This window comes from Vigna unguiculata, chromosome 1 (genome assembly GCF_004118075.2).
Source record: "Vigna unguiculata cultivar IT97K-499-35 chromosome 1, ASM411807v1, whole genome shotgun sequence".
Classification (NCBI taxonomy): Eukaryota; Viridiplantae; Streptophyta; class Magnoliopsida; order Fabales; family Fabaceae; genus Vigna; species Vigna unguiculata.
Window position 1 is genome coordinate 28,811,438 of NC_040279.1, and position 72,089 is coordinate 28,883,526.

Below are 72,089 nucleotides of genomic sequence, written 5' to 3' on the forward strand. Positions count from 1 at the left end.
AATAAATAAAAATGTTAAAAAATTAAAAAATTAATAAATATGTGTTTTATAAACAATTTAAGAGACTATTGAAAAAAATTATATAAAAAAAATAAATATATAATTAAAGGTACGATAAGATGAAAAATACCTTAGATCGAGTTGTTTTGTTTTTTTACATTATGCTGTCAAATTTAATGACAATTAGGTAAACTTAAAAAAAACGGTAAAAACATGGGAAACAAAAACTTAAGTGTTTTTCGGACGAGATAAAGAAACATAATTTGGGAGAGTGACTTGTGGAAAACATTAACACAAACATGCACAGAGTTCAAATACTCTAAAGAAATAACTATAGTTTTAGTTTCTAAAATATGAGATAAATTGGAATTTGATTTCTAAAAGTATTATTTAATTATTCAAATTTTTAAAAAGGTTTTAATCTCTTAAATTCACGGTTTAGTAAGAAACTACAAACGTTATTGAAAGCTCGTTAATAAACTGAGATGATTTTTTTTTTTTTAATTTACAAAATTTATAAAAATTTTATTTTCAATTTTAGTGGTTAAAAACATAATTAAGTATTCTATAATTTGCATGGAGATGATTGTAACATTGATTTGACACCTAAGGCAAGGAGAGCCTAGTTTGTGAGTTGTTTCTTGCATTTTTTTTTGTCATCTCTGGATTTTTTTTTTTTCTGATCGCTTAGGTCTATTTTGTATAATTTATACTTCATGTGAGATAGGGTGAAGTGATTAACAGAGCCTGTACTTTGTGAATTTAATTTAAAATGTGTCCACTAAAACGAATATTGTATAAATTTATCATTAATTAAATTTATTTTCAGTTTTGTTTGATAACTTGTTACTTGAAATTTAATTTTGATTGTTGTTTTAGTTATATACATTTGATATGAAATTCTAAGAAACTTGATTTGAAAAATAGAAACTATAAAGTTGTAAATATTACTTACATTGATTTTATAAAATTTATTATTTTTATTAATTTAATTAAATTAAAACAATGTTATTAAAATTATGTACCTTGAGGAAAAAAATTACAAAATAAATAATCCTTATGTGATTCACTTTACCATTCCTAATCTATGGAGAAAAATGCAAAAAAGATCAAACAAATTTTGTTCAGGGGTTAGGGATGACGTTAGGTTGAGGACGATTTGGAGAAAAGGGAAAAAATTAGAGAATAGATGGATGGATGGAAGAAGTCGCGTGGTTTGTATATGGCTCATGAAAGAAGAAAACAGGTGGAAGAGTGTGACGGCATTTGAAGCATAGGAGAAGAAATTAACAAGTTTTGAGAATAGAAGAAAGAATTAAATGAAGAAGAAGATGAAGGGTGATGAGAGATGTAAGAATGAGTTTTAACTTATGAGTTAATTCAGCTCGGTACGAGTTCAGAGTTTAAGACGGATTAGGTTAAAAAGTTTCTAATTTTTTCAAAAGTAAGTTGAACTAAACTCAATTGACTTAATTATCAAATTAAATGAGTTCAAGTTTGGTTGAAGGTGGGTTGATCCACCAACAATAAAACTATTAATTTTTTTTACAATTTAATTTTTTTATTATAAATTTTGCTACTTCTAATTATATAGGTTCACAATTTGTTAATTTAATATTTTTAAAATACTAAAATGTTACTCAATAATATTTGAATAGTTTAAATATTTAATTTATTTGTTTGTCAAATTATATACGTTGATATTTTAATTTTTAACTGCTATTTTTATAATAATGTTTTGAAAATTAGGTGAACACTTTGATTTCACTATTGTAAAAAATAAATTGAATCGATTCATTTCCATTATAATGCAATAAATATATAAAATAAATTATAAAAAAAATGGTAAATGAATCAACTCACTAATCCATCGATATGTAAGTTGTAAAATTTCTAACTCATCAAAAAGTGAGTCAAGTTGAACTAACTTATTTTTAACTCTACCTGTATATTAGGTTGGGTCAAGATTTTTGGGAGAAGAAGATGATGGACAACGGAGGAAATCGTGTGATGGGTGGTGAAGGAGAAGGGAAATTTTGGGGAGAAGAAATGTGATGGAGAAAGTTTCGTGTTTAGGCATTCAGGATTGTGTAATTTGGAAGGCATTTCAGTTATAAGAAAATATGTTTCATAATGTATATCCATAATGTATTTTTTAATGTATTTCAAAATATGTATTTTGGTAAATATTACTGAATTAGAAATACCTTTCGAAATATACATTCTCAAATGCAGTTTTTAAATGTATTTTAAATAATACAATTTAAAAAATATTTCCATATTTTAATTACATTCCAAAATATATATATATATATATATATATATATATATATATATATATATATATTCTGAAATACACTTTTTAATACATTACGAAAATATCTTCTGAATTGTAAAATCCAGAATTTATTAAAAAGTTGGGTAGATGGATAACTTTGATCTTTTTATTATAATTTTAATAATGGTTAATTTGGATTTTGTGGGATTGCAGAAAAAAAAAAGGTGCAATAGGAAATAACCTAGTTTGTGATGTGAGAAGGTACTAAGTCCAATCCATTTAACAAAAGTTTGACGATGAAGCATTTAATGATCTTTCTTATACAATCACCGTAGAACTCACAAATTTATGAAAAACAAACACGTATTATAAAAGCAATATGAAGATTAACTATTAAAATTTGAAAATAGTACTAAATTAAAGGATTGTGAAAATTTTAATTTTAAGCAATTGTGCAAGGTTTTTTCTTCTTGCAACCCCATAATTTCTTGCACACCCTATAGTTTTTAAAATAATCATTTTACCCTTTCTAAAAGTAACTTCCAAATTATCTGTTCAGAAAGTCTTTCGAAACAAGCTTTCTTAAATTTTCAAAACGAGATTTCTAGAATGGAATTTTCGAAACAGAATTTTCGCAATGGAATTTCTATGACGCATGAAATGTGTTTTAGAACAAGCTTTCCAGTATAAAATTTCCAAAACAAACTTTCTAGAACTTACATCATAATACCTTTCAAATTAGGTTTTCCAGAATAAAGTTTTTAGAACAAGCTTTCTGGACACATAAAATGTGCTTCTGAAAGAACTTTCCAAAGAACACTACATGTCATAGGCCCAGAAATTCTACTTTGGCCCTATTTGGATCAATTTTACATAAACATCAATAGAAGAAAAAAAAATGATAAAATAAATAAAGTTGACCCTGTAAACCCTAAACTCAAAAACAATTTAACTAATAAACTTGTATAGAAGTTATCTTATTCCAACTTCAAATGTTCAGGCGCATACCATTTAGAAAAGAAATTCTATATTGTTTGACAACCTAATCATTATTATTATCCGAACTCTCAAAACCATTGATCAGTAAAAGTTGTCAAGTTCCAAAATTGACACTATTGCAAGCCCTCTACAGATTGCCTCAAAGACCCTTCTGTTGCTAAAAATGCTGCTTCACCTTTCTTCAACCAGTTCAAATACTGCTTTTGCTCTCTTTTGTGTAGGTAGTGGAGAAGGAAGTTGGTCAGGCTTACACCAATGCCCTTGACTATCAGGTATTCCTTGAGTGCATGTTGCAACTCACTATCCAATGTGCTTCACATGGATATAGACAAGACAATGAACAAGTATTAGTAAAAAGACTCATGCACTTTATGAATGGTTTCCTAGAATTTGAAATGATGATACTGGTATAACCAGCTTCTGGTGATGATTTGATTAAGTCATAAAAGCAACAAGGAAATGCATTTCTGCTAATCTAGCCGATTAAACTTTCCAAAAAAGCATGAAAAGAAGTTCTAAAGTTTAATATTAACATATAGTTTAAATTCTCACAGGCTTAGTTATATCAAATTACAAGCCTATGCAGTTCAGAAGATGAGTAACCAAAAAGCATACATTATCAGTTAAAATAGCTTTAATATGTTGAAAATCTAACAAATTTTGGTAAATGAATTTTTTTGCTTCCAATGCCACTTAAAAAAAGTAGTTGAAGACTGTCTTGCTTATTTGCTTCAAATTTAGCAGTAAGAACTAGAATCAAGATGAGTAACCCTGGGGAAATGTATTTCTAATATCTAATCCAGCAGGACTATAGCAAGCCATCTAAAGCCATATGAATAGGTATGTCAACACTCAAGGTTCATAAAGGGTGTATGCAAGACATTAATTCGGTAGAGAAGTCTTGGATATATAGTTAGATTTAGGTGTATGTTTGGAAACTTATTGCTCTCAACTTTTTGCTAATCTAATATTCGCATGCTTTTACATCTTGGCATTCGAATGTTCAAAACCTCTGTTTAACATCAATCAAACTGGTTGCCAAACACACCATAAGCCATAAGAGTACATTTATTCGGTGGCAATAACACTGACAGCATAAAAGAACAAGAAAAATGGAACATCAGAATGCAATGTGCGAATAAAGGCGGAGGTTGTAATAACGTTGGGAGATTTTGAATACATCAAATGATCATAACCAAGCATGTCAAATGTGTAGGCCTGGGTTAAATTTGCAGTTATAATCTATGAAGTAAATAGACACTTTAGTCTCTGAAGTTGCTGAACATCGTCTTACATTAGTCTGTTGAAAAACAAATTCTCAAAAAGTTCCCCAAAGCTGCAATTTTTCAGATACAATTAGTGCTACATATGTGACTTAAGTGTTAATATTAAAATATGTTCAAGAATAAAGAAAGACAGAACTAGTTAAATCAAGGGACTTAGATGCAAAGAATTATACTCCCGGGGATTTTGGGCATTTTGTTAAATCTAAAATGACTAAAATGACAATTTTACGGGTTGAATTTGTCATTTGCTCTAATCTATAACACAAATCCTATCTTTGTTCATTGAAGCAAATCACCAGCACTGAATGTATCCACCACAAAATAGTAAACCCAATACAAATCAACTTCCACTCAAACAGAAAAACCAAAATGTTTTCACATAGATAATAATTATAAGGAACAATGACCAGTATCAGCTTACCTGAATAAGGGGCCTCTGTAATTGGAAGGCTTGAGAAATGCAGGTGATCTGAGATAATAAGCATTATAAATGTCAAAATCAGAGCCCTTATCGGTTTCTTCATGAACTCCACAGTCAAATTGCAAAATGGAGCTCAATGTCGGTTTTTTCACGCACACTTTCATAAAAGCATCTCTTGGAAAAACAGTGTCTTTGTCGTAGTTCGGAGGCCCCAGAATAGCAGAAACTGCAACTTCCTCACCAGAATCGAATTTCCTTCGCAAAACAACATCTTTGGAACTGAGTGAGTCCGATTCCATCACAAAGTCCCCTAATGAACCAGTTTCAGCATTCTGCACCCATGGAAATGCAAGAGTAACTCAAAAGACCCATTTTTGCTTTTTAGCTGCCATGGGTGTAGCGATTCAAGATATAGAGTGTTTTGAAGTGAAATGTGCATGTTCTTACGAAGGAACAAATGATGAAAGCACATGACATGGAAGGAAAAGAAGGAGCGAGAGAACCTGAAATTGATTAGAAGAAAGCTCGAACTGAATCTCCGATTTGAAGCACTTAAGCAATTCGAGGTCTTGAATATGTTTCTGTGGGTTGTCGCACAGATGACGAAGATGTGCGACACTCTGCTTCACCTTTCTAACCCTTCCCAACAGTATCATCATTTTCCCCACCACACCTTGTGCTATTCCAAGGTGTTGTCTCGTTTACGTTTCAAACGTTCTTCTTAACCTCAGGTACAACAAATCTCTACTAATTACACTGTTTGTAAACTTGTTTTTTTTTTTTTTTTTTTTTTTTTTTTTATGGAAAAAAAGTAAGCTTATTTATTTTTTTTACTTTGAAAAACGGAAAATTTAACAGGGTAACATTTTTTTTATGAATTTAAAATTTCCTAAAATAAATCAAGCTGTTTAAATATGTATAAATATTTTTTAAATTTTCGAATTTTTAGAGGCATTTTAAATAATCAAAATACTGAAATTTTGAAATTAAATTTTTCTCAAACCATTATTCTATTGCTTGAACTTGCTCTTTCTCTCATTTGAACCATGGTCGTTCACTCACTCGACGTTCTCTCTTTACACTTTCTCTCACACTCTGTTCTCTCTCTCAGAGTAGGCTGTCTCTAAACAGTGATCCATACCAGGTTCATTTCTTATCTTTGTGATCATCCTGGTTTACTATTCTGTGTGTCGTTCTTTAGTTGGTTTTATGGTTTCACTGATTTCATGGATCTAGGGTTTCATTTTTGTCATTTCATCATTTCTTCGAATTGGAATTTCGCTTTGATTCTGTTAGATTTTTTGTTGTTATGCTAGCAATTACGCATCACCCTTTAAACCTATCATACCATTCATGTTGTTATGTCAATCTTACTTCTTTAATAATATATAAAGGAATAGGTATTGACTCTTTGAATTTGATAATTAAGTTATATCAATTATTAGTTTAATTCATACAGTAAATATCCATCAATGAAGTTTGTGCTACTAATGATATATCAGTAGCGAAAGGTGTGGAGCGGTAAGTACCTACATCATAGTTGCTGAAACTTATGTTATATTATTGCTTTAGTGGCCACTGTTTATGCTTCAGCTTCTGTTGTTTTGTAACTGTTCAATTTTAAAATTGTATTGCTGCATTGCTTGCTCAAGTTTGACACTGGAAAGTAACTAACATGCTCCTTTAATATCATTTGTTATATGTGAGAAGAAAATAAAACCTTTTCAAATTCACTTTCTTCTGCAAACTTCAGTTTCAGAAACCGAAATGGATTTGATAAAATAGATGCTCTTCTCAAACTTGTGCAATTAAGCATGTCTTAACTTGTGCAATTAACAATGTCTTAACTTGTTTAGACATACAAGTTAAAAGTTGTGTTGTGAGATTTTCTACTAGAAATATAGTTTTTTTTTTTTTTTTTCAGTAGTGAAGCTCTGAAAAGCTCTTCTAACTTTGTACACAAAAAAGACTCTATCATTTTTACATGAAAATGAAAAGCAGGCAGGTAGAACACTGCTACCTGAGAAGCGTGCCTTTCTCTTCTCTCTTTTAGTTTTTTACATTTCTCTTATACAATTGCAAAGGAGAAATGGAGGTTATAATATCCTAATATTCTTTAGTTTAAACATTCTGAATATTATTATAAAATGGATTTCAAGTTTATCACAACCTCATAAAATCAACTTCGAAGATGATGTTTGCACTTGTATATTTTATTTGAGTCATACTTCTAAACTGTGAGATCTTCAACAAATATTTGTTATGCTTTCTACTTGTTTCCTTTTTATGTGGTCTGTCCAAGACAATTATAGGGCGAGTATTTATTTTTTAAAAGGGTTATTAACTTATCTGGCAGGTTGGTTATAGGGCCTACTACTTACTAACAGAAGGATCCAATAAAATTATTAAAAATATTAAGTGAAAATAAAGGAAATATCTGTTTGTGGTACTTTAAATTGGTTGAGAAAAATACAAATTCTACAGACTAAATAATATTAGTTAAGACTTGGAGATAACAAAAGAACTAACTAGAGCTTATAAAATATTCCTCACTCTATGAACAAAGGGACTAAATTCTAAATGCTCTAGCTAGAAACCCTAAGAATCATATTGAGGTACTTTTGCCCAAAAAATTTGGCACCCGCCATAGGATTGTAAACATTTTTGACACCTTTTTATTGTTCTCCTTCTCTTGTGGTGAGGGTTTTAGTTTAGCTCCTTCTCTTGCCTGCATCTTATGGTTTTTGTATCTATGGCTTATGTCTTCTTCAATTTATCCATGTTTTTCTGTTGTTCCATATGAATTCCATGTTCTTTTTAATTATTTATTTATTTTGAGTATTTTGTTATAATTGGTAAGATATTTTCAAAAAAGGATTTTTTTTAGTTTGCTTTTGTACATTTGAAATATCTAGATTTGATTTGATTTTGTGGATTTGTGTGCTTGTTATGTTCAAATCCCTGGATCCAGATTTGGTTAAAGTTTTGTTTTCGGTTTTACATTTTTCTTATTCCTTATAAACCTATCTATAAACTTTTCTTTAAAAAAAAAGGACTTGATACAGTTTAATAAGGATTTTTCTTAGAATTAGAATTAGAGTATAACTTTGATAAATTATTTAAGTGAAATATGTATATAATAGCCATTTTACTCTTTTTCATATATTTTGAGTTATATAAATGCATGTTATTTGGATTTCTAGCTTTTATTTTGTAGCCATATTCAAAAGTTTAAATCCATTTTGCAAGTTTCGATCATCAATGTAAATCCAACTTCAATCTATTAGCTTGCTTGCTAAGTGGCCTGACAGACCTGAAGATATGTAACATGTTGGTTATAGGATCTGCTAATTACTAACAAAAGATTCAATAAAACTATTAAGAATATTAGGCAAAAATCAAGGAAATATCTATTTGTGGAACCGAAAATCGGTTAAAAGAAATTCAAATTCTAAAGATTAAATAATTGTTGAGAGTCTCACATCGACTATAGATAAAACCCATTTAGAATATATAAGTGGACGCAAATCTCACCTTAGAAGCCGGTTTTGTGGAGTTGAGTTAGGCTAAAAATCTACTTTTTTACATGATATTAGAGTCATTGTTAGAATATATCCTAGCGAGATTTGTTGTTTGTTGGACATATTGTTCCATCCGCTATCAGACCACTCATTAATGTTTAGTCTCACGCTCGAGATGTATATATCTCGACATGACGGGGGTGTTGGAAGTTCCACATCGACTAGAGATAAGGCCAATTTAGAGTATATAAGTGGGTGGAAATCTCATTTTACGAGTCAGTTTTGTGGGGTTGAGGTAGGCTTAAAGTCCATTTCTTAACAATATTATTAGTTAAGATTTAGAGATAACGAAACAACTAACTATGGCTTATAAAATACACCTCCCATTATGAACAAGGGGACTAAATTATGAATGCTCTAGCTATAAACCTTAAGAATCATACTAGGTATTTTTGGATGTAAAAATGATCATATGGACTTTGTTTGAAATTTAATTGTGCAAACCCTCTTAGTTTTTATGGGCTATTTGTTTATGTATTGCTGTAAATTAGTAATAAGTTCTCATCTTAAATATCCTATATCGAAATAGTCGGCATTGTAATGAGATGTGGAGATGGTGTTTATCTCTAAACTTATTGAGGCAAAGTTATAGCCTTTCGTTGAGGTAGTTAAAACATGACAATACTTCTTAAATATCAATATTTTTCTTCATTATAATTGAAATATAGTAGGGTTTTAGATCGGAATAGTCGTTGTTGGCCAGCAGAATGTGTTATCATTTATGTGTCATCACTTTTCACTTTTTTCACTTATGGCTTTAGATATTCTTTTCACTCCATAAATATCGTGGACTACCTTCTATTCATTTGAAACTTCCAACCAAGTTTTCATATCTTTTAAGAGAAAATGTAAGAGCTGCTTTGTTACTGATAATGAAAATTGAATATTGATAAGTTTCTTAGTGTTTTCATTTTAGAATTTACACTATATTTGTTGGAAGTCATACATCGACTAGAGATAAAGCTGCTTTGTAAGAGCTGCTTTCTTAACAATATTATTAGTTAAGATTTAGAGATAACGAAACAACTAACTATGGCTTATAAAATACACCTCCCATTATGAACAAGGGGACTAAATTATGAATGCTCTAGCTATAAACCTTAAGAATCATACTAGGTATTTTTGGATGTAAAAATGATCATATGGACTTTGTTTGAAATTTAATTGTGCAAACCCTCTTAGTTTTTATGGGCTATTTGTTTATGTATTGCTGTAAATTAGTAATAAGTTCTCATCTTAAATATTCTATATCGAAATAGTCGGCATTGTAATGAGATGTGGAGATGGTGTTTATCTCTAAACTTATTGAGGCAAAGTTATAGCCTTTCGTTGAGGTAGTTAAAACATGACAATACTTCTTAAATATCAATATTTTTCTTCATTATAATTGAAATATAGTAGGGTTTTAGATCGGAATAGTCGTTGTTGGCCAGCAGAATGTGTTATCATTTATGTGTCATCACTTTTCACTTTTTTCACTTATGGCTTTAGATATTCTTTTCACTCCATAAATATCGTGGGCTACCTTCTATTCATTTGAAACTTCCAACCAAGTTTTCATATCTTTTAAGAGAAAATGTAAGAGCTGCTTTGTTACTGATAATGAAAATTGAATATTGATAAGTTTCTTAGTGTTTTCATTTTAGAATTTACACTATATTTGTTGGAAGTCATACATCGACTAGAGATAAGGCCAATTTAGAGTATATAAGTGGGTGCAAACTAGTTTTATGGGGCTGAGTTAGGCTTAAAGTTCACTTCTAAACATGGTATCAAAGCTATTGGTAGAGCCTATCCTAGAGAAAGTTGTGTTTGTTGCTATCAGACCGCTATCGAACAACTCATTAATGTCAAGTCTCACGCTTGAGATGTATATACCTCGGTGTAAGGGGTGTGTTTGAAGTCCCATATTGATTAGAGATAAGACCAATTTTAAAGTATAAGTGAGTGCAATCCTTACTTTATAAACCGGTTTTGTGGGGTTGATTTAGGTTTAAAATTTATAACTCTTTATCTCTCTATCTCACTGTGAAACTGAGGTATTTTAATAAATAGGCCTACAATTAGAAATGAATTGGAAATTTGTTAGTTATTTGCTTTTTCTCTTGCTTTCGATGTCTTTTGAACACGTGGGGTTAGGGGGTGTAGGGTGTGAGGGTAGGAGGGTTTAAGGGGGGGTAGGAGGGTAGGAAGGAGGGTTTAAGGGGGTTTAAGGAGGGTTTAAGAAGGGTTTAAGGGGGGTTTAAGGAGGGTTTAAGAAGGGTTTAAGGGGGGTTTAAGGGGGGTTTAAGGAGGGTTTAGGGTTTAAGGAGGGTTTAAGGGTGGATTAAGGGTGGATTAAGGAGGGTTTAAGAAGGGTTTAAGGAGGGTTTAAGGGGGGTTTAAGGAGGGTTTAAGGAGGGTTTAAGGAGGGTTTAAGGGGGGTTTAAGAAGGGTTTAAGGAGGGTTTAAAGGGGGTTTAAGAAGGGTTTAAGGAGGGTTTAAGGGGGGTTTAAGGAGGGTTTATGGGGGGTTTAAGGAGGGTTTAAGAAGGGTTTAAGGGGGGTTTAAGGAGGGTTTAAGGGGGGTTTAAGGAGGGTTTAAGGAGGGTTTAAGGGGGGTTTAAGGGGGGTTTAAGGAGGGTTTAAGGAGGGTTTAAGAAGGGTTTAAGAAGGGTTTAAGGAGGGTTTAAGGAGGGTTTAAGGGGGGTTTAAGGGGGGTTTAAGGAGGGTTTAAGGAGGGTTTAAGGAGGGTTTAAGAAGGGTTTAAGGAGGGTTTAAGGGGGGTTTAAGGGGGGTTTAAGGAGGGTTTAATGAGGGTTTAAGGAGGGTTTAAAGGGGGTTTAAGGAGGGTTTAAGAAGGGTTTAAGGAGGGTTTAAGAAGGGTTTAAGTGTTTAAGGGTTTTAGGGGGTTTCTGTAGATGAATATTTTCAAGGGCGCAAGCAACTTTATTTATTTTTGTGCCATGTGATTATTGTATAATGATATATGATTTAGTGATTATTTTAACATTGCTGCCAACAATCCTAAGAACAGAGCAATTGGTTTATATTTCAAATTACAGCTTGTGAACTATGGAAGACAAGACATGGGGATGTTCTTCAAGTGAAGATAGTGATGATGAGGTCTACTTGCAAAATGCAAGTGATGAAGAGGAGCTTGGCTTTTCATCTGTTTCTATACCCAAGTTGCAGTTCAGGTCAAAGATCTTTACATTGTAAATTAGTATGACGAACTAGTAATATCTCTGTTTCCCCTTGCTCAAGTGTGATTTTCAAAGTGAAGTTTTTTTCATTTCATTTACTAGGAACGTGAAATCCAAAAGCTGTTGGAATGAAGAAATGGGAATGGGAGAAGTCATTGAGAAAAATGGCAAAATGTGGATAACAACTGGAATAGTTCGTAGTGGCAAGATTTATTCTTCAATTGAAGAGACTTTGTAGGTGATTTGCCTTCTTTTTGTACATTGATGACATTCAAAGTAGGGAAGAGTTACATAGTATATATTGTACTTTTTTGCATGAGAAAAAAAGGTATATATTGAAATTGTGAGCTGTGTTCAAAATTCCTGCTTATGTAAAGGCTGATATGGCAGGTATCTTATGGAACTTGGAGCCTTACAGCTATTAGAAAATAGTGGTAGAAGCATATCTCTCGCAGAAATGTATGAAAAGGTTGCTGGAGGGAAGAGTGGATGTTGTTGGGAGTTGTTTGAGGTTTACAGGCACCTCAAGTCTCTCGGTTACATAATTGGGCGGCATGGTGTTCTTTGGAGTTTGAAGAGTATTAAAAGTTCCCATAGACCTGCTGCTCTTGAAATCACAGAAGAACGCAAAGAACTAGTAGACATGGGTTCTGTCCAAAGATTATTGTCTGAGTTGCGAGTTAATGATTTGAGGCCAGATTTTGATGTTTATCTTCCGAACAGCCGATTTAGAAAGTCATCCCCTGGTGATCCAATTTTTTCACTGTACTTATCTAGGTAATAACCATGTATAATGCATCAGTATTTTAGATTCAGAAATTTAATTGTTAAGTGATCTTTCTATTGCTTATAAATGGACTAATTGAGAACGTGACTAAGGAATTCAAGCATATCATGACCTAATTTTTTGCATTCCTCCATTTTATCGGTGGAATTAATACTGGCTCAAACATGCTGCTTCATTTTGTGTCATGTGTGTGGTAAGGTCGGGGTTTGTAAGGTGCAGGTGGAAGGTAATGTGGCCATGTTATTTCTCACAGTAAAACACTAGGAATTGATAAAGACATTGCCGCAGTGTGTTCTCTTATAGGATTTAAAGGTGACCATAGGAAAATGCAATTTAATATCGAAAGATATTTGTTGTCTGATAAATACACTTCAATACATCCATGAGAAGCTGATGGCCATCTGAAACTTGGATGAATAGTTCTAATTCCCGGGGAACAAGTGTGAGTGAGCAAGTAACTGTTGTAGATATTTACCAATTATAGTTATTTATTTTTAAAAATATGGAACCTGGAAATGATCGACATTGATTATTTTTTCCCTTGCTAATTAATAGCTAAGCAAATTTGTCCTTAGTTTTGATTTCTTTTTTATTACTTGTTTATGAAAATCTATTTAATCATGTATCTTCTGTTAGGGGTCATCCACCATCTAGAACAGAGATTGAAGCCCTTGAGAAGCAATGTGGTGGCATTCCTTTGAAAATCTGCCTGGTCACAGAGGGAAGGGTCAGTTTCTTTTCCTTTGACAAGGTGGATCTTCCTGTTCTACCCTGAAGTTCTGGTACCAAACCTACGCTTCTACTCTGGGCTGAAGGCAAGGAAACTAAGGGGTGTAATAAGAGAATGGGTTTGTTGTAAAGTTGTAGCTTATAGGATCCAATGTAGAAGTGGGCTTAGTGAGCACAACTAATACCTGACTCTAGTCAAACTGATCATGCTTCTGCAGTGAGAGCGTGCTATTGTTGACCATAGCAAGAATCTAAAGGCATGGGCTTTAGCAATACACGCATCTATTTACATTAGGCTATAGAGGACAAGACAAGTTCTCTGTTGGATAGATGATGTAAAATTACAAGAGGACTTGTGAGTTGACTATGAAATAGGATATTGTATACATTCAATTGATTATCATAATTTCTATTTTGAACTTGTAGAAAATTTTATCTGCCTGCCGCAGTGGTTTTTGAATATTTGAAATCCATATGTTATGTACACATTGTTAGAGAAATCCCTATGGTTGCAGCATGCGGTGTTGAGGGTGGTGGTGCTCTCTGCTGACAATTGATATCACTTATCCGTAACCACGTTGGACACTCTTGTCTGTTTATGCCCCCAAATGTGTTCCTATATTATATTTCATTGATGGTGATTTTTCAAGATCAGTGGGTTTTCGAAGAAATCTGTGGTTATCTTCTTGGAAGGTGGGCGAGGTATTCCACCAATGTGAAAACTTGAGAAGTATGAAAGTTCATGAATGTACTACACTTTATTTGTGGATTCATTTGTGAATGTTGTTTATGGTTTCGTTTCATGTACACGTATTAAAAGGTTTTGTGATATCAGTATAATTTTAAAAAAGAAAAAGTTGCATGCGGATGGCAACTAAATTCTGCTGATCTTTGTAATCATCTTCAAATAGTTGGGTTCTTGAAAGTTGTAGATAAGATAAGGATGATAGAGCATATTGAGTTCGATGAGCTGATCCGTCAAGAATTTGATGGAAAAGATTAGTATCTTCAATTCGTTTTATCCATCCGCTTTTTCTTTGGGTTCAAATAAAAATTTATTTTAAAGAATTGAAAATTTATATAATCTTATTTAAAAGTACAAATATATTATAACATTTTCATTTAATTATGAATATTTAAAAATTGTTATAATTATTCTTGTAAAATTTATTTAATTTGAAACATTAATTATTTAGTTAAAAACTGAAAAATATTTATAAAATTACATGTTACACACACACACGTGTATATATATATATATATATATATATATATATATATATATAATTTAAAACTAAATAGATAAAAAGAAATCATTTATTTTCTAATAGAATAAGACGATCTTAATCAAATTATATTAGATTATTGTGTCTTGAATAAATAAAAATAAAAAGCAAATTAACTAAATAAAATGACCCAAAAATCAACTTTTGGAACAACATTTATCAACAAAATAAATATGAATAATAAAGTAAATTTCCTATTTGTCTTTTTTTTATAGATATAACATATAATATATATATATATATATATATATATATATATATATATATATATATATATATATATATATATATATATATATATATATAATAGATATAATAGATAATAGATTTTGAAACACTTATAAACAAAATAAAAATGATTAAAAAAGTAATTTTTTTAGTATTTTTTTCTTATATTATAATAGATAATAGATTAAATGTGTTCTTGACATTGAAAAAAGTAATAATAAATAAAATAAAAATGAATTTTATTTTTTTAATTAATTTCTTAACTTAAACTACTATCTTATTAAATTCTTTCATCGTAATTTTTTTGAATACATAGTTTTCAAATATTTGTTAATATTGAAATTAATTCTTTTATAAATTAAACTATACAAAAAATGATAAATAGTAAAAATATTCAAGTAATAATATGTGTTTTTAATATTGAAATAAATAATAATAAATTAGAAGTAATAAAACAATACATTAAAATATAAAATAATAATAATAATTTAAATGTATGGTGAAATATCTGTTAATTATTGAAATTAAACTTTTCGTAAATTAAACTTTATAAAAATTAAACATAATCCAATAAATATTAAAAGTTTTGTAGTAATAACATATTTCTTTAATATTAAAATAAATTAGAAGAAATAAAATAAAATTATAAATAGTTAAAATATATTAAAATTAAAAAAATTAAAAAAGACTTATAATTAAAGTATTAAACAATCATAAGTGATAAATTAGTTTATAAAGTATAATTTATAACATATATTTAAAAATAATTTAGATAAGAAAAACAAAACATATTTAATATATTAAATAACTATGGCATAAGTATAATTATTTAAAACATGGTGTATAACTATAAATTTCATAAAGATAATGTTCAACTCTATAAGAGAATGTTTATAGCATTTAAAAGTCAGTGTTTACTATCATAAAAGAGAGAGTTGGAGAACATAAAGATGTCCTATAATTACAAATTTTATGTACAAAATGTTCATTGTGTTTGAAGAACATAAAGAGAGTAGTTAGTAAAAAGAAAATAAAAACTAAACAAATAAAAATACAACAAAAATTAATAAAATTTAATATTTTAATTTTTAAAATTAAACATGGTGTAATAAATATTAAAAATATAATAGTAATTAACTGTATTTTTAATATTGAAATAAACAACAGAAAATAACATGAAATTACAAATAAAAAATATTAAAATATAAAACAGTGAAAAAAAGACTTATAATTTATGACATCCCATTTAAATAGAATAATCTACAAAACAAAACATCGCATAGTTAAAATATTAAGGAGCAAAGCTGACAAAAGAAAACCAGAGTTAAGGAATGTACTTTAACAATCATCCATAGGAGTACTTAGAGGGAAACCTGGGCATACAACCATGCCATAATCAAAACCAAATCTAAAGTTTAACAGTTGTGCAAAAGAAATGCTCTAAGAGCATGGAATTACAAGGCACTAGGACCATGGAACTTCTTCGAAGGCCATATCAACGGGCCCACTAGGCTGCACTGCTACCACCATCAGGCCTACCTCCAAAAGTATTCCCATATGCTCCCACCAATGGTGATCATCGCAAAAGAGAAAACACAACAGGAACGTACACAAAATGCAAGGGTAAGCTAGTGTAATATGAAACTTATCATAGTGTAAAAGAACAAGTACATAAACATTCTCAGGCATACAACACAGAGACACATAAGTCATGTTACGGCAAACAAGCAAGACACTATGACTCAATTATCCGGATACATATACTAAGATCGGATTCACTGGACGCTTGCACTTGTGGTGGCCTCTACTGCTCTGCAGAGCCATTGCCAATGGGTTTCACCCTACCACGCACAAGGTTAGCCTTTAAGCGTCTAAGGCCATTATCCTGCCAGAAACTAGGGCCTCCCGCTACTCTCACCACTTGGGTCAGTTTGCTCTACTTGAGACTCACTGACCCTTCAGAGCTTCGGGATGCAATCCTTACTTGAATCCATATCTTAATATATACACTACACACCACCATGAGATCTCCCCACGAGACTCTTGGAATTATGCCTATCACATACAAATTTCATGTTTATCATATCCCAACCACCCCTTTCATCTCACACATTCAATTCTCATTTCACCCAACCATAACGTAAGAATTCCATGTCATTACTCATACCAAACATACCAATTCCAGTGCATATAACTCATACAGTTACCCCATAATCGTACATGTTCGAGATAAATAGCCACACACAATGTGAATGGAGATGTAACATATAAATCTGCACGATTCTCGCCCAGGCTAGAAGTCCTCGCCTAAGCTACAATAATTGTCTCGCTTAGGCTAGGCCTTCTCGCCTAGGCACTCTGCGAGCATCTCGCTTGGGCGAGATTGCCCTTCGCCCAACAATGAAACACCTCGCCTGGACGAGGTTGTGAGCAGAGCCAACCCGATTTTTTCTCGAGAACTCGCTTGGGCGAGTCACTCTCGCCTGAGCGAGACAACGCGTCGCTCAAGACCAGAGCCCTCCGCCTGGGCGAGTTGCTCTAGCAAAACCTAGGCGAGTTTCTAAGACTCTCGCCTAGGCGAGACAAGCTCGCCTGGGCGAGAATGACAGTTCTCGCCACTGTTCGCGTACATGCAACAGAGCCACAGTTCAAACCAACATCCAAACACGCATGCAACTTAGTTTCATTCGATTAAACATGCTTCTCAAGCTCATAAACATGGAACAAACCAACAAGACACCCAACAACAAAATGAACGGTTAAATCTAGCTTCCCTTACCTTTGTTTGAGCACCAAAAGCAACCAGACCGTAACTATGTAGTACCACAGCTCCAGGAACTATGATAGTGAGCTGAAACGTGGAAAAGAGGACAAAACGAAGTTAAGAGTCTTAACCCCAACTTGACCCACGTGTTTTAAACAGTGTGAAGAGGAGAAGGAATAGACCAGGAGCTCTAAAGCTCAGCTTACATGTAAAAAGAGGGAGTTTTGCTAGCTCGGAGACGTGAGGATGGAGAGCCCTAGCAGAGAACCTTGTTGAAGAACAGAGTGTTTGAGGGAGGGAAACATGCTTCTGTAAAGGGGACAAGGCACATAATGAGCTGAAAAGGGGGTATAGGGGTCCTACTGTAGGGCTGGCCTTGGACCTCCGAAAAGGCCAGGCCCAAAACTTTATAACACTGAAAAAGGGACTTACATAATTAAAATCTTAAATAGAAATAAATTAGTTTAAAAAATATAATTTATATATTTGTAATTATAATTTTTATGAAGAAAATATTTATAATAATTAAACGTAGTGCTTGAGTGAACAAAAGAGACTGGTTAAAAAAGAAAGAGAAATGAAGCAAATAGAAAAATAAGAGTAATTAGTAAAAAAAATAAAGTAAATAGAAAAATAAAAAATATCAATGAAATTAAAATAATATAATTTGGTTTTTATTTTAAAAAAATTAATAGTGAAAATACCAGATTAAACCTGATATAATAGTAGATATAGTAGATTATAGATATAGTAAACACTAGATTATAGATATAGTAAATACTAGATTAAACCTGATATAATAAATATTAAAAATATTATAGTAATTACTGTGTTTTTAATATTTAAATAAACAACATAAAATAAATAAAACATCAAATAATAAAAAATATATTAAAATATAAAACGGTAATAAAAATACTTATAATTAAAATATTAAATAGTAATAAATTAGTTTATAAAATATAATTTGCAACACATAATTAAAAATAATTTAAAGATAAGAAACATAATTAATCTATTTAATAATTATTAAAACAATATAATACTTTGAAAGATAATTTATAACTATAAATTGTATGAAGAGAATATTATAGTGGTTAAACATAGTGTTTGAAGCACATAAAGGAGTAAGTAAGGAAGAAAAACAAATGAGACAAATACAAAGATAAAAACAATCAATAAAATTAAAATAATATAATTTAGGTTTTATTTAAAAAAGTGACAGTGAGAAAATGATACAATAACAAACAAATAGGACACTTGTAACAAAATTAAGAATGAACACTGAAATAATTTCTTTCTAATATATTTTTCTATAATATATAAATAATAAATTAAAAGTTGTTGTAATGGTGATTTTCGAGGAAAAGTCACGCCACCCCACACGTTTTCTAAGATGTCATTCAATTTGAAGTGGTATCCCAGACCACTTTGGATTGATCTCACTTTTCCAATTAAATGACCCTGCGTCTCCATGTGACCCCAACATAAGTACCTAAAATTTCCAAAGAAAAAAAAATTAAATATGTTTTTATAAGTTGAAATTTAAAACTAGTTTATTTTTTAAAATTTTGATTGATTTAGTCTTTTATTTATATTTATATAAATGTATAAATTTAATTCTTTTAATTAAATTTTGTTAAGTTTAGCAAATGTTTTAAACACATATCATAATAGTATTTAAATTATTTATATCGTTTGACACATTTTTATTTCAATGTTAATTTAAATATTATCATAAAATGTGTTTAAAATATTAAATAAACTTAACAAAATTTAATAAGAAAGACTAAATTTACGTATTTTTAAAATAATAACTAGGCTAGTCATTTTTCTTGTTTCACAATTAGTTGTTCTTGTAAAATACAAAATAAACCTATTTATACTTTCTAACCCTTCCCCAAATAATTATTATATTTGAATTTAAATTCCAACTTAACCTTAAATGATTATCCTGAAACTGTCCTCGACGAATTTTTCTGGCAACCAAAGTTCATCAGTAATTACTAACATATATTTGTATCCATTGCTAAAGTTTGTCGACGAACATTTTATCAACAAATTTTTTACAGTTGGTAATCTGTCAGAAAACTTAAATTACAAATGAATTTTTTTTCTTTGACTAATGAATTTTATACGTTATAATTAACTATTTTCTTGAAGTATTATAATTTTAAAAAGTAAATCTTTTCTTATTTATCATACTCATTTTCCTAATATGTCTTTCTATGATGAAATTTTTTATCCAAATCTAATAGAAGCAAAAGGTACTAACACATGACAATGAATATTAAAGAGTGGATAGACTCAATTTTAAAGAGAGAAAAGTTTTATTATAATTGCCTTATAAAAACTTTTGAAATAAAAAAAAAAAAACAATCATAGTGATACAATCGACAAAATTCCAAATTAAATTTAATATTAAGACTAAATAAATCAACAACTTGGTCGATAAACAATGAGCTATATGATAAAAATTAAATGACGTACCTATAAAAATTAAATTTATTGGTACGAAACTTGAATCCTAGATCTAATATTTCAATACAACAACCAAGAAGGTCAACTATCTCAAGTTCACAATACTAATATGTGAAAACAGAAAAATAAAAAATGCCAACTATAAGCCACATTTATATAAAACATGGAATGAACTTCATATATTATAATATTTTATATTATTTCAATGCAAGATTAAGGGTTAAATATGTTTTTGATCTTCTATTTATTAGTCGAAATTAAAAATGATTCTTTGGGCAAACTTTGAACTATTTTGATTCTCATGTTTTCAAAACTGATGGTTTTAGTTTTTAATTTTTGATCGCGGTAAAAGTTTGTCCACGTGGCAAACAATATTCCACTTAGACTTTTAATATGATGACAACATTCAATATAATTAAACACAAGTGAGTATGATGTGTAAATAGTGTCATCACATTAAGAGTCTAGCTGGAATACTTGCTACTAGACAAACTTACAAACTTGTAACGTTGTCCAACATTAGAAATTGTAACCATCAATTTTAAAATGGATAATGATATTTTGTCTCACTTCTTTTTATCCACTTTTAATCTACTACTTCAATCCTTCGATCACTCTTCAATTATATATTTATATATTAGAGTGATGGGTTTAAAATGGATAAAAAAAATACGTAAAAATATTATTATTCTTTTAAGAATATAAGAATGAAAATAGTTTAAAGTTTCCTAGAGAAATCATTTCCAATTTTGACTAATCATATTTAACCCTAAAATTAATTTACATTTGTACCATGATTTTTTTCAATTCCATATTTCATTTACAATACAATAAATGTATACAGTTGACTACTTTTAAATTAAGAAATTACATAAATAATTGGAATTTATATATTAATAATTATTTTATTCACTATTTTCAATTTGATTTATTTTAAAATATTATCTACACTTTAAATTATTTAAAAAAACGCAATTTTAAAAATTTACCGTAACTTATTTTACATTCTGATCAGCTTTTTAAATTACACGAACAAAATTCATCATGATAAAATAATTAACACCAGATTAAAAAAAAATTAATCATCTAAAAAACAAATAAATACATCTTAAAATAATTAAATATCTAACGAATATCTTTAACAATAAATTCACAATTGAAAAATATATATAAATTTGGTGCTGTTAATTAATTACATCAATAAAATTAATTTATATAAGAATTAGTATACTCAGGATAAAATTAACTTTTTTAAAAAATACATTAGAAAAAAAAATAATTTTTTAAGTCGAAAAAGTCACTTAAGTGAAGGCTTCACTTTTTTCTTTAAGAACTCAAGTGCTAATTTCAAACTAAAACTATTACTGAAATAACTGTAAAAGAAAAACAAGTCATCAATCGAGTGTAAGTTGGTCAGTTCAATAACTATTTATCTAAATTCATATATATATATATATATATATATATATATATATATATATATATATATATATATATATATATATATATATATATATATATGAATTAACTTAAATCGATAAATTTGATAAAAAGAACTACGGTTTTAGTGAAAAAAAAAAAAATCTCACCTCTTCACGAAAGAAAAGAGCCATAATTGCCTGCCTAATCTATAACTATAAACAAAATGAGATTTTTTCTTTTCTGTCCATATTTCAAAATATCAATTTTACCTTTTAAAATTTAATTAATATTTTTTTAAAAATTAATCGTTATTTTTACAAATTTTTTATAAAATCATTTATTTCTACTTCTTCTCTTTTTTATTTATTAACGATTATTTTTTCATCTCTTTTTATATATTTCACTTTATTTCTAATAAATTAATTTTTTTATTTATTAACTTATTAATTTTATAATATTATTACTTATTAATATAATATCACATATATTTAAAAAATGAGTACAGGTAGGCGTGATAGGGCATGTTTACTCTGCTTTAAAATAAGAAAAATGATTTTTTGACTACTAAATTTTGACAACTTTCTCTTATAATCTTATGTGGCATCTTCTAAATGGTTTTCCTTTTTTTCATATTCTCATTCTCAATATTCTAAAACCACTTAGAAGATGACACATCATGTTGTAAAAGTTATAAGATAAAATTGTTAAAATTTAATAGTCAAAATATCATTGTTCTTTTAAAATAATATAGATAGAAGATAAGAGGCTTAAGATAGATTTCTCAGACAGATTATATTCCCTTCGATTCTTGTAAACTGATGCTAATGCATATGATTCAAAATTAGATAAATTCATAATTATCACTTTTTATTATATGGTCAATTGTTCACACTCCCACCAAAACCTGTCATAATGATTTATTTTCATATGTTTTCATTTGAACTATTCTATCAGTAGTTTTGTTTTACGTGAGCGATGCTTGTAATACAATTCATGTATTTCACGTGGTTTCTTCTCTACTGAAAAGCCATCCTTTTGTTCATATTTCAAGTCTCAAACACTTAACAAAATCTCAAACACAATATACCAGACAGATATTATTATAACCTAAAAATCATAACCTTTTTTCAAACTCTCACATTGATAATTCCATAATCAAGCTCTTCCAGACACACACTCATAGTAAAACTAAAAGCAAACATTGCTGATATTGATATTTTATAGATATGTAATTGATCTCGGTGTCTATACAAATCTTGACACGAGAAAACAGTAGTAGTTAGGAAATAGAAAGCTGAGAATCCTATCTTTGCATCACTCAATATATATTTTAAAGGAAAATGATGTTTATGGGAAAATCTGGTTTATGTGAAAATATTATTATTGTATTATTATTCCAAATGCTTCCAACTACTCCCACTATATACTTATATATTTATTATGATATTTTTGGTAATTATGAGAGAGTGTGAAGATGTAAGGATTTGGATTTGGATGAAAACTACAGCTATCGAGTGACGTGAGCAATGAAATCATCGAATTCCATACGAGAAACTCCACCTTCGTCCCTGGATTTGAGAATGTCATTTTTGAGGTCCATGGCCCTTTCTCTCATCTCATTACCCTCCTTTGTTGCCATCAATTTTCTCACGGCATTTTCAACATCGGATGCTGTCACCAACTCATCTCTGTGGTCCCATTCCTTCACCACCACCCCAACCTTCAGCACTTCTGTCACCAAAACTCTATTCCTAGGTTGGTCAGAGTGCATAGGCCATGCTGCTATTGGCACCCCCATGGAGATGCTCTCCATGCAAGAGTTCCATCCACAGTGACTCATGAACCCCCCGGTTGAACCGTGGCTAAGGATCTCCAATTGCGGCGCCCACTCTCTCACCACCAACCCAATGCCTTTCACTCTCTCTTCAAACCCCTTTGGGAGAACAAGTTCATCACCACCGCCATGCTTGAAGACATCGCCTTTATCAGCATCCCTCAACACCCAGATGAACTTTTGCTTGCTCTTCTCCAACCCACCTGCAACCTCCTTGATTTGTTCCTCCGAGAAGCTTGTTGTTGTCCCAAACGACACATACATCACTGACCTTGCCTCTTGTCGGTCCAGCCACTCAATGCAAAAGTGCTTCCTTTTTTCACTCTTCTCAATGGACAAGGGGTTGAACGGCCCCAGAGCCCAGTGGCTCTTGCTGCCGATCATCCTCTCTATCAGCTCCATGTAAGGTCCCTCCAGAGCCCTCGTGGTGTTGTATATGATCCCTTTGCTGAACTTGTGAAACACATACTGGGAGGTGATGAAATCGAGGAACTGGGTGGTGAAGCAGCCTTCGAGGGAGGGAACTTCGGGGACCAGGTGGGACATTTTGTTCACCGGAGGCCTCCCCATTACGTCCCAAAAGTAGAGGAACATGGTGAAGGCGGAGACGCTGTGGAAAGTGTAGGTCTCGCAGTTGGAGACATGGATGGCGTCTTGCACCACGGAAGCCATGAGAGAGTCGTAGATGACGACGACCCTTTTGGCCACGAGGGAGAGTGACTGCAAGAGAGTGAAAACAGGTCCACGGAGGCTTGCAGAGGCCTCGAAGGAGGGGAGAAGGTGGGAGGGGAATTTGGTTTGGGCATTGGGGTTGGGTGGAGGGGAGAGAAAGGGAGGAACATTGAAGTCGTGAATGTGAATGTGGGAAAAGGAGTTTGGATCCCAACCCTGAGCTCGAACCATGGCTTGGCGGTTGTGTGTGGGAGAGCCGACGAAGTGGAGAGGGATGTTGTGATCGAGGATGAGGCGAGAGAGGTGGAGGAGCTGGTTCAGGTGGCCCTGTGCAGGGAAAGGGACCACCACCACCACCACTGGGGTCGGTGGATGGAACATGCCATTGTTGTGCCTTTTTTTGTTGCTTTTGTAGTTGGAAGCCATGGGAGAACTTTCAAAGCTAGAAGAAGCCATTGAAGAGGTGGTAAAGTAGGTAACAAAACAAAAATTGTTTTCAATGCTTCTTAGCACCTAGCTTCTCTTCGCTATTTATAGAAACCAAAAACCAATGTTGGCCACCACTTTTTCCCATACAAATTCTTATAACCTATATGTGTTAGATTCCAAGCCTAAACACGAGTCCCACATTTTATATTACAAGCAACCAACTAATATGTAATTAACTTCAAATTTCTGTTGGCTTCGTTATATTTTATTCTCTAAATTTTAAAAATAAATGGGTTTTAATTTAGTTACGTTAAATTTTTTTCACATATTAAATATTTTATTTAATTTACATCGAAACATAAATATATCAAATAAATTTCGATATCAAACGTGTTTGATAAGTTGTTGAAATAAGTTCTATATTAATTAAAAATAAAATAATTTTATAGTATAAGATAATTTTATAATATATAAATAAATGTAAGTTACAACTTAGTTTTATGCGAATGAATTATCTTAACATAATAATTATAAATTTAATATATATGTATATAATATAATATAATATGAAGCATTGATCTGAAGGTGATTTAATTTTTTTAAAAATAGTTTTAATTTATTCAATGATTTTATGTTTATATGTCTAATTGTATTAAACAAAAATTTGGAAATTATCATCTTGTTTGTAAATACCCTTTCTAAATTCGGTTACTTTTCATAATATAGTATATTACACTTCAAAATTCAAAAAAGAGAAATTAGTTGAGGAAATTAGAATGAATTATTTCTTGTAAGAAGTCAAAATCAACAATAACTTATATATCAATTTAAATGTGTCTTAAAAATAAAACCACAATATTATGACCACAATACAAGGAAAATTTCTTAGTCGCATTAACTAATAAATAGATATGAATACCAATAGATATACATCATCTTTGATGGTGAGACTAACATGATACCGCTACGTATAACTACCTTTGCTACTTTATAAGTAGGTCAATAAACAAAATAATTGTTTCTTGAGGTGAATTAAACAAAAAAGCCTATATATAAAACTATTTAACATTGATTATACATAAACAAAGAGAATTTAACAAATCTATATTAAAACACATATTTGACAATAGGGGTGAAACATAAAAAACAATAAATAGTACTAAAAGAACAACGTTGTTAATTTTTTTTTACTTACTTGGTTATATATGGTCCATTGTAATAATAATGCCCAACAGTGGTGTAAGCTGTATCTGACTCATTATATTAATTTATGTCCCAATTGGTAGTTGGATACCTTTTTTTTTTTTTTTAATGATAGTTGGATACTTCAAAAACCAACCCCACATCTAACATTTTCACATTAATTACATTTCTTTCTTTTTCATCTTTATTCATACAAAATATTCATTAATATTTATTCATTAAATAGACTTTAATGTGTTCTTTATATATATATATATATATATATATATATATATATATATATATATATATATATAACTAATTCTCCTAAAATGGGTTTTTGATTTTGGTGCTTTATTTTTTTTTTCTTTTCATATTGTAAAATTTAAAATCTCTACTTTAATCTTTATAAGATATGATCATTTTTATTCTAGTCCTTGTAAAATATGTTATTTATTTTAGAGAGTTTAAAAGTAAATTTTTATTTGATTTTTTGAGTTGGGTGATCTATATTCCATACACCTTGAGTTTAATCACATTTAAAGATGCCTTTTCATATTTTCACCTTTGTTGGTTGTGACCAAGTCCCATGTGCTTTCTCATGTACCTTTTGGGACAAAGTTTATGGCTTTAGAATCAGACGTATATATTTGTACTATTTATTTGATGAACAAATAAGATTTCAAGTTTTATACTAATTTTGGAAGAGATAATAAATAGACAGATATAAATAATTAAATAAAAGTAGTAGTAATAGCTGTTCGATTTAAGAAAAAAATAAAAATGAAGTATTTATGTTTGGAAAAAATAAAGTACTAATTAAGATATAATTTTTAATTTGTAATTGTTAGCATTTTTTTTTCTATGGTAGCCTCCACAAGCTACGTATTATTAATTGTGTGTGTCCGTTCTTAGTCATAAAATTACATTAAGAAATTGATAAATTGTTTATTATGTTCCCTTTCAATGTGATGTTGAAATAAATTATAACAAATACAATTTAACATTACGAGTTTGATTATTTTATTTTTATCTTTGAAATAAAAATTTATTTTCATTCTCATATTTGAGTTTGACTATTTCTTCTTTATTTTTGAAATACAAATTTATTTTCATCTTCATTTCCATATCCAACTCAAATAAAATTTTTGTCCCATCATTTCAAATATTTATTAAAATAATTTCTTTTACAAAATATAAAAATCATAATAAAAAATGATATTATCAAGTATTTATGATTATAAAATATACTTCTTCTTTTCATGTCAAATTACAATTAAGAAATTATAATAATATAAATATCAAATAACAATTTAACAAAATTTAAATAATGATATAATTAATCTTACTTAAATTAAGTTCTGACTAAAGAAAAGTTAATACCAATACCAATTTTTATATATTACATAAAATATTAAAGTTATTTTAATAATTTGAGGTAGAAATAGGACAAACATATACATATTTATTTTTCTTTTCATATTGAATATAAAAAATCAGAATTTCCTATACTTATACTCATATCTAATAACAAAAAAAATTTCCATCAAAATAAAAACAAATTTGAAGTACCTCATGTTCATTTTTCATTCCTATTTAATATAAATAGACTCTCAATCAAACTATATATTAATATATTGAAAAAAAGATTGTGAGAATCAGAATATGTTAATTAATACCTTTTTCGTAACTCACAAGTAACTCATCGAAATTGAAGGGTTTGGAAAACGAGAGAAAACCCTCGCGTGTAGTTTGTTTCATTTATAAAAGTTTCCCCGCAACTGCCAAAATATAAAATATCCTCCATCCAATTATTTGCTCCTGAAAAATCTATAAAACGTAGGTTAGATGAAAAAATTGTGATTTAAACTAATTAAGTATTTTTTTATTTGATTTGTTTCATTATGACTAAAATAGACTTAGGTTAATTTACTTCATTTCATATAATAATTATTATATTTAAAAACTATAATAATATTAGTTTTTGAAAAAAAAAGTACACATATTATAATTTATATATTAACTGTTAAACTAAAATTCAAATCTAATAACATAAAGTTAGAAAAATATACTTTATTCTTATATACTTCAAGGTGTCTTTTAAAGATAAAACTATGATGGAGTTATAGACTTTAAAGCGGACAATACTTCAAATGTGATGATTGATCATAAGGATGTCACTTGACGAACTTGAGATAGGATCATTGATGTTATCTGCAGGAATGAAAACTCCCTTAGCCCTTGACTGGGAGAGTACTGGTACACTCACATTGCTTGGGAGTCAAGAATAATGGGCAGTTCAAATATTCATTTCTCCTTAAACTCTCTAAGGCATCTCTTAAGGAAAAAACTATTATAATATTCTAGACTCCAAAGCGAATGATACTTCAAATGTGATAATTGATAATAATCATGTCAATCGACCACTCATGCACCAAACAGGATCACACATCCGATAGAATAGAAACTTGGGCTTATTATTTCGTAATAAAAATACTTATGTCCAACTGGAAAGAAATTGTCCTCAAATTCTTAAATGATTGAGTATATGAGTTGAGTAAGTAAACTAAAGTTTGATCCACCACTAATAGCCAACTCATAAGATCATTAAGACGTGTATTATAATGGTGCAGAAAAACTTGCACATATAAATTTGTTATTAAAGCTAAAATACATATAGAAAATTTAGTTAAATATTTTAAATCCATATATTTTTAAAAATGAAAAAATAAATTAATCTAAAATTTTAAAAAATAACTAATTCTAATTTTCACTTAAAATTAAAAAATTAAAATTATATTTAACGTATTGATTTCCACCTCTTATAAAGATATTTAAGAAACAGAACAATACATAACATTGGAATTCGTTCATCTAGTAATAAAATTATTGAAAAAAATTAAAACTTTTTAGAAAGCAACTCGTCAACTATTCGAAACATGGCGAAGGAATTTCATTGGCTGACTTAAATATGCAATTTCTTAATTTGTATAGTACTAATCGAGTTGAAAGATGTGTATTGTCACATATATGCCATGTGAGCCACATAAGCATAATATTTATGAAGAAGTCAAAATCACATGGTTAAATATAATAATACTCACAATTTCTTTTAGGAGAAATTTGATTGATTTGAAGGAGCTAAAGGAAAAAAAATTGCAGTCGTGGCTCACAAGTTTTACAAATGTATAGTTTATTATTTCCTTCTCCCGTTAACCTACTAGCTGTAATTAGACAAAAATTGAGTAAGTCCAGGTTGAAAAAAAAATGAAAAAATTGTAATTTTAATTGTGAAGTCTATAGAAAAAAAAGTATATTGTAAAATTATTCATTTAAAAGGAATAATGACTTAAAATTTTACAATAAATATTATTTTTATAGACTGCAAAGTAAAAGTTACAACCTATTTTTTATCTATTTTTATTTAATTTTTATCTTGGACTTATGTCAAATTTATTTTAATGATTTATTTTTTAAGTTTTTGATAAATTTTTATATTTTTAATTAATTAATTTTTTGCAGTTTATTAAGTATTAAAAAATATACTCTTTTTGAATGAGTTTTTGTTGCTTTCCCCATTTTGTGACATGAAAAACCCCTCGAAAGAATTAAACCCAAATTTTATTGTTCAAATGTTTGTATTGAAGAAACAGATGGGAACAAAACCAAAAGTTAATTCTACAAAAGCAAAGGACCTCAAGTTTCGTCATGGTTTCCAAGTTGGGATATGAAGAAGTTCAACGAGAGTGTTATCCTTTGCATAAGGTGCACTAGAGAGGAATAATTCATAATAGTTGAAGGCAATATTCTATGAACGCGGTTAGAGTCCAACCATATATACTACAGATTCTACAACATTAACACATAGCTCCGCTAAATATGTTGTAGGAGAGGTCAATGAGATGAAGCTAAGATGTGGATGAGAAGTTTGTCAAAATGTCTTCAAAAAAAAATGTTCTTAGAGAGGTCTAGAAAATGTAGGGAGGTACAGAGGTGGTTGGAGATTTTTCCAATGAAGAGATTGAAGGCAAGGTTAAGGTGTTCTTGATGATAAGTTGAAAAAAAAAAAGGAATGAAATTGGTGATGAAAATTTGACATAATGATTATAAAATTGTAAAATAACATGTTGTGAAAACCAAGTTCGGGATTCAATTAAAAAGTATAAAATATTTTTAGTATTCAATTAGACTACAAAAATTTATAGAGACTTAGCTGAAAGTACTTAAATTTATTAGAGATTTAAAATTTAGTTAAACATGTGATATAAAATAACATATTATTACTCATTTAATTTATTATCATTACATACATAATTAAGTGCTTATTATATTTAATGTGTTCATTAGTTTAGATTAGTTGATGACTCAGTTTAATTTAATCAAACTTTAGTTAGATTGAATTGAATTTTATTTTTGATGGGGTTAAACGCGATCCAACTCAAACTAATTTATTTATATATAGGTTGAGTGAAGATTTATCTCCCATACTTGTATTATACTGACTCGCAATTAGCATAACCATACACAAACCTAAAATATGATAATGGTTTAGGATTTAGGAAATAATATACTCTAGAGATGAACACTTACAATATAAGCACAAATAAAAGCACACAATAAATCTAATGTGAATCGTCATCTCAAGTCTTACATCCATAAAGTCTTACATACTCAACAAAATTATTGTTACTCAACATGTATTTTTTTTTTTTTAAATGTTACAAACTCATCATCTCATGACATGCAATTACCTAAGTTTTTTATACACCCAAAAGACTTATTAAGGTGTGGTAACAAAACTCACATAAACTTTTCATTTTTATATTAGTTTTTCCATTTCCCCTCCTTAATATTACTTAACAAAACTCACATATCCTTCCTTCACAAAATGTTTCACACATAAAGAGTAACTCCATGACACTTTAATATTATTAAATTTCAAGTTAGAATTTTTCACACTCATCTTGAAGCAATGTGTCAATGACATTAACACCTTATTCCACGTATACTTTGACACCATTCGTTCTTCTTCTTCATACTTCAAAATCAATGATAGACATACTACCAATACTTCTTCTAGAATTTCTCTTGCCATTGGTGACTTGTGTGGGCTTATTGATGATAACAGTCATCCATCTTCTCAGCCTTGCATCCCAAACTCGCTACTGGAAACTTTCATGTCATTGTGACTTGCAACTTGCATCTATTATAACAACTTCAAAGCAACATAATGTAGAAATGTTGTCAATAATAATAATAAGGTTTAATTACTCAGATGGTACCCACTTTGGTAGAAGTGTGTCAATTTGGTACTCGTCGAAAAAAAGTGTCAATTGCGTCTCCACTTTTAAAAAAGTGCATTAATCAGGTCCCTTTCAAAAAAAAATAATTAACGTCGTTAACAGTAGGCCACGTGTCATTCTCACATTTTTTTAATTTTTTTTAACTTTTTTTAATTTTTTTTAATTTTTTCTGTAAAAATTTTTTGTTGCCACGTGTCAAGTTTCTGTTTTGACACGTGACAATGTCAGTGCCATGTGGTAGGATAATGCCACATGTGACAACTATCATTGTACTGGTTTCAATTTAGTACTCATATGTACCTGATTGTTTCAAATTAGTACCCACTTTTGTGTTTTTGGTTCAATTTTGTCCCAATTTTTTTTAATAATTGAAGTACATTTTTAATTCATTTTTTTATAAGATTATTGTTATTTTTAATAAAAAAATATTAGTATAACATTTATACAAATAATAGATTTGGTCTTGAATTGGATAAAAACAATATTGTTTTACTTTGAAAAAAAAAGTAGATGATTATATTGTTCTATTAGTATAACATTTTTTGTACAACTAAATTTTAATATAAATATCAGAGTACTTAGTGTTGTAAAAATATTTATGCTTAATTACTTTTAATCTTATAAAAAATTGACTTAAAAAATCTTCTTCAATTATTTTAAAAAATTGGGATAAAATTGAACCAAAGACACAAAAATGAGGACTAAATTGAAACAATAAGGTACATATGGGTACTAAATTGAAATAAGTACAATGACAGTTGTCACACGTGGCAAATGCCACGTGGCACTGACATTGCCACGTGTCAAAACAGGAACTTGACACGTGACAACAACAAAAATTTACAAAAAAATTTAAAATTTAAAAAAAAAATTAAAATTTAAAAAAAATTAAAAACGTGAGAGTGACACGTGGCCTGCTGTTAACGGCGTTAATTATTTTTTTCTGAAATGGACCTGATTGATGCACTTTTTCAAAAATGGGGACACAATTGACACTTTTTTTTGCGAGTACCAAATTGACACACTCCTACTAAAGTGGGTACCATCTAACTAATTAAACCTAATAATAATTATAATTATAATTATAATTTAATTAAAAAATTCCATAAAATTTACATTTCAATAACATTTATCCAATTTGGCTCCATTTTTTTAGAATCAGAGATTTGAATTTCATCATGAAATTGTCATTCTCCATCCTTTTCAAATTCATCCTCTTTATTGTATTCTTTTTCCTAATTCATTATCTTCAAATTACTTCTTTTCCTTATTTCATTTTTCCATATCATTATCTTCAAATTACCCATCTTCATCCACTTCTTTGATATTAAAATGTGAATATTGGAATCCCAAAATATCTTTAACTTCAATGACTTTATTAACATTTGACATTTCATTTACTAAGGAACATTATCTTCCAAATGGAAAATTTTATATTACCTCTAGGCTTCCTTTTGATTGCAACACATCAAGTCTTGCTTGTCACTTCTTGATGCCAAATATGAGACATAACATATTTATCTTAAACTTATTTTGAATTCATTAGTATACCTCTATGTCATGTTTCAAACCAACCATAATAAAACACCATCACTTTCTTAGAAAGGTCGAAATATTATAATCTAGCCCGTGTGTTGATTGATCTTGTAGAAATTATTTTGGTTTCTAGTTGTAATACATTTTACATAAATCCCAAAATTTACTACTTTTTATTCTTGCTTCATGCATACGTGTAAAATTTGTAACTGTTGACAAATCATGTAAAAATAAGAAAAAATATAAATATAAATATAAAAATAAAATAAAATAAAAAATAAGACAAAAAAATAAAAGAGCTAATAAAATAAATCTAAGTAATTCATTCTAAGTATCTGTACCAACTTCTTTATTGGCTTTCATGTTGTCACATCCAAAATCATGTTGGTTCTCAAGTGGGTTTTCACCAAAGTCCCACATCGAGTAATATGAAGAAGAGAGTAGCAGAAAAATACTATAAAAATAAAGAGTTGGTTTTAGAGTTGTTACCACAACTCAATAAGTCTCTTGGGTATATGAGGGGCTTGAGTAGTTGTGTGTCATTTGAAAGTTTGCAATTTTTGCTAGAAAAATTGCACTATGAAGGGTTTGCAATTTTTGTCAGAAAAATTGCACTTGGGTGATAATATACTTCTTGTTGAGTGGTTGTGGATGTAGGCCCATGTTAAATTTTCTGTGTGCTTTTATTTATTTTTCTACTCTTATTTGTGGATGTGCTTCTGCTTGAAGAGATTATTATATTTAGTGCGTGATTTCCCGACAAATCCTGAACATATTTCTCTTATGAAAACCTAAGTTGTAACCAGGAGGAGACACCTCGTTTTTACCTAAATAAAAAATTTAGAGAAAGAGCCACAAAAGAACAAATAAAGAAAAAAAAAGGAGAAAAATAGTTGGAGCCAAGGAATGAAAGAGTGAGACGTATAGAAAAGTAGAAATAAAAGTTTTCGCTAAGGCAATATTATTTACCCAATTCTTATTTGTGGCATTTTTCATTACTGTACCGGCACAGTAGTTTTGAAAATTTAGAGAACAATTTATTTCTTATTCGTTCATGTTGCTATTTTGGAATAGGGGTATTTGGTTTTCATTTTTTATATGCAAAAATACTCTTTGTTTTTGTTTTTGTTTTGTTGTTGTCTTCCTTTTTATCATTGGCAATAATGATACATAATTGTTGTTGTTTTATGGGTGGTAATAATTGTACATGGGTAATTGTTTGATTTGGTGAAGGAATCAACAACCCATCATTGGTACTAGTTTTGTTCAACTTTTAATTTCCTTTCATTTACGGGGTAACATTGGTCACTATTTTTTATATATATTATTCTTTTACTTAAATTTCATTATATATGTTACGAGATTAATGGTAATGTTGGCGTGAAAAATGAGTTCGGAAAGCATGTTATTGCCAAAATTTTCCTTTTATTTGCTATTTCATTTTAATAATTTTATGGTCACATGCAAATATAATTTTATACATTTATTATTTCTTAACTATTAGCACCGATTCTTTCGATGTAAAAAATAAAGTAAATATTTTTTTCTAAAATTTATAAAATAATATTTTTCTCAGTTTTTGTGTGTATGTCCGGTCGTCACAGGCCACCTATTTTTAAATAATTCAAAAATATCAAAATAATATAAAATTTTCAAATATTAAAAGTCAACATTTTCTCAATGGATTTTTTTAACAATCTTTTATTGTGTATGGAAATACTTAGAGGTGAGATAAGTCCTTATCGGTTCAGCAAAAAAAAATAAAATAAATCATTTTTTCAAATAATTTTATTTAAGAACTATGTGATCATTTCCTTAAAAATTACGTGAACTCTATTTTTTATTGCGAATGAAAATATTTAGGAATGAAGATTAACTCTTGTAAAATTCAAAAGTTGAAAAAAAAAATATTTGTATACTTTTTATTATTTCGGGAAAAATTAAATATTTTGAAAAATTACATGAAAACATTTGCACATTTAATTGTGCATTGTAGGGGTTAACACTTTTACTACACGTAACTGACTCCGATCTCAATATTTGAATTTTCAGATCATGTCTTATTTTATGGTTTTTCCATTGTTTTTTATAATAAACTATATTGGTGACTTCCAACTCTCTACTTTTTTAGTATATAATTTTTTTGTTCGTCGTCCTGTCATAATTTTTGTTACGACAACTTGTATGGTGAAGTTGTACACCTTTCAATCGTATCTCAATGTCAAAAGTCTAAACTATGTTATGAGGATCGCATGGAAGATATGATTCATGATATTGAAGAAGATAATTTTCAATGAACACACGTGTATAATTCATTAGAGATGACTCAAAGAAATTTTTGTATTCTAATTGTTCAAAGCGAAATATGGATAGATCGATAATTTTTGGAGTTTTATATTATAATGAAATGAATAATTAAAATAATTAATAAAATTAAAATAATATTTTATGAATATATATATATATATATATGCTTTAAATTAAATTAAGTAAATAATTAAAATAATACATAAAATAAAATTTATTTATTTAAATGTTGATAACTTTTTTAATATATTTTATTATAAAATATAATTTTAAGTAATTTTATATTTTTTTTTCAATCACGTCATTCCTGACCATTATAAACTTTCGTTTCACTTTCCACTCAATTTATTCACTTTCTCTATCCAAACACTTTCACATTTTTTTTTTACTTTTTCTTCATTTCCTTCTTTTTCCACTCCTTCAAATTTACTCTCTATACTCTCCAATTTCATCAAGCCTCCGTGAGCTATATAGTGAAACTACATCCTTATTATTCATGAATTGTTTCTTCGGTTTATATATATATATATATATATATATATATATATATATATATATATATATATATATATATATATATTCTATATTGAAAACTAAAAGCAACCCTAACCACTATCTTTCGTTTTCTTTCAGGTTTCATCAATTCATTTTGTATGTTGAAGTATTTAGAAAAGGAGAATAAGATAAGATAAGAAGAACTTAATTGCACGAAATGTTGGACATACTTTTGATATGGTCCAGATATTATGATTGTGCATGGACATGTGTAAAGGAGTTGAAATGAGAAAGTTGATGATTCGTTTTATCCATTATTCAATCCAAGAACACAAGTACAACTTGGTGGTCCACTTTAGGTTTCATCCTCGTATATGGTCTTCTTTTCAGGTTTTAATCCATCTTTATTACGATGGAATTAATATGAGAAAAAAAAAATTCAATATATTCAGGTACGTGTTTAAAAGAATTGTGTATTTAAAATCAATGAATGATTCTTCCTTTTAAAAATACTGAGATGATATTATTTTCTCTCTAATAAGTTATTCTAAGATGTAGATCTCACGTATGGTTTTGCATTTGTATTTAAAATTGAATAATGAAATATTAGTTTTATTTCAATCTGAATATTTAAGTCTATCACAGATCGTTCATCGAACAATTCAACCTATTACAGGCCGTTGGTCAAAAATTTAAAATTATATATTATTCATAAAATTAATGACCATGTAGAATATAATTTATACTAACAAATAATATAATTTATTGATCAATATTAACTCATAATAATAACAAAACAGAAAATAATAATTTTATATAATAAAATTATATCAATATAACATATTATACCTACATACAAATAATTAAGAATATTTTTGCATAGCAATTTTTTTCAATTTTTGGAGGATTTTTATTTAATAAAATATCCTTAAAAGTTTTACTATACAACAAGTGACCAAGAACTACCGCCTTTTATATTAGAGTACAATAAAAAACGTTAAATAGGTTTTTAGTCATTAAGTATATTATAAAATTAAAATTTTTTTTTTCCAAATTTTGATATATATTGAGCTTCAAACTTTAAATATGGATGGATATATCCACAATGTTAAGTTTTTTAAACCTGTAAAACGATATTCTAAACTAACATTTGATCTGAAATTTGTCAAAATGATGTAAACAACTCAAACTACATCTTTAAACACGTTGACATGTCAAAAATATTTCATACATGACTATATTTTTTTTTTCAAAGTTTGGAGATCAAACTATATGAAAATTTGATATATAAACAATTTTAATTTTTCGTCAAATTTAAAAATTCTTAATCTCATAAAATATCTCCATAATATATATATATATATATATATATATAATAGGTTTTTTATTTATATTAGTATAACAAAACTATTTTATTTATCTATATTTTTAGTTAGATGTTTATCTCTGTTACCATAAATTTAACTATTTATTCGATGTTTTAATTATCTTATATATGTTTGCAGAATTTTGCTGTCCGATGAAGGAATCATATTGGCACTGTTTATTATAAGTCACGTGTGTCCTTTATATGTGAAGTGAAAGTGTTGCTTTTCATTTGCAGTGTTGCAGATGTCTCCAAGTGGCTATTCCCCACATGTACCTTAGTTGCACATTTACTTTTTTTACTTTTAACTTTTTATATTTCTTTTCAAACCTTTTTTAATACTGTATTATTATTTTTAAATCAATAAAAAAATATTTAAATTTAGCTAAAATTCTAGCAAATAAAAGTAAAAAACAAGGGGAAAAAACCACTTAAAATTTTCAATTCTTATAACTAATATAAAAAAAATTATTTATTTTTTCAATTTTATCTCCGTGTTATTCTATTCTACACATGCACATGAATGTTTGATGAAAGGATAATAATGGATAATGTGTGACAGAAGAATGGAAAGCTTAAACCAATAGGAAAAGAAAGAGGCTTTAGGAGATACTATATTGTGTGGATTCAAATACTCTTCTCATAATATTTTACTGATTGAAAAATGCTATTATAAAAATTCATTTTAAAGAATCAATAATATTTTTATGTTATAAAAGAAAGAATTAAATGTTATCCAATTTTTTATTATTCTTTAAAAATTCAAAACTTATCAATACAACACTCATTTATATTATTTATAAATTGTTCTTTTGATTTTTTTTTTTAAACAATCGCAACTGAATACAACTTTAGCATTTATACCTTTATGATTATAGAATACTTTCTTTATACTTTCTTTACATAGATTTATAATATTTTGAGAAGCAAGAAAACTCTTATCTATCCGCATATGATTGAATTGACAAACTCCTAATTGAGTGGGGATTCCATTCTGGCACATGAGAATTTGGATCAAATGCTTCAACATCACCATAATAATAATAATAATAATAATAATAATAATAATAATAATAATAATAATAATAATAATAATAATAATAATAATAATAATAATAATAATAATAATAATCTATAACAATATATAAATAGATTTCCTCTTTTGTATCCACATTTCAAAATACCAATTTTGTTCTTTCAAATATAATTATTTATTAAATCTTTGAAATTGTCAGTTATTTTTATAAATTTTTTCTCTATTTATCAATAATTATTTTCTCATCTTTTAATAATTATTTTATCATATTTTCTTATATATTTTACTTTATTTTTAATAAATATAATTTTATTTTATATATTAACTTAATAATATTATATTATCATCATCTATTAATATAATATTATGTACATTTAAAAAATGCCTACATGTGTGAAACGTTTGTGTATACACTAGTAATAATAATAATTATTATTATTATTATTTATTATTATTATTATTATTATAAATATTATTATAATTATGGTTAAATTTTAATATGAAAAAATTATCTAGTGGATTTAATACCGATAAATCACGAGTAAATCAAACATTAATATATCATGTTTCATAAAAAAAAAAATTTAAAATTATCAATTTATAGTTTTTTTACACACTTCTATTTTTTTATATATTTTGAGATTATTCTAGATTAATATTATAGGTATTGAAAGGTCCAAGTGTTAGCTAGATTTGGAACATTATATGTGGGTGATGGATAATAATTGATAGGTGAATTCAAGAAAATAAATATTAATGGTTCACACAGTCCATAGCAAGTGATTAAAGAATCCTTTCAACCCCATGTCGAGAATTAGAACATCATTGTCATTTGTGTCCTCTTTGCTTTTAAGCTATTCGATTAGAGGCTACACATCTAAATATCAACCATGCATGCATTTTTTTCGTACAAAAAGCATCTTCAATTGATACCCATTGTCAATTGGTCCTACATATATGTGTAGTGAAGTTCAAATATTTTAAATTTTATGGGTGTTAAAATGGACCGATATATTATATGTGTATTGAATTTCAATATTCTAAATGTTATAGGTGTCAAGATAGACCGACATATCAGTCCATCAGTCCATCAATATAAAATCGGGTTACAATTTTTAACCTGTTAATCCATTTTTGTTGGATTACTTAAACCCATCAAATTGGTGAGTCAAGTCACTTTTGGTTTGCTAGAATGTTTTATTTTATGTTTTAATTAAAAATTAAAATAAAAATAATTATAAAGATTAAATTTTTCATATTATATTTTTATGAAAATGTAAATGTAATAATTATTTTAATTTATTCAATTAAAAATATTAATTAATCAATTTAAAGCTTAAAAAATATTTATATGATTAACTATGTTTTTAAATATTTATTTCTAAATGTATATACAAATAAATTTAAAAAATTTTAAAAGTAACAGGTCAGCTCGCCAGCCGTCCAATCTATCCTATGGTAGAACGAATTATATATTTTTATCTGTTTTTTAATGACAAATAAGTCCGGCCTAATATTTTTTTAAGGACTAAATATATTACTATTGTATCATTGTAACTTTTAATTAACATTTTTTAAAACACATTATAATACATATAAATAAGAAATATTGATGAAAAAAAAAGTAGTTTTAATTACAGTTTTTACGTATTTTGGAAAGCTTATTATCTGATGATAAGTCTTATTAAAAAATGAATAATTTTAAATAATTAAAAATCAATTCTAAATTATAAATTTGGAAATAGAATCAATGAATTCCATCATCCATTTGGTAATTTCTTTTTAAGATACATATTATCATCAATGGTCGAGATAATCTCAGCTTGCTAACTTGATTTATTATTTTTGAAATTTTTTCTTAAAAAATAAAATTAAAAATCAGTGTTATTGGTAATTAAAGAGAGTGCAATTGTCACATATCATTTAATCGCGTAAAAAATAAAAATGGTATAACAAGAATAATTCACTTACACGGCCTAAAAATTGATAAAAGAATAAACTTTAACAATTTTATATTATAATTATATTTAATTTAAATATATTATTTTTACCTAATATTATTTGTGAATATTATTCGGATATTATTTTTCCGATCCAATAGGATAGTAGTAAGTACTATGGAAGAAAGTATACACGTGATGTAAATCATGTCTTTATAACTTTATGTAACTTTTTGTGTGTGAAGTGACTACTCGTACTTTCAACGACTAAAATATGTGTCTAGTAACATAATAATGATACATAAAATAAAATATAAGAGTGAACTCTCTTTGAAAATATTTTTCAATTTATTTATGTCTCCATATTTGTTTTTGGTGTATATATTTTTAGAACTTATATATTATATGCTAATAACATAAAATAATTTTAAACAACCATTCAATTATTTTACATAACTTCATTGATTTCAACGATAATTATCTTACAATCACTTGTAATTATTAGGAGATCTCTTTAATTTTCTATTTAAAATATTTTTTCCATCACTTATAAGATATTGAATATTTTGAATAAAAATGTTACTATGTTCAACCAATTTTAGAGGAAGTTGAAAAAGTTTCTTATTGAGTTCACAAATCTTATCTTGAACCAAGATTCAAATGGGAGCACCACCATTTATCTTTGGTGGATTAGTACCTCAAGTGGCATGACCGAGTTACTTTCCCTTCTCTTTCTTGTCATTCCGATTTATGATCCATTTACTTTCATGTTCTTATTCTTTATTTCAAATTCATTTATGTTCTTCTCCATTTTATGTTTTCGCAATTTATGTGTTTTGATTATCTTGTATTCTTCAATTGAACCTTCACATTTAAATAATTTAATATTTTTATTTATTAACAAAAAATTTATATATAATTGAGTACTTTAGGTACTCTAGCCCATTTACACAATATTTATATTCAGTGTCTCATAAATTTATATCTAAAGAGTTTAAATAAAAATACCCTTCCAAAAATTCCTACCTAGTCATAGTTGACTAAGAAGCTAACCATCCATAAGGACTACCCAAAACAAACAAATATCCCATCAATGTCCACATATTTGAGTAACTCCAAAACTATTCTAGTTGATGCACTACAATCAACTTGCTATATTTCCCATATTTGCCTAAGTTGTTTATAGTTTTATCACTGTTTTGCTATAGCTCATCCACGTCCTACCTTTGTCCTTATTTTATATTAGTTCCCACCTTGATACAGCTGCAACATAGGCATAGCCTAGCATCCCTTCATGTCTTCATTGTTCTGCAAAAGAAAAAACCAACAAGCATCCTTGCGTGCCTTCCTTTATATATAACCACGTAATCAATACTACCTGCCAAATAAAACCAAACTTTAAACAGGTTCCTCTTATGTTCAACACACAACCTTTTGATCTTATAGCACCTTATTCCAAATTTGTAGCTAACCTTTGTCATGTCCCTCAATTTTTGCTTCACAAGGTTTTTAAACATTCAATAGGGCACTGGTATCAATCAGTATATGAGAATGTTATTGTTGACATCTTTTATTTGATCCACAACCATGCATTTAATTGTGTCAGGCTAAAAATATCTTTCAGAAGTTTTTCTGGAGATGAATATGATACACAAAACTTATACCCACCTATCACAGTGCTCCCAAATCTGCTTAGCAATAAGACAACCACAAAATAAGTGTGCAACGCTCTCCACAACTCGGTTACATAACTCATATGAATTATTGCCTATCCTAACACCTCTATGTTCTAAATTATTCTTTGTTGGTACCTTATTTAGTATGACTCTCTACCCCAAGTGTTGTGTAATTGTGAGAGCTTTCAAACTCCAAAAGGCATCAAACAACTTAGTGTACTCCCTTGTAGGAACGTTTTACATAACATTATATACAAACCTCACTGTGAACACTTCATCCTCGGCTTCTTTCCACACCCACTGTATCCTCCTCATCACAGTTAAAATTTTGGTTTGTTATAGTGCACATCAATTCCTCTTCTTGGTCTGATTCCCATGCTAATTTGTCTCTCCTCCGTGATAGATTCCAAACTCATCTTTTGTCTCTCCATTAACCCGGTTGTCTTGTAATTTTATCCTTACAAATTAAGATGACAAACAACTGAGGAAACCTATGACTAAGTCTTGTTTGTTTTACCCATTTGTCCTCCCAAAAATTTGGTCTTATATGCTACTCCCACTTTCTAAAGTAAATTATTATCAAACCACCACCACCACAGTTCACATTAATCCATACTATTCTCGTTTAAGTTCATGATCCATACTTTCAATTTAAAATCTTCTTCCATAACCCTTTATTTTCCACACATAGTGATAGAGACATGACTATAAATGTCCCAGGAATTTCAAAATAATTGATAGAAGCATACCCATAACTGTCACATTGGTCTAGATTAGCTTCAGATTTTGTAATTTTGTGTTTAGACTTTATTGAGCTTTTAATCATGTTGGACACTTTGTATTTAGACACATAATATATAAATCTTTTTGAGACTCGTTTGTAGAAAAATTGTAATTATTCAAATAAATGAATTACACTTTTAAATTACATCATCTAAACACATCATAAGGAAAATGCCAAGGAGAAATAAAAATAGCAACAAAAAAGTGGCATTTTCATTGAGTTAAAACTATAAAACAGTTCAGTACAAAGGACATAACGTTCCAAAGGCATCTGAGTTGTGAAATGTGGTCGTTAATTTTTTTTCTTTTTTTTTTCTTTAAGGGCTGCATAAGTTCTTCAAATCCTCTTCCTTCGCATACCAGTTTGGTATTATTTTGAAAACATAAGGATGAAGATCCTTGTACGAGTTCCTAATGGTTCCTTCTGCAACTCCTGTAGCAACTGATATATCTGCACTAACACAGTAGGTCAGATACAAACATGTCATAATACCGCACCAGCTAATTCTTATGATCACTAAGACCTTCATACAATTGAATATTCTTTTAGAAATTTATTTGAAATCAAATTTAATTCCAAATTTATCACATAAGAAATAGAGTAGACAATTTAACCAGTCGATATGTTCTTATTCATTGGTTTTATGCTTCAGCCTAGGAGAAGTGGCACTGACCTTTGAGAGGTTTTTTATCATCAGAAAGCTGAGTTATGATGTATATAACTGCTGCAGCAATTGATATGGGGCTTCTCCTGGAAGATTAAAGATGCTATTAGTATCTATCACAAGAAAATAAATCAGAAAATTATGAAAAAAGGAAATGCATTTGTGGTGCAATCAAACAGGCTGAAGAAATCTATAAGCACTAAAATGGATTCGAGTAGAGGTGAGAGGACAGCGCAAATGATTTGTCCTTTAAATTCAAATTTTACGAGTCACGCAAGCGTGCAATACAATAAAGCATGCCTATATATGTCTAACATTAGTTCATGACCCACAACTCATCCTTTGGCTAGTTAAAGGACAAAGCGTTCAAATTAAAAGCTATTGCATACTACCCTTAACCATATCCCCCGTCCTGTCTCGTAACCCTTGAACACTTACAATTATAAAGCGCTAATATGCTAGTGTGGTTGGTTCATTTTTATCACAGTATTGCCAACTTTATACTTTTGCCACCTGAAATTCCTCCTAGTAGCGACACCAAGGTATTTATTGAATTCATAATCAACAATAATGTAATAGTATGAAAAGGTAAATAACATGACAGACAGCCAAGCTTAACACTGAACTATTTCATTCTCTAAAGAAAATACAAGACAAAATAAAATTTACCTTATATCAAATTCTTCTGATTTCTGAACAGCTTCCTGAGCGGCTTTAACAGCTTGATTATTCATACCGAGATTTGAACAAAAACGTCTCTAATGATTGAGCAGAAGATAATGTTAGTTGAACAAACATAAAACTAATTAGTCAGCTAACCCAATGATTAAATTAGCTAGCCGCGCAACATAAGCACCCTTCATCAATTAAAACCTCACCATAAAGTCTCCAGCGTGTATTGTTCCCATCTCTACAGATTGGCCCTTCTCCAAACCCAGTTGTTTCACTACGTATTCTTTCGCTCGGCCAATGTCCTTCTTGGAAGCTCCGTTGGCAACAGAGCAAATTTCTATTTCAAATCCATAGGTTCATGTAAGATAACTTCATTGAAAAGATAAATCAGGAAGCATCAAACGTCAAAAGAAACATAAGGTTGCACCCTTTACAGTGCGAGGCTTGTCCTCTTGTCGACAGGCAATGTAGAGGCAAGCAGCCAATAATGCATCCTGATTTCTTCCTCTACTGGACTTCTGGTCTTCAACTCGCTTATATATCTCATTAGCCCGATCCTTCAAATCAATTGCAAACAGAACATAAGAGGAGAACTAAAACTAATTTTCCATAAAATTCAATGTTCAACTCAAAAGATCAACTAGAATAACTGCTTCAAGGAGCAGGTGATATAATGCAAAGAATATAAACATTGTTCTGACAAGTTCAACCTATTTGTTGCCATTAATAAACATTGTTCGACCCTCTTACTACCAGTAAAAATGAAATCACCACTCATAATTACATGCTTGTCTCACCATCTCGTAGCACCGTGGACTCACGGGACAAATTTTACAACATTCGTATACATTTTCAGAAGAAACTTCTATATGTGTTTCGATGAGAGTAACCTAATTTTTTAGGGTATTTCAATTGATATTCCCTAAAATGCTCTGTTCACATCTAATTCCAAAAATTAAACAATTGTCCAGCATTTAACCTTTTGTTGAAGTCAGGAATTTAAAGTCCACTAAATTAGGAGTAACCGTCCATTTTCTTATTGTAACAGAACTTGTCTCCAATGCAGGTGGGGCCTTTCAAGAGATTCTGGCCAGAGAGATGCAAAGGGCTTCCAAATTGTAGAAGTTCACAACTTTTGCTTTATTTTGTGAAAATAAAATTATATTATAGTAATACTTTCAAATATTAAAATTGTGCTGTTATTTTTAACGGATAGAGGGTCCAATTTTCATGCTTAAAAAGTTTCCAAAAATTTTAAGACGGTTGTGACCTTGAGTCCCGTTCCGTTAAATGGAAATGCCAGTGCATCGCACCAGCGAATTCCAAAAATTAGTGAAGTGCTCCATTACTCCAATGGATATGAATGGCACTACCAAGAACCTTGTTCAATGGCGGCCCCACGGCCCGCCATTGCAGAATGGCTTGGTGGATGATTTCTGATTGCCCGCCATGGCACCACCACAACAAGAAATCCAAACAAGTTGCTTCACAATCCAGCAAAATTTTGGGCTGACTCCTTTCAACCGAATTACTTTACATTCTAAATTCAGACATTGTTAAAATCTTCATTCAAACACATTCTTGATCAAGGTTTAAAAAAGGTGACGGTTTATAGCTACTTAAAAAAGTTATCAAAAACAAAAACGAGTAATACCTTGATAGTTGCAACAAGTCCCAACCTGAAATTCCACCGCCAGCCACGTCAGCAAATACGACAAAAAAACCATTCTCAACTAATTTAAACAAATAAATAAATAATGCGTAGTGCGTGACCTATCGGACATGGTGGCTATGCTTTTGAAGGCGACGATGAGTCCGCGGTCGGGGTTGGAGCCGCGGTTCTGCCAGCGGCCGAGCGAGGAGGAGAGAAACTCGCCGGAGGCGCCGTTCGGCCTGGCGATGACGGTGGAGAGGCCGCCGTCAGTGAGAAGCGGGTTGGTGGGACCGCCAACACGCACGGGGTCGTTGTCGCCGGACTCGTTGGCGAAGGTTCGCCACTCGGAGGTTTCGTCGATGGAGTGAGACTCCAAGACGAGACCGCACTCGGAGCAGACGGTGTCCCCCGCCGAGTGGTCGAAGACAACCTCCGTGTGCTTCTTGCAGTCGGTGCAGAATACGTCAGACATGGCTATGTCTCGCTAGGGTTTTGGGTTTTGAGGTTTGAGAAGAAGAAGTGCATCAGCAGAAGAGAGAGTTTGCAGAAATTTAAAGAAAGAGAAAAAAAATTTAATAAATTGAGCATTTATGTCGTTATGTTGTTGAAGAAGAGCGGTTTAGGAAAGTCATGTGGTTTTCGTGCTGAGTTGGATCTTTCTCTCTCTTTTCCACATATTGGATTAAGTTAAATAGTGTAATTAATTAGTACCTATAGCTTGCGTAAGCTTTATTAAATAGTATAATTAGTTGTTAATTAATTAATGACGTCGTCAAAACATTTATTACAAGCGTCATTTTATTATTTCCTGTATATTTCTGTAACCATCTTTAAAGGCAGTTGCTCAAACCGATGTAGTATTTAATAAGGTGAATTAAATATCTTTCTTAAAATATCTAATAACATGAGTTTTTCTTTTCATACTACTAATATTTAATAACTTTATTAATGTAAGTCAAATACGAAGTTTTAATTTATTTTCTAGGAGGGTTATTATCGTATTTTACTTTTAAGATTTTATATCTACTTTCCTTTAAATATAATGATTTTATAATATTTTCACTTTATTTACTTTAAGTATGTTTTATTTCAATGTTTGCAAAAATATATTAATATACTTAAAAAATGACTTATTATTTGCTTTAATAATTTTTTCTTGGGTTAAATATTTTTTTGTCTCTCAACTTTCAGTGAATTTTGAAATTAGTTCATTTTGAAACTTTGAACTCATTTAGTTCTTCATCTCTCGAAATACGTGGATTTAGTCATTTTAATCAAATTTTGTTAGGTTTATTTGACGTTTCAAGCGCATTTCGGGATTGTATTTGAGTTATTTATATTGTTTGACACATTTTTGCTTTAATGTTAAGTCAAATACTATTATAAACAGTGTTTGAAATGTTAAATAAACTTAACAAAAATTGATTAAAAGGACTAAATTCACATCTTTTGGAAGATGAATGACTAAATTAGTACAAAATTTCAAAATGAACTAATTTCAAAATTCACTAAAAATTAAGGACCAAAAATATATTTAATCAGAAAAGAACACAGAATAAGAGAGGGATGGAGGACGTCACAATGTAGCATATTGATAAATCAAATGAAGATTTGTCACAAAGATGTTAATCTTTTATAAAAATCAATGTTCTAATCTAAGAACCAAGAAAGTCATCTCTCAAATAATGCAAATGCATATAATATGACTCAAAAGTGTCTACATCAGTGTTTGGTAAGTTTAAGAAAGCTTGAAAACCTTACAAGACCTGAACTCGAAAACGTAAAAGCATAAACTAATTTCTAAAAGAAAGCTCAAAAGCTAAAAACATAAAAACATAACTAATTTCTAAAAGAAAGCCCAATAGTCCAAAAACATAAATTAATTTTCCTAAAAACTATCCTTCAAATGTGCTATAAGCCATGATCTCCGTATCCTTTGAATTTTCAATTCCTTGTAGAATCAGAAGCCTTGAATAGATTTGTTCTTCCAATCTCTTGCTCCTTGTCCTTCTCATATGTCTTTTGAATTGTATAGGTTCATCTTCAAGTTCTTCTTGAATGGAATCCAGGGACAGTCCTCTATCGCTTGAGTGTAATACATTCAACATGTTTTTCATAAGCAAAGATCCAATAATATTATTAAACTTCACCTTCAAATTTTACACGTGTGGTGAGAACTACACTTTCCTCACAACATACTCGTGGCCATTGAGCACACTTATTGGAACCCTATAGTCCTTGACATCCCAGACCTTTAGACTCTTGTCCATAAATGTGGTGGCGATGGCACATTCTTTGTACTTGTTCCTGTCGCAGGCAAGGACATTATTATCGCGAGCGGGGAGGATCATGGTAGACCCAAACTGGCAAATGTCCCAAATGCAAATGGTGTTAGTCACTAGAGGTAAAGTCAAAGTCGAAGACATCACCACATAACGCAATGGTTAACAAAGGACACAAAAACCAAACATCTTTTTACAAATGCAAACATGATTGTACCTTGGTTTTTTTACCGTGAAGGTACAATTTTCCCAACAAATTACGTAAAATTGCATAATTTAAGAAAATGACAAGGTATAGGTAAGTCGTGCAAGGGTGTGACAAATTTAAATGAAGAAGTCGTGCACCCATCAAAACGAGTTTCTAAAATACTTTTGCTTACGTTAGAAGTCATTTTGGGAGGGAACTACTTCAATATAGAAGTCGTTATAGGGGTAGACGACTTTCAATTTGATGGTTTTGGAATTGGAAGTCATCTAGGGGGAATTGGACGACTTTAGTTCAAAAGTCATCAAAATGGGGACGATTTCAGGGGGACCTGTTATTCCATTTACATTTCTTTTATAAGTATACAACATTTAGTGTGTACCTTAAAAAATGTAATTCCAATTATCATATTTTACCATTTGAATGTACATATATTGGTAATTAAGTTATATAAAGTTATTTTAACATCACAAATTATAAATGGTTATTGATTATAAGATTTGTATTGTAAAAGAATATATTAATAATAATTTCCAAATAAAACAACACACAAGTAAAATCGTCACCCCCTACACGACTCACCTAAAACTATTAATATTTTAGAATTTTGTCCATATTCATAATTTATTGTAAAAATTGCCCCTTGTTTGTTACAAGCGGTAAAGATTATGGTTGTGGTTTTGTCACTAAGGAGACACTCGACGATACATGACAGTCGCACCATAAATATGATGATCGACCTGGGCTTCGACTTTCGTCTCCATCTTAACCTTTAGCGCCACCTCGCCCTTTCTTTTCGTGCTCTTTTTCAATTCCATCACGATGTCGTTCTGCACCTCTTTCTCAGTGCTCATGATGTAGGCCTCTGGGTGGTGTTCCTGTAGTAGTGGAGGAAGGAGGAGATGGTGGTAGTGACCCTCTTGGGTGGTCTCCAACATAAGGTGATGTGGTGGGTAAAATTGGGGACATCGAAGGGGCATTCGTTGAAAACAAGTGCGGGGTTTGATCTTACAAACTCCATGGTGAGGAGGGAGCGGCTGGATTTGTGAAGGATTTTAGTGTAGGAAGGGGTAGTGATGACAATGACGCAGTGGCCACGTGCGACGAATAGTGTGGCTATGGTGTAGAGAGGGATGTGATGGCCTGATGTTAGGAAATGAATGAAGTGAAGGTTCAATGGTGGGTGTTCATTATCCATTGGTCTAAGAAACTCTTGCATTGGCCTCACTCGATACATGATGAGAGTCAAGGTGCAAGATGCTAAGGAAGGGGGAGGAGACTTTGCAAACTATGTATGAGAATGTGGAATGTTGGCACCTTGTGATTTCTGCTAAGGGAATCTTCTCATTTGTATGCATGCAGTATCACACAAACAGTGAAAGGGAGTGAAAGAACAAAAGATACATCAAATTAACATTGAAAGATAATTTTTGGGATTGAGCAATCCAAAATATACTTTCAAATCTAGTAAAACATTTCAAATTGTATATTATGAAAAATATACTATGTTTCGAAATGTCCAATCCATAATATCTCACTGAATTCAGAAGTGTATCCAAATTGCTCGATCTGAAATGCATGCTTACAATTAAAGCCCCAAATACTACTTACCCTACATACGAAGGTCTAAGAAAATCCAAGGAAGGAAGAATGGGATGTGAAATTAATATTTTATAGTTTTTAATAAAGGGTTAAATGTGTTTTTGTCTCTTAACTTTCAGTGAATTTTGGAATTAATCTATTTTGAAACTCTAAACCAATTTAGTCTTTCATCTTTCGAAATACGTGGATTTAGTCTTTTTAATCAAATTTTGTTAGGTTTATTTGATGTTTCGTACGCATTTCAGGATTGCATTTGAGTTGTTTATACTATAGGACACATTTTTGCTTTAATGTTAAGTCAAATATTATTATGAAACGCGTTTGAAATGTTAAATAAACTTAACAAAATTTGATTAACAAGAATAAATCTACGTATTTCGAAATATGAAGGACTAAATTGGTACAAAGTTTCAAAATAGACTAATTTCAAAATTCACTGAAAGTTAAGGGATAAAAACATATTTAACTATTTAATAAATGATAAAATTGGAATATAACAATTTATGGGGGTGCATAGAGAAAAAAAGGATGTAGGAAGAAATGACCGAAGCCCTCATGACAATCAATGTTTGAAAATCGGTCCATTATTTTTTTGTTGGGCAAAGGCCAATGCATCAAAGTATTTTGGGGATTTTTTGTTGATAATTAATTGTTATTTTTTTTTTCTATTGAAGAATTTGAGCCAGAATTTTCAAACACGTCACCTAAACCTAAATATAAGCAAGAGTAAAGTGTAATATTCTAAGAATATCTCTAAAAAGGATGTGAATGAAAAACACAAAGAAAACTAAATAAAAAAAAACTGGAAATGAAATAAAATTTGGGAGAAAGAGTATATACATGGTTAAAATTGAGAAAATAATTTATAGATGCCCTTTCTTATGTGATATAATATAATAAAAAATGTTATTGATTTTTTATGTACTAGTTAATATAGATTAAACTGTAATTTTAGTTTATCATTTAATTTTGTTTATTATTTTTGTCAATGACTCATTTATTACAAACTATGAATTTAAAATGTCGTATCAAATAAATGTTTGATACATCTTCAAACTATTTGAGAAAGAAAACCTTGTTTTTAATTTTATGTAGTCTAAAAAAGTATGTAACCAGTAAAATCATTGTCATGTTATTAGGAATGAGATTATTTTATATATTCCAAACGAAATAAATATATTTTTATCTGGACTAGAGCACTAAGTAATAAAAGTAAAACCTGTTTTTATAAATATAATATGAGAACATTTTAAAATATGTAAATAATGAATAATAATTTCTAAGTTATGTTTTAGGATTATAAAATAGAAAATTTAACTATTTTATTATTATAACCTAAGATTACAAGATGCTCTTATATCATTTTCTTATTCAAGCTTGACGATTAGGAATTTAGGAATTTACTGAGTTTGGTTTGTTTTTAATAAGTTTAGATTTTCCTTTGAGTTTATTGTATTGTCTATTTTTATAATGTATTGATGTTCTTTAATTAAAAATGTTTTTAATGTATTTTATAATATCAAAATTAATATCTATAGATATTTTGAAGATTCAAAGAATTAAGTAAAAGAATCAAAATTTGTTTTTATCTAATTAAAATTTTATGAGTTAGTTTCATTGTTTTCCTTTTATATAAACACTTTGTTTCTTCTACGGAGCATGCTTCTAGGAGATAAGACTTTGCATATTTGATTAATTGAGAAAAATTGAGTTCTTGTTTGTCAGTAATTTAGAAAAGAATTAGCTAACCTTAAGCGTAGTTAAATAAGGAAATTCAAAATATAATTCATGTAGGAATATAAAAGAAATCTAAAATCTTCTCTACGTCATAATTTTTTTTGTCTTCTTACAAATCTCAATCCATTTAATTATTGGTGTTATCAGTTTATTATTGATCCTATCATCTCTTACCAGTGAAAATTTTCAAACATCTTTCTCATTAACCCAATATCTATCTATTATACCAATAACTAATTTCATTGCCCGCCAGTTTTTATTTTTCAAACCAAGTCGACCTGGATTTTACAGGTTAGTTAATCACGAATTGAGTTAATAATAAATCGGTTTCAATTTGATTTATTTATTTATGTATTTGTGAGTCAAAAAATTTATAACTTAATTCAATTCTTTAGAATCGGTGAATTAATTGATTAATTTATTTATGAATGTTTTTCTTTAATAATTTATTGTATTAACGGAGAGTAAATTGACTAAAATTATTTTTTATAATAGTATAATCAAAGTGTTTATTTTTGAAATATTGTTATAAAGATGATAATCACATATTAAAGTATCAATTTATGTAACTTGATATACAAATAAATCAAACATTCAAATTATTCAAATGTTATTGAATAACCTTTTAATATTTAAAATATATAATTATAAATCTATATAATTAAAAATATTAAATAATTAAAAAATATATATATAAAAATATCAATAAATTAAATAAATCTAGTTCAATTCAATTATAAAAAAAATAATTTTTTGAAATCAATCAGATTTGAACCCGTGATCCATACCTAGTATTATGCCATATGTGCCTTTCACGAATCTCAACAAAATGAAATCACTAAGGATGAATAATATCAAACATTAAAGAACGGTAAAAATTTGTCTTGGAGAAAAACTATTTTATGGAATAAAATGTATTTTCCAATACTATTCAATTTCCAGTGAAATATTATTTTTAAATTAAAATATTATCATGTAACACCAACTGTTAAATTAATTAATTTTTTCACCAATAGCATTTAATTAATCTTTTTATAAAAAATGAATTAATTTATATTAATAAATATTATTATATATCATAATCAAATTTAAATACAGAATCATAAAATAATTTATTGTGTGAAGTTATTTAAAAAATCTGTCGAATAAAATTAGGTATGAGTGGTTTATAGGAGGAAGGAACTCATGAGTTACTTCAATTAATGATCAGTCTTTAATGGTGGCTGCAATTTTCAGCTTTTCATTTTTCCAACCTTGCCCTTTTCTTTCACTTCTCTACCATAACATAACTTTACCACATTCCCCATAGATCTGAAATCCCTACTCAGAATTTCACAGGGTAATGTAATGTTGAGACACTCACCAATTTTTTCTACTGTCTTTGGACTCAGATTATTTCTAACGCTTTCACTTCTTATCCTGTTATTGTTTTCCAATATCTGCTTCATTCAAACAATACTGGATCTTCAATTTTTGGCTTTCAATGTTCTTGTATGTGTGTGTTTTCATTTTGATGAGTTCATTAGTGAGCCTAAAAATCTGTATTGATTGATAATCTGATAGTTCAGAGTTTTGGTGAATTTTATTCTTTATGCACTGGGATGATGATTTTAGGGATTTTTCTCCTTTTTCTTTAATTGGAATTCACTTACCCCTTTTTCGCAAATTGCAGTTTACCAGGCACAAATATAATCCCGTGCAAGTGGGAATGAATAATTGGGTTTAGAGTTAGAGCAGGTGGTGTGGTGTCCTATGCAATGAGTGCACAAATGTGATGTGCAGTTCAGTCCACAACAGCTGTTTCTTGAGTCGGAATTTGTGTTGTGTGTGTCATTGGCTTCCTCATCTATTTCCTCTTTTTTCACGCCTTAATCTCTCTGAAATTTGTAGCAGCATCCATCACTCTATGGAGTCTGTACTGGGTAATTGGCCATCCTATGACCCTCACAACTTCAGTCAGCTTCGACCTTCCGATCCTTCAAGTTCTTCTGTAAGTTGTGTAGTCTAAGAAATTGATAATCCTTGTAATGACCATTCAATCATGCAAATGTATGCTTTATCACTTGCTGAGAAATCTGATTGTGATTCTGAGTTTTTGGTGTGCTACTGTCTCATCTATAGGCATTTATTTGGTTGGATGTTCAGGGAAGAGAGAATTGCATTGTTTTTTATTCTCAACCTACTTGTCTCTTGAGGAAAAACTTTGGTTATTAGCCATCAAGATAAGACTTTCTTCTAGTTGACATACTTGCTTATTTGAATCCTATATTTTCATTTTAAGATTGTTCGTTAAAGTTTTAAGTTGGTATATGGTAGAGAAGTTGTAGTGTAGAAGAGCATGTGTTTGCAATCATCACATTTTTTCGTTTGTTCCTTTTTATCACAAGTGACAGAGTATTTCTTGATATTCTGATTATTATTACTAATTCATAATAGGATGGCATTGTGCAATTTGTCGTTCACCTCAGGTTGAAGCTCTTATCAATTTCGAAGTTTTAAACTTTTCAAGCCTGGAATGATTTTCTGTTTCCTTTTTTTTTTCTTGTTCTTTTTCACTCTAAACATAATACTGTTAAATTTGGTTTTCTTGTTCAATATTGTAGCACTGCTTTACTTTTTTCAAAATAGTTGGAAAGGCTAGTTTTATACGTAATTTGTCCTTTATATTATAAGAAATATCTTTTCAGCTTTCAGCCATATATTAGTTTCCATTAGCCTGAGACAAATTTAGTTGTTTCACAATACGTTTTGCTGAATGTAGTTGTCCTTATCCGTTTCATAGATTATTAGAATCGCTAATCCACAAAATTACAAACAAATAAGTATTACTCATGAAATTTATCTATTAAAAATGAAGGAGACCATTAGATTCATTTGATACCTATGCTGAAGCATAAAACTATGATTCCACTATTCATTTCCTTTTTCTAACCAAGCCATGGATAAACCAAACAGTTTTAGGGCCAACAGCTTCTTTGTGCATACTTCGACTGAAGTTTGCAACTTAAGTTTGAATGAACCTTATGTTACAGACTGAACGAACTTAGTTTGTAAAACGACTCTATCTTACATTTCAAACTAGAGGCAAAACTCAGTTTGCAATGGTACCAACTGAAAATCAAGCAACAATTTTCTCAGTTTTACTTTTTGAATGAACGTTGGGGATCTCTCAGCTGAAAACTAAACATGCCTGTTTTGCACCTCGTTACTCTATTTTTTTCTGAAGTGTACTATGGATCACCTAATCATATATTTTCATTTGCTCTCTGAAGAGGAAACTTCTATTTTCATGCAGAAAATAGCACCGGCCACTTACCATCCTACTCACAGCAGGACCCTTCCACCACCTGATCAAGGTAGTCACTACAACTTTTTCTACTTCTGGTGCAATGCTTTGCTCTCTTTTTATCTGATCAATAAGCTGTTTGAAAAATGTATTTTCCTTTAATCATGATTTTGGAGGAGGATCCAAACTATATGCTTTAAACCCATTACTTTAATCTTGTTTTCTCTGTTTGCCACATACAAAAAGTTTTGCTTATATAGAAAGGCAAGAAACGTGAAAAACATTGGTTGCAGGTTTTTATTTTTTCTTTTTTTGACAGATGTACACCCCTCATTTTCTGTCTCTTTTATTTGGGTAGAATTACTACTGATGTTTGGTAACTGAGGGTTTGCTAACCTGTTTCTGAAATTTGTTCTGACAGTGATAAGCACTGAGGCCAAAAATATCCTCCTGAGACATATCTATCAGCATGCTGAGGAGAAGGTTAGTGACTCTTAAAAGTTAAATCCAATATGTTTTGGTACAGTTAGGTCTGCACATGCTTGTACACATTCCTAACCTCCATTCATCAGCCCACATGGATCTAATAGATGTCAATGATCTTTCGTCTTTTTCAGTTGAAACCAAAAAGAGCAGCATCTGATAATCTTTTACCAGAGCATGGATGCAAGCAACCTAGAGTTTCCAGTTGACACATGTCATTGGCCATCTTTTACATGTGATTGTGAGCTACTTTCCCGTAGATATACCCTTATTTTTCAAGAATTTGGTTCTTGTTTGGAATTGTGAACTATTTTTCCAACTATACAATGGGGAGTTTTGTAAATATAATTACCCATCAAAATTTACAGGAAAGGAATGATGATGCTTTCATTGTTTATTTTTGTGCCATGGCCTATTGTGCTATAGTGGTAACAACCGATTCTCCACATTAGTTCTCAGGAAGAGATTCGTGCTTTTTAATTGAGGATTTTCAAAAGGCATCTCAGTCTTTTGGACTCAGGAGTATGCTTGTGCCGTATTTTTCATTCATCATTGATAAAAATGAATGTGTACTCTATAGTACAAATTAATGGTTATGAATTTAGTTTGATGACTTTGAAGCTGATCTTAAGAAAAGAGAAGAGAACTGATGCACCACACCCTGTTATATTCCATTTATTTATACTTAATTACACAACTTGTAATGCTGGTTAATCTGCTATCGTAAGTGCACTTTTTATATCAAGAAAGACTGGATGAGTCATCTATATGTAATATTATCTAGAGATAACACTTATGCCATTAGTATTGGTTGGAGCTATGGAGCTACTCAACTTCTGAATAAAGAAACTCAGTTATCTTGTAATGAAAGGGATTATGTTATCGTCATAGGGCATGTTTAGATAAATGATTCGACTAAATTCTTATTTATTAAATTTTTATTACATTAGGACCTCTCGTAAGTTTGACCTTGCAATTTATTTGAAAAAAAAAGTGTATTCTCTATGAAAATTTAAGGCTTTTGGGCTTTTTTTTTTTTTTTCTGGGAGACGTTCTTAAACCATTTTAAGTGTGAGGAAAGGTCTCGATTGATTGAGTATGACATTGCATGGAAGTGGACATAAGAATTAAGCTTCGATGTTCAAATCACAAAGTGATTAAAAGAAAATAACGAAGAGTAAATATGAATATTGATAGTGAATTAAAATTAATCTTTGTTGTGAACATATTATATAAATGTTTATGATTTTAAATGTCGTAATATATTAGATAAGATGTAACATTCTAATTTAGTATATTTACACTACTAAATGAATTATTATAAATTAGGTATTAAGTAATAAACCATCACATAAACATTTAATATATATCATCACATGTAGATAAACCACAAATTAACACAGAAGATATGATAAATTAATAGTATTTTACAATCTCAAATTATAAAACCATCTTATATAAACATAGTCATGAGTCATGCATATAAACCACAAATTAACACAGAAGATAGGATAAGTTAATAGTATTTTACAATCTCAAATTATAAAACCATCTTATATAAACATAGTCATGAGTCATGCATTTGACAATTCATCACATCTATATTTCTAACATGACCTATTGTGGACTCAATTTTTGGAATATGTATTAAGTACTCGAAATCATGCACCTACCATGACATCATGACAGAAATTATCACAATCGACCCAAATTTATTAGGTCTCAATCCCTCATGAGAGATTTAATTCACTTATAGTATCATCAAAAGTACCCTAAATTCTGTAATAGGAACCTCCTTTAACTTTCACCACACAAACCTCATTTTGTATGAGTTTGTGAATTTAGTAGGATAACTTCATATGTGGACTACTACTCAATGCATAATACTAAACTTACCAATATGGCATCCCTCCATAGGAAATGCCATATCCATACCATGCACACCACATATCTATCCAAACCATTTCATAGTTTTTAATATATTATCAACCACTTAAAATAATACCCATTTCATAACCACGATACTCCTCGTTATTTCCTTATATGTATCACATATCTCATATAAGTTAAACAATTAACAATATTATACAAAAACCTCACCATGTATGCAATCCAACATTAAATATTACTACAAAAGTCATCATCCATCCATATATTCATCGTATTTCAACATTTTAAAACATACTATATTCAATAAATAACATACTAATAATTTAAACCCCATATTTCATATTAGCACATATCACTTTAACCATTACAGACACACTCATCAAGTTTTCTTTTTGCTTAGTGACACACCCCTGGAGGAATACTTACTTAGGGAACAAATGACTCGTCCAACGACATAAACCCTGAAACTAATAGTATTCAAAGTTGTCAAGCGAACTAGGCTCGCTCAGCTACTCATTCACTCGTCCACCGACTCAAGCCCTTGGAGCTTGTTTTAAATCAAGTTCGCTCAGGGAGCTCTAAGTCACCCAAGGAATGAAAAGTCTTTATTATCTTTGTAATTTTATTTTTAAGGTTCGCTTAGTGGGAGTTTGGATCACCCAACAACTCTGCATAAATCAGACACATAAATCTACATATCAGATGGTGTCCTTGGCTTTAATCAGTGTTTTTATCCTCTATCCAAATCAGACTATCCACTAGAAGGGCAAATATGAACTTACTATGTTAAGATTCTAATCGGGTAGGATTGTAGATCTCGACGCCAAGAGTCCTATAATATACACCGATCTTCAAATAGATAAAGAATAGAGTCAGATATTTAGAAAAAAGATAGAAAAAGAATTTAGAAATAATAATTCTTATAAAATGAAATTCAATTAATAGAACATTTTGTTTACAAGGTGACCTTTTCTAATAAAATAATCCAGAATCGTTTTTTAAAGTCATTACCACTATTGACTATCTTTTACGTCCTTATTTAGGATGATTTTATCTTTTGATTATAATATAGGCAATAAATATAATAACTAGTTATAAGATAATAGTTTGTATTTAAGATATTTAATTATCTCATAAAGGATAACTGTTCTTTTCATCAACATGATGTGCATAATATAAAAAAATTAATAAGATTATTTTATATACTCTTTTGGCTAATCAAAGAAAGGTTTGTTTAATGTAGTTTATTAGTTTGTGAGAATTATAAGTAAGCTATTCTCACATCGCACAAAGCTTATCGTGACATCACCCCTCTTCTCTAAATTATAACAATTTTAAATGAGTTTCTCATCTACAATTTTCGTGTAGTAGGATTCTTTCAGTTAATTAGTTGTTTTTCATGAACATGGTCTACCTATGTTTCGATGCTTCTTCATCTTATATTAATCTGATTTGGCGGTGCCTGAAGTAGTTTTTGACAGTTTTTAATGATTTTTTTTTCCAGCACTCTCATATCTCATATTTTCTTCTTGCATCTTTAAATTTGTGAAAAAAGTTGAAATTTTCCATGCAAAAAAAAAAAATTGAATTATATAATCTAGAAATTCATTCTACTGTGTAATTTAAAATTCAAAAGTATAAACTTATTATAAATGTATAATCTTAAATATTTTCAAATTGTAAAATTTAGAAATATATTGCAGATGATACAATCAATAATACGTTTTTCTAGACCACGCATTCATCATCGTTTTTGGATTATATATTATAGATTGACCAATCTAATTTATTTTCAAATTTCGCCATCCAAAAATAGTAACAAAAATAAAAGTTATACTAAATTTAGAAATCCAAATTTTCTTTTCCTTTAAAGTTTAGCTCGAATCTCTAAAGGGTTACTACAGTTGCATGTTGTTGGAAGGCTAATATTTTAAAAAATCGTTTATAGAAAACATAATTTCACAATTGGTAGTGAAAAAAGGTTGTCTCAGTTGGAAGAAACACAAATTTTAAAGCGTCTTCAAGAGTGACCCAATTCCAAGGCATTGACACATTGGTGAGGACATCAAGACTTAAAAAAATGAAACTGTGTTTGGAACACTTAGTTTTAAAACTTCAATATTCTAAAGTAAGTGTTGATGATGTTGAGAATAGCAAAGAAACAAAATCTAGATGATTACAGAAAAAGAAGAACTTAAAGAATGAATAAAGTTTTGAAGCTCAAAAGATGTCGAAGAGACGCCGCCATCATCGCCTCTAGTTTTGATGATTTTTTGAGAGCTTTATTTTAAGTAGTACTGTGTTTATTGTGGGTAACACACATGCATACTTAGTTTCACCATTATGATGATCTTGTCTCTACTTTTTTGTGTGTAATTTTTATTGAACTATTTAAAAGATTACAATAGTTGGTACGCTAAATAAATTCCTACTTAGATATTGTTGAACTCATTTTGTATACTAATAGTTATTCTTTTTGGTATTTAGTTATTCAAAAACTAGAGAAACTTTAACTAAAAGGCTGTAATTACACTATGTATATATTTAGGCATGTATTTTGCTTGCTTGACCAGTTTTATTTAATGTCTATAATGTATGTACTAGAGATAAAATTACTCTATTTTTTGGTTGTTACCGTTTTAATTTTCTTTTCTTTATGTTATATTTGAAGATCTATAATGTTATTTTAGACTATTTAAGAGTAGTTTTTAGGTTATGTTATTTTTTATAGATTGATTTGATTTGGAGGAGAGGGAGATGAAGAGATGAAGAGATGAAAAGGATTCGAGAGTGAAGTTGATGTTGTTTCTTTTAAATATTTGAAGGTGATATAGAGTGGATTAAAGAGTGAAGTTTGTGTCTCAATCATTGATGTGATATATTAAAAAAAACTTTTAATAGATAAAAAAAGTTATATTACCAAAATATCCCTGATATTAAAAATAATATAAAATTATATATGAATGATTTAAAATTACTTTTATAATTTTTATTGAATGATCAAAATTGTAAAAAAAATATTTATAGAAAAATGAATAATACAATATATTTGGTATAAAAATAAATTTAACATTTACATATTAAATGTTTAGATAGGAAAAAATTTATTTACATGGAGATTTTATGTTTTTTTAATAGTAACGAGAATAATTTAGTAATTTTTCCTACATTATCCTTTAATCTCACCATATATAGCAGGATGATATTTCATAGGAATGTTGTTAATCCTCTCTCGTCATCCCCCTTCTCCATCATCATGAAAGGAACACGGAACACATGAAAGACATCTTATTCATCTCTTCCTAATCCTTTTGCACAGTAAATAGAGTTGTCAAAATGGATCATCACCCGGTTCGACCCACCACGAGTTGGTCATTTAGTGAGTCAATCCAATCCGGCTCACTTATTAGCAAGCTTAAAAAATTACCACAGGTTGGTGGATTAAACGGATTGACTCACTTAATTAAAAAATAATAATTTTTTCTTCAATTCTAAAAAAAACTAAGTTATAATTTTGATTAAAATCTAAATAAAGTTAAAGCATATTACAAGTTCATAGTTTCACTGAGATTACTTTTAACTAAAAGAAAATGTACTAAAAGAAAAAAAAAGTGGTATTAAGTTGATAACTTTGATTCTAGTGTTTACTTTTTGAATTTTTATTTTATATACTTTTAGTATTTGTTCTAAATATCTATATAAAGTTATATAATTTATTTTGTCAAAAATGGATCAATTACACTAGTTTAGAGAGAGAATTAGAGAGAGAAGAGCATTTAAGATTTTTATTTTTATAATATAATTTAAAATTTAAAATTTATGGGTAGGTTGGTGAGCACGTGTTCAACATGCGTGAGTCGGGTTCTTAGTGAGTCGGGTCCAATTTTGGCCTGTATTGAAATTTTTTATTTTTTTTAATCCAATCTGACTCGAACCTGTAATAGACTAAGTTGACTCGCATGTTATGACCTATTCTGACAGATACACCAGTAAATATGTGCAAAATGTTAATACATAAGTAAATATTTAACAACTGATATAAAAAACTGTTAATTCTTACCTTAAAAGATACCTAAAATCGTATGTATAGCTAAATAAATATATATTATTCGTATAACATAATACAAAGATAATGACAGCAAATTTTAGACTTTTTCTTAGGTTCAATTTATAATTTTTATTTTGTATTTTTTATTGTAAAGATCCTGATTACAGATATTATTAAATTAATTATATCATCACATAATACTAATAACATAATTCTAATAACAGGAATTAATATATATATATATATATATATATATATATATATATATATATATATATATATATACCATCTATTTTAATATTTCAAATCTTTGCAGTATTATTATTGCTCACCACTGTCATGTGCATGTTCCTTTACTCGTGTATAACATATTATTATTATAGGTCGAAAACCACAACATTATACAAAACAAAAGTTAAACTAGTGAAAATTCAAAACATAATACACGTAACAATTAACATCATGAGCTCAAAACCAACAATTTATATCAATAATCAAATGTCTATATATCACATAACACATCTCTCTTAGCTCAATTCTCATGGCTTAATCATAGACATCTCATTTTACTTCCTAAATACATTTTTAGAGATTGGATTTTAATCATGTTTGTGTTTTTGGGTGAACATATAAATAAAACATTTTAATATAAAACAAGTACAATTGTAATTTTTTATTTAACTTAGTAATATAATATAATTTTTACTTCAGATAATAATTTTTCCTTAAGATTTTATAAATTTAATGAAAAATGATAAATTTCAATATTAATTTATTACTATAAAGCTTAAAATTATATTTATAATGTCACACTACAAGAAAACTTTTAAATAGTGACTAATAATTATTAGTAACTATATACTGACCAATTTAGATATCAATTTTCAAAACTAAAAATTATTGGTTATTAAATTAGTCACTATTATGAATAAAAAGTTATTATTGGTACATAAATTAGTTTTTAAAATTAACTATCATGATTTTAAATACCAAAGAAAATTGGTCACTAAAAATTAACTATCTAAATTTTGGCTACCAAAATAAATTAATTTATAAATTAGTCTCTAATTATTAGTAATCAATTTAGTAATCAATTATAATTTTTTATTTATAATATTGACTATTTTAATAACTAATAATTTTTTGTTTTGTAAATTAATATTTAAATTAGTCATTATAGTGACTATTTTTTTTTATAAAATTGATTTTTAATTAAAAAATTTTTTGTAACGTAAAATTTTTATTATTATAATTAATTCAAAAGTAAATAAACATAAGCATAAATTCCATGAAGTCACCGCATTTATAAGAAAGTTAAGTAAAAGACTTTAAAGAATAAAAAATATTAATCAAACTGAAAAAAGATAAATAAGATAAAGCTAAATTATATAAAAAAATTAAAGTACTGATAATATAATAAATAAAATTATTCCTTCTTTACTAATGTCCAAGTAGTCCAAATTTTATAAGACCAAAGTTAATAATAATTTATATATCTCTTTCAATGGATGAGGACATTTTCAGAATAAAACGTCGATTCTAAGAGTAAACGACACCTTAAACGTGTCAACTGATTTATTATCTTATTAAAATATTAAAATGATATATTATTAAACAATAAGATAATATAACAGTAAAAAAAATCAATTATAAAAATTAAATTAAAAAATATTAAATTTGTATACATCTAATATATAAAAAAATAATGAAAATTTAGTAAAATATCTAAATTTTATGTAAAAATTAAAACTGGATATTTATTTTTTATCTCTCTTGATCGGACTATTTGATTATATGAAGATTTTATTTTTATTCAATTTTTGTAGGTGTTATGCTCATAATCTCTTTCATCGATACTACTTTAAAAAATCGATAAACTATATTTACACTCTGTACAATTTCAGAAACGTGAAGAACGAAAGAATGAATAAAATAAAAAGAAAATAAATTAAATATTTTGTTAAAAAACCCATAGATAATTCAATTATTAACAGGTTCCTTCAGACACTAATGGCGTAATCAATTGTTTTTGACAGAAGTGACTGTTTATTCTGCATTCATGCGATGGCTTTGAAACAGTCTCCTTATTCCTTCCACGCTCTTTCTTCTTTCTTATTATCTCATTTCTAGTTACACATTTTATTTATAATTAAATGAAATAAAAAACTAAAAAATTAATTAAGTGTTTTATATTAATTGTAATACATTAATGAAAAGAAACACCACAACGTACAAATAAAAGTAATCAATAACTTTGTCAAAGATTATTGAAAATAGTTTCGATTTGAAGTCAATCAAAATATTATTATTAAAATTAATTATATTTGAGGTGTTACCTGTTTTATAATTTGTAACTTTTACTTAATTAAAAAATATATGAGAGGTTGAGAGAAAAATATATATTTAAATATTGTGAGAGAGGTTTTAAATTTCAAATCTGATAATATATAAATATTAATTAACTCTAAAAGGTGTTAGGTCAAGAAACTTGGTATAATAATAAAAATTATATGAGTATATAATATAGGTAACCGAAGGTGGAAAAGCTTAAAAATATAAATTTAAAATTTTGGTAACTATTTTTTTATTACTTTTGACCCTTTGTTTCTCAAATGTTTTTTGAATTGGCCATGCAAGAAAAGAATCTATATCTTAAGATGAGAAGAATAATGATGATTGGGGCTGATTAATAAATAATTAACATGAGTATTCATCATAATTTTGACTAACCTTGAATTTGAGTAGACATATGGGAAAAATGAGGTGGATGTTGATTTGATGCTCACGCGCTCAAAGGCGCGTTTAATAAGGTTGTTCCGCGCACTTCATAAGACAATTTCCAAACGCAAAGGAAGAAAAGAAATATTGCAATATTCATTTTGTATTTTTCTTTTTGCGGATTTTTTTCTAATTGTTTAAAAAAAGAATCAATTCCTACGAAAAAAATTGTTTTGTTTCAGCTTTATTCGATGCGTCTTGGCTGAGGTATAATATAAAAATAGTATAGAAAAAGTTAGTTCCAAACAGTTTTACTATTTTAAAATAAATTTAAATGTATTTTTTTAGACATTACTGTCCTTATGTTCAATTTTTATTAAAAAATAAAAAAGGAAAGAAAACTATAAGGGGTAACACTAAATCTATGATAAAATAGGCAAAAGAAAATCTATTATAAAAAAATGAATGATTTTTATCATGAAAATCATTTCATATTTTGAACCTCTTATACTAGAATTTTTTTTTTTTGACAAAGTTAGCTTTTTAGCACAAGAAAAATTTTTTTCTCTATACAAATTACATCAAACTTTTCTTACATCCATTGAAACGCTCTCAAGTATATATTGTTAAAAGTTTGTCAACAAAAATTTGTTAAAAAGTAAGTTTCCATTAAGAATTTATCATTAGTGAATCCTCCCACATTTCAAAAAATACTTTAACTTCTAGAAATTTTTGCTTTACAAAAGTTTGTTTGATCCAATTTAGTCCTTAACTTATTTTTTCCTTAATTATATAACCTCACATATCCCAATAGAATCTTGATTATTCTATAACCATAGAGACTTAGAGAAAATGTGTTCTAGCAACTATTTCATACAATCTTATTACTTCTTTGATAAACAAATGTGTTTTCTACATGGAAATCTTCAATTTTACTAATACAAAATAAATGTTCTTCGTCTAATGTTTTAAGATGACTCATACAACATCAAGTCTCACTTTTTCCGTAACAAATAGATAACAAAATTTATAGAGATGTTATTTTACGCATACTCTTTATCTAAACTTCAACATCTCATCAAATTTAACAAAAAAAAAGAAATACTTCGACTTGATCAACACCTAACAAATCTTTGACACGTCTCAAATTAAGTTTATACAATTTTTTTTATTAAACATACCAAAAAAAAAGTATTTAGTCATAACTAATATGTTGCAAGCGATGTAATCATATCCCTTCATCAAATCCAAACTCACATTTTTAGAAACTTTAAACAATTCTAATTCCTTCATCATCATACATATATTGTTTTATACATATATTATTTTTAACTAAGTGCATTAACAACCATGTGTAACTTAGTGAATGATAATTCCATTGAAAATTATAATGTTTGATAAATTGTGTATACCTTCTTTATCTTATAGCTTACTTCTTCTTAATCAAACAAATATTTTAACTAAAAATCATAACTTATTGACAATATAAAATATTATATTTCACATTTTTTTTTTGTGAAACAAATTATTATGCAAGTAAATTTGTAGATTGATAAAAGACACAAATTTCAACGATTTAAGCCTCTTTCTTATGTTATTCCAGACTAGATTTTTTTTTATAATAGATTTAAACTCAACTCCTTTTTTTTTTTTTCAGTTTGTTTATGTTATAAGTGAGTTGTTTTTAATTTTCTTGAATATGAATTTATTTTGTTTCATTTTGACTTTCTTTTCAATAATTATTTCATGCGATGAAAAATTATTATTCAACTATGAAATGTTAGCTACGTTAGCTTGAAAAACATAAAATCTTATATTATTAAATAATTAAAAACTATAACTAATGATAAATTTATTGAATACTTTTATTTAATTGTTTGTATCAGATTAAATGATATTATTTCAGAAACACGTTTTATTTAATACTACCTTGACTTTAATTCTTTTCTCAATAAATTGTGAGAAATTATTATTAAATTATAAAATGTCAGTTTAACCGAGTTGTTATGATAACGTAAATTTTATAAAAAATATATATAAAATCTTATATTATTAAATAATTATAAACTACAATTAATAATAAATTTATTGGCTTTTATTGATTTTGTATCACATTAAATGATATTATTTCAGAAACCGTTTCTATTTAATACTAACTTAATTTTAATTGTTTTCTAGTAGTTGTGGCAGTTAAAATGAAATGATGATTAGGACTGAGAGGAGTTTATAATATATATATATATATATATATATATATATATATATATATATATATATATATATATATATAATTATTCGATTTTATTCTTTGATATTTTGAATAATATGTATGAAAATAATTAAAATAAAATAACACAGCAAAAATAAATTAAAAGAAGCAATTTGTTATAAATGTTCATAAATAGCATTAATATAAATTTTTTATACAATAAATAATAAATAGTAATCTTGTAATGTTAATTTCATGACTGTCCTTAATTAATTCTCTTGATTATGTTAGAAGAGGGAAATGTTAATTAATGACACTGTTTAAAGTATAATTAATCATTATTAATTCTACTATAATAATGTTGAAATTTGAAATAATTAATTGTTCTAATTAAAATAATATAAATTTATAAGTATTATTAGTGTTATACAGATATAATTGATTGATTATGATATATGAATTTTGACTTCAATAATTATTAATGTAGTTTTATTTCATACATAAAAAAATTAATAATTTTATTATAGTTGATAAATTAATCATTTCTTTAATACAAACGAAAAAAATTAAAAAATAAAAGAATTTTAAATGTTTAATATTTTATTACTTGATTTTTATATATCTAGTTGCTTACTTTTTTAAAAAATTTTGTTTATTTTTTTCTTATACTAACTTAAGTTTCTTTTAAGTTTAATTATATTTCAATGTTGAATAACAATAAAGTAAAAGGGAAAAGGTTAAAAGGAGAGAGAAACAGTAGAACAATTTTAAAATTATTTTATTGTTTAATTATTTTTTAATTTATTTTGTATGCATAAAATAAATTGTATAATATTTGTAGACATTTTTGTCCTCTAAAACTACATTAATGATTATTGATGTCAAAATTCATTAGTGTCACACTTACAATGAACTTTTATAAAATTTAATGTTTATTAATTATTCTTAACTCGTGTTTGAGAATTGATTAGCATCTTGATGAGTATATATTTATGTTTAAAAATTTCAAAGTTCTTGTTTTGTCTCAAAAAGTTATTGTCTACAAATGAAAAAGGTATTTTTGTCTTTTAAAAAAATTGTAATATGTATTTATACTATTTTAATTAATGTATTTAATTATTTCAGTTTTCCATGTAAAAATAATAGTATCAATGCATATTAATGATTTCTTAATCAATGCCTTAAGAGCATTGGTTAGCATTCTTCAATAATTATTAGTGTACTTTTACTTTATTTAGAAGACAAAAATACTTATAAGTGTTATAAATCTATAATTGATAATTTATTTAATAAAAAAATTAAATAATAAAATAATTATATTTTAATGTTGCTAAAAAATTATATATTTAAACATAATAAATAAATAAATTAATAGAAAGTAAAATGTTATTTATATTTTTAATACAACCAATATTATGTTATTTTTTTATTAAAAAAACAAACAATATTTTATTTTCTGTTAATTTAAGTTTTTTTTTTACATTTAATTATATATATTTTTAATAATATTAAAATATAATTATTTTATTATTTTTTAATTTTTGTTTTGTGTGTAACAAATAAATTATCCATTAGAGATATATAATATGTATAAACATTTTTATCCTCCAAATAAATAAAATAAAAGTATACTAATAATTATTAAAGTCCTAATTCATTTAATATTACATGAACTTTTATATAATTTTAATGTTCATTAATTATACCTCAAACAGTAATTTTAGAACATCAGTTAACATAACTCTTAATTTAATTGAGATTTATAATAATTAGATTATTTGAGTTTGTGAGAAAAAAATATCTTAAAAGATATTTTTAATTGCATAAGTTATGTTCAGATATTTTAATATTTGTTCAGGAAACTGAAATCAAAATTAAACTCATGTATAATATGAAAATAAATTAATTAAAACTAAAAAAAAACTGTAGTTAGAGACCTTGATCTAGAGTATGGAACTATATCCACTGAACCAACCTGACACCTTGATTAAACCATAAAAATATGATTTAAGGTTAAGTTTCTTAATTGACTATGTAAAATTTAAGTGTATTTATATCCGAGAAGAAGCTTACCTAGGTAGCGGCGTGTTCTTATTCAGACGCGGCTGACGAAGTTGACTGTTGCCTGCTAGCTTTGCTCCTACCACAGCCAGCCAAAACCAGCCTCTCACTTTCCTTACCAAATCAAACATTTCTTCTTTCTTTCTTTCTCTCTAACTCGTTTTTCCACCCACATATCTTCCTTTTCACGCCTCTCTTTTCTCTCCTTTTATTCCTTTCTTTCATTCCCTCCCTCACTCTTCTTCATACCATCAAAACCAAACCACCTTCTTCATCTTCATCTTCTCTCTCCACAAACCAACAAATACCATTTGCCTAAAACACTGTTTTGTTCTGTTTTGTTTTGTTCCTCTCTTGTGTTGTTGTGCACCCATTGGAACTTTTTAAGCTTTTCCCTCTCCCTCAGCTTCTTTACACCGCAAAAACACACAAAGATTGTAGCTTTGCTTTGACAACACCATGGTACACTATCACCGTTCCCATCAACCCAGAAAGCCTAATGCAGACTCCACCAGAGATGAAGACTCGCACACCATCATCACCTTGGATTGCTCAACCTCTGCCTACTACATCAAGAGAACCAGGCCCAAGCTCTTGTCTTTCCTCCTTCTCATCACCTTCCTCTCTTGCTGCTACGTCTTTGCTCCTCTTTTCCTTCCCATCTCCTTCTCTTTCTCTCACTTGTGTAAGCAACCACCTACCTTCATCTCTCAAGGTTTTCCTTTTTTTTTTGGCTCTGTTGTTGTTGCTTGCTCTTTGTGCTGATCTTCTTTTCTTCTTTTCAGACTCCCCCCCTATTGAAAATGATGGGAACTCAGATGGGGTTGATGTGACGGATTCTAGTTGCTCTTCTGTTTCTGCTGGTGAGTGATATTAATTCCTGTTCTCTGTCCTTCTAACCAGTCGTTCTTTTTGTTTGCTTGTGGTGTTTGTTTGTATTTTTACGTGGATTACCAAATATAATCATTGAAAAAGGGTAGCCCCGTGGATTTTACTTGGTTTAGTTTATGGCTGACTAAATTCACCTAGCGAGAAATGGAATTTGTGTGTTTTACTGAAAAAGTTCGTGTTGTTGATTGGTTTTAATGATTGCCTTTTTTTTAATGATAAATTTTGGAAAATTATGCTTGTTTTGTTGTTTTCGTGTTATTTTCTCCGAATAATTTTTGTGCTCTTTTGGTAACGCAGGAAGAATATGCTGTGATAGAAGTGGTTTTCGTTCTGATGTTTGTGTGATGAAAGGTGATGTGAGAACACACTCTGCTTCGTCTTCGATATTACTCTACAGTCCGAGGAGCTCTGATAATGTTTCTGTTGAAGAGGAACTCCAACATGAAAAGATAAAGCCATACACTCGAAAATGGGAGACAAGTGTTATGAACACCATTGATGAATTGAACCTTATCTCAAAGAAGGTAAATGGTGCTGGTGGTTGTGATGTCCAGCACGATGTTCCAGCGGTGTTCTTCTCTAATGGGGGCTACACTGGCAATGTTTATCATGAATTCAATGATGGAATCATACCCTTGTTCATTACTTCACAGCATTTCAAGAAGAGGGTCGTGTTTGTGATTCTTGAATACCATAGTTGGTGGATCATGAAGTATGGAGACATTCTTTCTCGGCTATCAGATTTTCCACCGATTGATTTTAGAGGAGACAATAGAACTCATTGCTTCCCAGAAGCCATAGTTGGTCTCAGAATCCATGATGAGCTAACTGTGGATTCTGCATTGATGAGGGATAACAAGAGCATTGTTGATTTTAGAAACCTTTTGGACCAAGCTTATTGGCCTAGGATCAGGGGTTTGATTCAGAAGGAGGAAAGAAAAGCACAAGAGAAATTAAGAGAACAACAAGCCTCTTTATCTCAATCATCAGAAACCTATGAGTATATTGATCAACAAGTGCAAGAAAATCCAATGAAGAAACCAAAGCTGGTTATTCTCTCTAGAAGTGGGTCAAGAGCCATAACCAATGAGAATTTGTTGGTGAAGATGGCGAAGGAAATCGGGTTTATGGTGAAAGTTTTAAAACCAGACAGCACAACAGAAATGGCCAAGATTTATAGGACTCTTAATGCAAGTGATGTGATGATTGGTGTTCATGGAGCAGCAATGACTCATTTCATGTTCTTGAGACCTGGCTCTGTGTTTATACAAGTTGTTCCTCTTGGAACCACATGGGCAGCAGAAACTTATTACGGAGAACCTGCAAAGAAACTTGGCTTGAAATACATTGGTTATGAAATTCATCCTAGAGAGAGCACTCTGTATGAGAAATACGATAAAAATGACCCTATTCTAAGAGACCCTACAAGCATTAACAAGAAGGGGTGGGAATACACAAAAAAGATCTACCTTGACAGCCAAAATGTCATATTAGACCTCGGAAGATTCAGAAAAAGGTTGCATCGAGCTTATGAGTATACACTCTCCAAATCAAAACCCAATCTTCAGCACCAACCAATGTGAAATTCAATGGTTTCATCAACATATTCATTCTTTAATGTGTACAGCAGTTTTCTTTTTTCTTTTTTCTGAAAAGTATTGATCATACTGCGAATTTCATAGTGCGACCTGCTGTGTACAGCAAGCATATAGAAATGTATACCGAAATGTGTAAGTAAAAGCTATAATTTGTGATTCCCTCACTTTTTGTGTTAAAAGACTTTATCTAAACATTGGTCACTTCAAATTCAATCATCCATTGATGGTTTCAAATGTTAATGTTTGATCATGCCAAAATTTCTACTGTGGGAATCTTTTGGTTTCTAATACTCTGGGTTCCAAATATTCCTTTATCAATTATAATCAAGTCTTAAAATTTACCTTTTTCTTGTGATTTATAAAATTCAAACATGTCATGTTACAAAGTTAAAATCTTTTGGAGATAACAAAAAAAAAAAGGACAAATGAGAATCCAAGAAAGCTAATAACAGCAGTGCAAAGCTGCCACCTATTTGATTTCGAGTTAACATCCAACCCTGCCACGTACGGACGGAACCTAAAATTGTGCCAAAAGATAGTGTTTTCTTTTTTTGTTCTTCTTAATTTCTAAGGCTAATTATACGACATGTTCATTGATGAAGAGAATATGTAGTAATGTGTATAATGATACAAAGTTGAAGGTGGCAATGCTTGAAGTGTTACAGAAATGCATCACAGGAATATGTTGTACCAGTAACAAGCAACTATGTTGTTCTTAGAACAGTGACAACGTTATAGTCGAGGATTGCGTAGTTGCATTTGAACATGTGATGATTCTTCTGTTGTTGCAGCCATTATTGAATCTCAGCACGGAAACTCCATTGCTGACATGTGACATGTTAAGCAGATTCAGTGGGGACCACTAACGGTAATAAACTATGATGGGGAAAGCTCACAACATGCATTGTTTGTTGCAACACTACATGAAAATATCTTATCCTTGTTTTCTTAATATATTGTCATAAAAAATACACATTTTGTACTATAATTTGTATTGAAATAACTATTATATGGATTTGTAAGTTTAACTATGTCGTTTAGTCAGGTGCTTTGGAACAGACTTTAGTATTATGGATTGACTTATGTTGAATATTTTGTAATGTTAATTATTTTTTCAACATTTACCAAGACAATGTATGATGAGGGTTTTAATCACAATTGTAGTGCTTTTTACCAAATGTTTTTTTTTAAAAATCTATTTCCAATAGAAATTAAAATATTATACTCAACTTGTTTTACTCATTTTATCTTGTTTTCCAATATTCATTATTAATAGAGATATGAAAATGGGTTTGATCTCTAAAAGTCTTGTAAAAAAAATGCCGGATCAAATTAAAAGAAAATTGTGGACTAAATTACTACTTTTCTTTTATATCCATGAGTGAAGTTCACAATTTCATAAACTTACTAGTTTATGAATCAAATACATTAATAATCATATTTTTAAATATAAAAGTGGTAAAATATATCCATGTATTATAATTTATATATTAAATCATTATATATCTAAAATGAAAACGAATTTTAGTAATATTTTAAACTTCAAAAGTTTATATTTTATTTTTAATTTAAAATAATAATAATAATAATAATAATAATTATTATTATTATTATTATTTAAATATTTACTTTTTTCAATTTGAAAAAAATAGTCCCTTCACTAACCATTAAACTAGACTAACCTACAAAAAATGATTTGGGATAAGTGAGAGACAAATATGTTTTATTGTACTAAAAATACATTGTAAAACTTAATCTTGAGGAGAAAATTATTAGGACTTTAATTAGATATGAGTTTAAAGTCTTACAAGTTTTTGGTCGGAAGTGATATCCTCTCTTATAAGGAATTGTTGATGACTAATTGGAAATAAATATCCCCAATGTATATCCCATAAAAAAAAGTCTTAACAAAAAAAATCAGTCATACCAAATAAACACAAATTTACTAGATGGTCATTTAAATTAAATTGTTTGTTTTTCTACTTTTACTTATCCACTCAACTTGTTGAGTTATAGTAATAATGGGAGATATATTCATTCCTATTATAATAGAAATATTCAATTTTATTAAATGATTATTAAG

At 28.8% G+C, this 72,089-nt stretch overlaps 6 protein-coding genes across 10 annotated transcripts; 3 read left to right on the top strand and 3 right to left on the bottom strand.

The window, feature by feature from the left end:
• Positions 1-3,225: 3,225 nt before the first annotated feature.
• Positions 3,226-5,721, bottom strand: LOC114177752. Its single transcript, XM_028063262.1, has 3 exons — positions 5,488-5,721; positions 4,985-5,316; positions 3,226-3,589 (listed from the first exon to the last, which is right to left on the bottom strand). Exons 1-3 carry the CDS (start codon positions 5,641-5,643, stop codon positions 3,391-3,393), a joined length of 687 nt encoding a protein of 228 aa, XP_027919063.1. The 5' UTR covers positions 5,644-5,721; the 3' UTR covers positions 3,226-3,390.
• A 268-nt stretch (positions 5,722-5,989) lies between these two features.
• On the top strand, positions 5,990-13,695 carry LOC114181013. 2 transcript variants are annotated; one of them, XM_028067359.1, is made up of 5 exons: positions 5,990-6,128; positions 11,609-11,743; positions 11,852-11,983; positions 12,140-12,526; positions 13,173-13,695. In XM_028067359.1, exons 2-5 carry the CDS (start codon positions 11,619-11,621, stop codon positions 13,309-13,311), a joined length of 783 nt encoding a protein of 260 aa, XP_027923160.1. In that variant the 5' UTR covers positions 5,990-6,128; positions 11,609-11,618; the 3' UTR covers positions 13,312-13,695. The 2 variants fall into 2 exon arrangements, with proteins under 2 accessions (XP_027923160.1, XP_027923235.1); XM_028067434.1 differs by having other exon boundaries at positions 6,002-6,096.
• An 8,812-nt stretch (positions 13,696-22,507) lies between these two features.
• Positions 22,508-24,630, bottom strand: LOC114162516 (zeatin O-glucosyltransferase-like). Its single transcript, XM_028046437.1, has one exon. It carries the CDS (start codon positions 24,406-24,408, stop codon positions 22,954-22,956), a length of 1,455 nt encoding a protein of 484 aa, XP_027902238.1. The 5' UTR covers positions 24,409-24,630; the 3' UTR covers positions 22,508-22,953.
• A 17,568-nt stretch (positions 24,631-42,198) lies between these two features.
• On the bottom strand, positions 42,199-45,650 carry LOC114176803 (transcription initiation factor IIB-2). The gene is made up of 7 exons (XM_028061969.1): positions 45,116-45,650; positions 44,997-45,021; positions 43,770-43,899; positions 43,549-43,679; positions 43,340-43,428; positions 42,680-42,756; positions 42,199-42,456 (listed from the first exon to the last, which is right to left on the bottom strand). The coding sequence occupies exons 1-7, from the start codon at positions 45,466-45,468 to the stop codon at positions 42,323-42,325; spliced, it is 939 nt and encodes a 312-aa protein (XP_027917770.1). The 5' UTR covers positions 45,469-45,650; the 3' UTR covers positions 42,199-42,322.
• Positions 45,651-51,997: 6,347 nt separating this feature from the next.
• On the top strand, positions 51,998-55,037 carry LOC114173817 (DET1- and DDB1-associated protein 1). Of its 4 annotated transcripts, none has more exons than XM_028058454.1 (6): positions 52,000-52,161; positions 52,495-52,645; positions 52,716-52,812; positions 54,118-54,178; positions 54,530-54,591; positions 54,726-54,988. In XM_028058454.1, exons 3-6 carry the CDS (start codon positions 52,729-52,731, stop codon positions 54,798-54,800), a joined length of 282 nt encoding a protein of 93 aa, XP_027914255.1. In that variant the 5' UTR covers positions 52,000-52,161; positions 52,495-52,645; positions 52,716-52,728; the 3' UTR covers positions 54,801-54,988. The 4 variants fall into 4 exon arrangements, with proteins under 4 accessions (XP_027914273.1, XP_027914255.1, XP_027914264.1 ...); XM_028058463.1 differs by having other exon boundaries at positions 52,495-52,603; XM_028058472.1 differs by lacking the exon at positions 52,495-52,645 and having other exon boundaries at positions 51,998-52,161.
• Positions 55,038-67,598: 12,561 nt separating this feature from the next.
• Positions 67,599-70,170, top strand: LOC114162360 (beta-1,2-xylosyltransferase XYXT1). Its single transcript, XM_028046225.1, has 3 exons — positions 67,599-68,202; positions 68,303-68,380; positions 68,706-70,170. The coding sequence occupies exons 1-3, from the start codon at positions 67,977-67,979 to the stop codon at positions 69,989-69,991; spliced, it is 1,590 nt and encodes a 529-aa protein (XP_027902026.1). The 5' UTR covers positions 67,599-67,976; the 3' UTR covers positions 69,992-70,170.
• Positions 70,171-72,089: the final 1,919 nt, after the last annotated feature.

What these genes read in the sequence shown, in the direction of transcription:
- LOC114162360 (XM_028046225.1), top strand. Translation starts at nt 67,977, where the DNA reads ATGGTACACTATCACCGTTCCCATCAACCCAGAAAGCCTAATGCAGAC. An exon ending in CTTCTCTTTCTCTCACTTGT is followed by an intron (nt 68,203 to 68,302) that starts GTAAGCAACCAC and finishes TCTTCTTTTCAG; the next exon opens with ACTCCCCCCCTATTGAAAAT. An exon ending in TTGCTCTTCTGTTTCTGCTG is followed by an intron (nt 68,381 to 68,705) that starts GTGAGTGATATT and finishes TTGGTAACGCAG; the next exon opens with GAAGAATATGCTGTGATAGA.
- LOC114173817 (XM_028058446.1), top strand. Translation starts at nt 52,597, where the DNA reads ATGTGCAGTTCAGTCCACAACAGCTGTTTCTTGAGTCGGAATTTGTGT. An exon ending in CCGATCCTTCAAGTTCTTCT is followed by an intron (nt 52,813 to 54,117) that starts GTAAGTTGTGTA and finishes ATTTTCATGCAG; the next exon opens with AAAATAGCACCGGCCACTTA. An exon ending in CCTTCCACCACCTGATCAAG is followed by an intron (nt 54,179 to 54,529) that starts GTAGTCACTACA and finishes TTGTTCTGACAG; the next exon opens with TGATAAGCACTGAGGCCAAA.
- LOC114181013 (XM_028067359.1), top strand. Translation starts at nt 11,619, where the DNA reads ATGGAAGACAAGACATGGGGATGTTCTTCAAGTGAAGATAGTGATGAT. An exon ending in TCTTCAATTGAAGAGACTTT is followed by an intron (nt 11,984 to 12,139) that starts GTAGGTGATTTG and finishes CTGATATGGCAG; the next exon opens with GTATCTTATGGAACTTGGAG. An exon ending in TTTTCACTGTACTTATCTAG is followed by an intron (nt 12,527 to 13,172) that starts GTAATAACCATG and finishes ATCTTCTGTTAG; the next exon opens with GGGTCATCCACCATCTAGAA.
- LOC114177752 (XM_028063262.1), bottom strand. Translation starts at nt 5,643, where the DNA reads ATGATGATACTGTTGGGAAGGGTTAGAAAGGTGAAGCAGAGTGTCGCA. An exon ending in TTTCTTCTAATCAATTTCAG is followed by an intron (nt 5,317 to 5,487) that starts GTTCTCTCGCTC and finishes CCATGGGTGCAG; the next exon opens with AATGCTGAAACTGGTTCATT. An exon ending in TACAGAGGCCCCTTATTCAG is followed by an intron (nt 3,590 to 4,984) that starts GTAAGCTGATAC and finishes ATCCATGTGAAG; the next exon opens with CACATTGGATAGTGAGTTGC.
- LOC114162516 (XM_028046437.1), bottom strand. Translation starts at nt 24,408, where the DNA reads ATGGCTTCTTCTAGCTTTGAAAGTTCTCCCATGGCTTCCAACTACAAA.
- LOC114176803 (XM_028061969.1), bottom strand. Translation starts at nt 45,468, where the DNA reads ATGTCTGACGTATTCTGCACCGACTGCAAGAAGCACACGGAGGTTGTC. An exon ending in TCAGAAGAATTTGATATAAG is followed by an intron (nt 42,757 to 43,339) that starts GTAAATTTTATT and finishes TTAATCTTCCAG; the next exon opens with GAGAAGCCCCATATCAATTG. An exon ending in TGATAAAAAACCTCTCAAAG is followed by an intron (nt 42,457 to 42,679) that starts GTCAGTGCCACT and finishes GTGTTAGTGCAG; the next exon opens with ATATATCAGTTGCTACAGGA.